The sequence below is a fragment of the Oncorhynchus clarkii genome, chromosome 13, assembly GCF_045791955.1.
Source record: "Oncorhynchus clarkii lewisi isolate Uvic-CL-2024 chromosome 13, UVic_Ocla_1.0, whole genome shotgun sequence".
NCBI classification, from domain to species: domain Eukaryota; kingdom Metazoa; phylum Chordata; class Actinopteri; order Salmoniformes; family Salmonidae; genus Oncorhynchus; species Oncorhynchus clarkii.
This window is the reverse complement of record NC_092159.1, coordinates 13,207,467-13,279,555: the sequence shown is the minus strand read 5'-3', so window position 1 is coordinate 13,279,555 and position 72,089 is coordinate 13,207,467. Positions and strand designations below refer to the sequence as shown.

Sequence of the window (72,089 nt, the reverse complement as noted above, 5' to 3'; positions counted from 1 at the left end):
ACAATACAACATGTATAATACCACCATACAACAATATTACACCACTACAATACAACATACAACATGTATAATACCACCATACAACATTATTACACCACTACACATCTACAATACAACATGTATAATACCACCATACAACAATATTACACCACTACAATACAACATGTATAATACCACCATACAACAATATTACACATCTACAATACAACATGTATAATACCATCATACAACAATATTACACCACTACAATACAACATGTATAATACCACAATATTACACCACTACAATACAACATGTATAATACCACCATACAACAATATTACACCACTACAATACAACATGTATAATACCACCATACAACAATATTACACCACTACAATACAACATGTATAATACCACCATACAACAATATTACACCACTACACATCTACAATACAACATGTATAATACCACCATACAACAATATTACACCACTACAATACAACATGTATAATACCACCATACAACATTATTACACCACTACAATACAACATGTATAATACAACATTATTACACCACTACAATACAACATGTATAATACCACCATACAACAATATTACACCACTACACATCTACAATACAACATGTATAATACCACCATACAACATTATTACACCACTACAATACAACATGTATAATACCACCATACCACAATATTACACCACTACAATACAACATGTATAATACCACCATACAACATTATTACACCACTACAATACAACATGTATAATACCATTATACAACAATATTACACCACTACAATACAACATGTATAATACAATGAATATATTACACCACTACACATCTACAATACAACATGTATAATACCACCATACAACATTATTACACCACTACAATACAACATGTATAATACCACCATACAACATTATTACACCACTACAATACAACATGTATAATACCATTATACAACAATATTACACCACTACAATACAACATGTATAATACCACAATATTACACCACTACAATACAACATGTATAATACCACCATACAACAATATTACACCACTACACATCTACAATACAACATGTATAATACCACATACAACAATATTCCACTACAATCTACAATACAACATGTATAATACCATCATACAACAATATTACACCACTACACTACAACATGTATAATACCACAATATTACACCACTACAATACAACATCTACAATACAACATGTATAATACCACAATATTACACCACTACACATCTACAATACAACATGTATAATACCACCATACAACAATATTACACCACTACAATACAACATGTATAATACCACAATATTACACCACTACACATCTACAATACAACATGTATAATACCACACAACAATATTACACCACTACAATACAACATGTATAATACCACATCTATTACACATACAATACAACATGTATAATACCACCATACAACAATATTACACCACTACAATACAACATGTATAATACCACAATATTACACCACTACAATACAACATGTATAATACCACCATACAACAATATTACACCACTACAATACAACATGTATAATACCTACAATACAACATACAACATGTATAATACCACATATATTACACCACTACACATCTACAATACAACATGTATAATACCACCATACAACAATATTACACCACTACACATCTACAATACAACATGTATAATACCACAATATTACACCACTACAATACAACATGTATAATACCACCATACAATACAACATGTATAATACCACCATACAACAATATTACACCACTACAATACAACATGTATAATACCACCATACAACAATATTACACCACTACAATACAACATGTATAATACCACCATACAACAATATTACACCACTACACATCTACAATACAACATGTATAATACCACCATACAACAATATTACACCACTACACATCTACAATACAACATGTATAATACAACACACCACTACAATACAACATGTATAATACCACCATACAACAATATTACACCACTACACATCTACAATACAACATGTATAATACAACATTATTACACCACTACAATACAATGTATAATACACATTATTACACTACAATACAACATGTATAATACCATTATTACACACTACACACTACAATACAACATGTATAATACCACCATACAACAATATTACACCACTACAATACAACATGTATAATACCACCATACAACAATATTACACCACTACAATACAACATGTATAATACCATCATACAACAATATTACACCACTACAATACAACATGTATAATACCACAATATTACACCACTACAATACAACATGTATAATACCACCATACAACAATATTACACCATCTACAATACAACATGTATAATACCACCATACAACAATATTACACCACTACAATACAACATGTATAATACCACCATACAACAATATTACACCACTACAATACAACATGTATAATACAACAATATTACACCACTACAATACAACATGTATAATACCACCATACAACAATATTACACCACTACACATCTACAATACAACATGTATAATACCATCATACAACAATATTACACCACTACAATACAACATGTATAATACCACCATACCACAATATTACACCACTACACATCTACAATACAACATGTATAATACCACCATACAACATTATAACAATGTACGTGTGTGTAGAGTGCGTGTGCTCGCGCTTGTGTGCGTATGCCCGTGTCTGTACCTTTGTGTGTGTCTCTTCACAGCCCCCGCTGTTCCATAAGGTGAATTTTTACCTGCTTTTTAAATCTAATTTTACTGCTCACAACAGTTACCTGATGTGGAATAGAGTTCCATGTAGTCATGGCTCTATGTAGTACTGTGTGCCTCCCATAGTCTGTTCTGGACATTGGGACTGTGAAGTGGCCTCTGGTGGCATGTCTTGTGGGGTATGCATGGGTGTCCGAGCTGCCAGTAGTTTAAACAGACAGCTCGGTACATTCAGCTTGTCAACAATTCTTACAAAAACAAGCAGTGATGAAGTCAAATCTCTCCTCCACTTTGAGACATGAGAGATTGACATGCATATTATTAACTAAAGGCGTTCTCCCCTTAGCAGCCTCCTGTGAATCATACACTTTTACTGCTCTGTAGTGGAGAGCAAGGGTCACAATGACTTAGACACTCCATGAGGTTATTACTAGTCATTCATATATTGTATTAGTCACATACATTACATTGCCAAGAGCTTTGACTTTTCAATATATACGACACTACATTCCATTACTTTGCTATCATGGTAAGTCCTTTTGACAACCAAAGTTGACATTTCTTCACTGTATTGCGTTCCAGCAGCGGGAATATAAAGACAGTGGGTTTTAGAGAGAATCCCGGAGCGTCCTGCTCCGAACTTCACCACTTCCTGTCACGTGACACCTGCCCCTGACCGTTGGCCTCTCGGCTGCTTAGACCCAAATGATCAAAATCATCTACAGTGACCTTTGGGGTCACACGGTCCGCTCTGGTCCCAGACGCAGCCAATGAAATGTGTGTGTGGAAATGTGTGTGCGTGTGTGTGTGAAACCCACACCCAACGTTTAGTAAATATATAGCCAACAAGAACATTTAACTGAAGTATTAATCTAACTAAAGTATAGCAACAATATCTGTATCGCTCTCTCCCTCTCCTTGAGAATTAGGTCTGTGTGGTTTCAGATGCCTCCATATTAGGACACAGTGATGGAACGGAGGATGAGGCCGCCCCATCCCCCTCTCCCTCCCTCCCTCCTCCTTCTCTCCTTCCTCTCGTGGGCCTCGCTCAGTTGTGGGCCATATTATAGGGCAAATACAGTCCCGGGAGCCACGCTCCCTCTCTCCCTCTGTTCATCCCTCCTTTCTTCTTTCCCTCCTTATCTCTCCTTCTCTCGCCCTCTCTCTCTCTCCCCATTTGTCCCCCTCTGTCCATCCATCCCGCCCCTCTCCCTCTTATTCTGCCCTTCCCTCTCCCTCTCCTTCTCTCCCTTTGTCTCTTTCACTAACAGGAGCTGTCAGTAGGGAGATCCAGAGTGTTGGAGGGGATGTTAGAGTGACGTTGCGTCACATTGACCTACACACTGTCCCTTACTACACAGACACACACCAGTGTGTCCCTTATATTAATTTAGCAGCAGTGGCCCACCACTGATCAATTGTTGCCAAAACTCCAAAATATATGATGTAAAAACGTTTCTCCATATAGATTTCTACAGATACGCCCTTTGAAATGGGTCGTGCAAGATTTTGGCACACATAGATGAAATCCTGGACACCATTTTATGTCTCTGCATGCATTTTGAAGGAAGTTTCTATCTAGCGTGAGCTCAATAACTGGATGTCTACGGGAACAGCTAGCATGTCATTGCGCTAACACTACCCTCGCCACTACTGCTGCAAAAATAGGGGGAAAAAGACACAGATGCACACAAGCATGAAAACACTCACTCACACTCTCTCCTTCTCAAACACACACATGTACACACACTCCTCACTTACCATGACCCAAGGGACAGAACACAGAGTGACTGTTGTTGCAGGCTTCGGTTTTCTAACTGCCTGTAGTCATGTCAGACACTATCCCTCTATGTCCTTCATCATTAACCCTAGGACTTATCATATAGATTTTCAATCAAACATAGGTGGCAGGAAAGTCCTGGATGGTATCCTTCATTGGTGTGTGTGTGTTGTCTTACTGAATGTTCCTCCCCCTCTCATGATTCACCCTTTTCATGTTGCCACACACACACATAAACACACACACACACATTCCCTCCCCCACTCCTAGCTGGACTGTGGGAAATCCTTGGGAAAGAGGTTGTGGCTACAGGCTGTTTCTTTTCTCTCTTCCTCTCTATCCCTCTCTCGGTCTTCTCTCTCTCTCTCTCTCTCTCTTCGTTCGCTCTCTCTTCATTCTCTCTCTCTCTCTCTCCGCTCTCTCTCGCTCTCTCACTCGCTCTCTCTCTTCGCTCTCTCTCTCAACTCTCTCTCTCACTCGCTCTCTCTCTTCGCTCTCTCTCTCAACTCTCTCTCTCACTCGCTCTCTCTCTTCGCTCTCTCTCTCACTCTCTCTTCGCTCACTCTCTCTCTTCGCTCGCTTTCTCTCTCCCTCCAGCAGTAAACATTTAAGTCAACAAACTATAATTTCTAGGCCACTAGGAGACAGAGAACTAGAGAGCTTGTTCATGACACCATGATAACTTGAATTTAGTGAAAGCAATAACAATAAATTGACTTCGAATTCTCTATAACATCAGGTACTGCGACAAACGCTGTAGATACTTCATCTGGAGTCACAATGAAGCATCTAAATGTGTGTGTCTGTATTCATTGATCAGATCACACCAACACACCAGCCCCATAAATCTGTGCTAGTGATGCTCATGGTTTTTTAAGCAGCTCCGGGGCCGTGCTCTGCATGTTTTATTTCCACCAACCATTTAACACACACTCTACCCCAGAGCCTGCACTACAGCCAGCTTCCACACACACACACACACACACACACACACACACACACACACACACACACACACACACACACACACACACACACACACACACACACACACACACACACACACACACACACACACACACACACACACACACACACACACACACACACACACACACACACTACCCCAGAGCCTGCACTACAGCCAGCTTCCACACACACACACTCTACCCCAGAGCCTGTACTACAGCCAGCTTCCACACACACACTCTACCCCAGAGCCTGTACTACAGCCAGCTTCCACACACACACTCTACCCCAGAGCCTGTACTACAGCCAGCTTCCACACACACAATCTACCCCAGAGCCTGCACTACAGCCAGCTTCCACACACACACACACACACACACACGCGCAAAAATGCAGACACACACACATACAACAGTGCCAGAGATAACCAACTGCTTCTCACTCACACATTCAATTGTCCCACAACAAATGCTTTAAACAGCTGCCAGAGCAACACACACACTCCACTTCTCTCAGTATTAGATACAATCCGCTTTTCTCCTCTGATAGGGGTGTCTAGCCTGTAGAGAATGAGTCTGACCTTTTCAGGTCTATACCCTTCCCACCACGCACGCAGGCACACACAGACACTTACACACAGACAGACACTTACACACACACAGACAGACACTTACACACAGACAGACACACTTACAGTGCTATGGCAAGAATAACCAAGTCAACATCAGGCTTTGTAGTGCTAGGACAAGAAACTAAATATGCACTAAGGGCCCCAGGACCAAGTTTGGAAAACCCTGGGTTAAACAGACCGACATACATACATCCATACAGACAGACAGACAGACAGACAGACAGACAGACAGACAGACGCAGCCACAGAGACACACAGAGACAGACACTCTCCCTGAATCTCTCATAGGAGGTAGACACACAACACTTTGCCCTCTCCTCCTCCTCCCCTCACCCGTGTGAGCAAAACATTTTAGTGGTAAGAGTTAATTTCCTGCAATTCTACTCATTTTGCCATTGGACGTAGAGCAATGTTGTAGTTTTAAAGCAAGTTCGCTGCAATTCTACTCATTTGCCATGGGGCGGAGAGCAATGTTGTAGTTTTAAAGCAAGTTCGCTGCAATTCTACTCATTTTGCCATGGGGCAGAGAAAAATATGATATCAGTGAGCCCTGGTTGGTAATGCAACCATGACTTAGAAAAAGATTCTCGAACTTGCACCTTGTGTATTCTACTATTCTAACTCTCAACAGTGAGTTGAGACCCCGGACTGAATAAAAAAAATATATATATAGAAAAATGTATAGTTTATTTTTTGGTAATTGATCCACAGTTGCTCATCCATGTCCTATATGAACCACTCTACCCAACTGGATCAACACACAGGGGGACCTTTAACACCGGTGCGCAGCAGGAAGTGACATCACATGAAGCGACAGTGGAGACAAATAGCTTGGATTGAAACTGGAGTAGAGAGTTCTTGGTTAGCATGTCTGTGCTTGTCTGCCGTCTCAATTAAGGACACTTGATTCATCGTTTTATTAGGAAACTGGGCCAACCGCTGATTTCGTGGCATGGGTTTTATGTTGAGATATAATTCACACAATATCAATTGTCAACATAATCCCTTCAAGACATCTTTCGAAACAGGCCATATGACAGTCTATTGGGTAGACAGAAGACGTAGACACACCCGGCCAAACACAAACACACAGACCAATAGGACAGGGAATAGAGTGTCATTTCAGAAGCACCATGTGTGTCTTATTCATCTACCATGTTGTCTCTCTGCAGTGTGTGTGCTGTACGGCTGGGATCTGATAGAACAGGGTTGGGCTCCAGCGACACACACTCTAACCTGACTAGAATACTCCCTCTACTACCAAGGATGAAGAGATGGAGGGAGAGACAGAGAGAGAGACAGAGAGAGAGAGAGACAGAGAGAGGCAGAGACAGAGAGAGAGAGACAAAGAGAGAGAGAGAGAGAGAGAGAGAGAGAGAGAGAGAGAGAGAGAGAGAGAGAGAGAGAGAGGAGAGGGAGGGAGAGAGAGAGGATAGAGACACAGCTCCCATTAGTCGTATACTATTGACCTACTGCGGTACACTAGTTCATTAGTAGTATATTATTGACATCCTACCGCACTACACTAGTTCAGTATATTATTGATCTCCTACTGCGCTACACTAGTTCATTATATTATTGATCTCCTACTGCGCTACACTAGTTCATTATATTATTGATCTCCTACTGCGCTACACTAGTTCAGTATATTATTGATCTCCTACTGCGCTACACTAGTTCAGTATATTATTGATCTCCTACTGCGCTACACTAATTCAGTATATTATTGATCTCCTACTGCGCTACACTAGTTCAGTATATTATTGATCTCCTACTGCGCTACACTAGTTCAGTATATTATTGATCTCCTACTGTGCTACACTAGTTCAGTATATTATTGATCTCGCAGCGCTACACTAGTTCAGGATATTATTGACCTACTGCTGTGCTACACCAGTTGAGAATATGATTGAATTCCTACTGAGCTGCACTAGTTCATTAGTAGTATATTATTGACCTCCCACTGCACTACACCACTTCAATATACAGTTGAGGTCAGAAGTTTACATACGCTTAGGTTGGAGTCATTAAAACTTGTTTTTCAACCACTCCACAAAATTCTTGTTAACAAACTATAGTTTTAGCAAATCGGTTAGGACATCTACTTTGTGCATGACACAAGTAATTTTTCCAACAATTGTTTACAGACAGATTATTTCACTTATAATTCACTGTATCACAATTCCACAGTCAACACTAAATTGACTGTGCCTTTAAACAGCTTGGAAAATTCAAGAAAATGATGTCATGGCTTTAGAAGCTTCTGATAGGCTAATTGACATTATTTGAGTCAATTGGAGGTGTACCTGTGGATGTAGTTCAAGGCCTACCTTCAAACTCAGTGCCTCTTTGCTTGACATCTTAGGAAAATCAAAAGAAATCAGCCAAGACCTCAGAAAAAAATGTGTAGACCTCCACAAGTCTGGTTCATCCTTGTGATCCATTTCCAAACGCTTGAAGGTATCACGTTCATCTGTACAAACAATAGTATGCAAGTATAAACACCATGGGACCACGCAGCCGTCATACCGCTCAGAAAGGAGGCTCTGTCTCCTAGAGATGAACGAACTTTGGTGCGAAAAGTGCAAATCAATTCCATAACAACAGCAAACGACCTTGTGAAGATGCTGGAGGAAACAGGTACAAAATAATCTATATCCAAAGTAAAACAAGTCCTATATTGACATAACCTGAAAGGCTGCTCAGCAAGTAAAAAAGGCCACTGCTCCAAAACCACCATAAAAAAGCCAGACTACGCTTTGCAACTGCACATGGGGACAAAGATCGTACTTTTTGTAGAAATGTCCTCTGGTCTGATGAAACAAAAATATAACTGTTTGGCCATAATGACCATCGTTATGTTTGGAGGAAAAAGGGGAGGCTTGCAAGCCGAAGAACACCATCCCAACTGTGAAGCACGGGGGTGGCAGCATCATGTTGTGGGGGTGCTTTGCTGCAGGAGGGACTGGTGCACTTCACAAAATAGATGACATCATGAGGAGGAAAATTATGTGGATATATTGAAGCAACATCTCAAGACATCAGTCGGGAAGTTAAAGCTTGGTCGTAAATGGGTCTTCCAAATGGACAATGACCCCAAGCATACTTCCAAAGTTGTGGCAAAATGGCTTAAGGACAACAAAGTCAAGGTATTGGAGTGGCCATCACAAAGCCCTGACCTCAATCCCATAGAAAATCTGTGGGCAGAACTGAAAAAGCGTGTTCGAGCAAGGAGGCCTACAAACCTGACTCCGTTACACCAGCTCTGTCAAGAGGAATGAGCCAAAATTCACCCAACTTATTGTGGGAAGCTTGTGGAAGGCTACCTGAAGCGTTTGACCCAAGTTAAACAATTTAAAGGCAATGCTACCAAATACTAATTGAGTGTATGTAAACTTCTGACCTACTGGGAATGTGATGAAATAAATAAAATCTGAAATAAATAATTCGCTCTACTATTATTCTGACATTTCACATTCTTAAAATAAAGTGGTGATCCTAACTGACCTAAGACAGGGAATTTTTACTAGGATTAAATGTCAGGAATTGTGAAAAACTGAGTGTATTTGGCTAAGGTGTATGTAAACTTCTGACTTCAACTGTATTATTGACCTACTGCACTACACTAGTTCATTAGTAGTATATTATTGACCTCCTACTGCACTACACTAGTTCATTAGTAGTATATTGTTGACATACTACTGTGCTACACTAGATCAGTATATTATAGACTTCCTACTGCACTACACTAGTTCATTAGCTGGAGTGTGTCATGGTTTAATTAAGACTAAGTAGCCTATCGACTGCCACCCACACGACAGACAGACATATAGTAGTGGGAAGAAGACACTGGACCTGTCTGAGCCCAGTACAATATCATAGCTACAATCAGGCTAGAACAATATTCTAGCCCTGAAATAACGCTAGCTACAGGTAACTTATCCCCATGTACTGCTAGATGACTATCTTCCTACAGCTGCAGTTAAGCTACTCTATGCCTGCATCCCAAATGGCACCCTATTCCCGTCTTAGTACACTACTTTTACGGGTTCTGGCCAAAAGTATTGCACTATATAGGGATAAAGGTGCCAACGGCATTGTGGAGGGTTGGTCGGTATCCAGATTTTCATATCGTCGTACCGACCTTCTCTCGTCCCAGGATTTACAGTATTACTGACTTGGGGGCGCCCCAAAAAACTATTACCAGAATGCTAACAAAATTACCATAAGTAATAGTGAATTTTCATGGAGGTTGCTAGCTAAATATGCTAACGAGCGCAAACGAAAATAAACAAATTGCAAAGACAGGCAATGCAGCTCATGACATTTTTGGTGAGTTCGGACATTTACAAGCAAATATGAACGAGAGACGTTGTGCAAATGAACAAAGTTTTGACACATTCTTGTCTGAAGGAAGAACAGTACTTGTGTACATGCTGTGTCTGTGGGGAGTCTGGAGTCGCTAGGGCAACTGGCCTGCCTGCTCTGCTTGGAGAAGAGGGGGGAGGAGCAGACAGAAAAAATGCAAGGAAATCAAACTGCAGTGGCAGCTGTACAGACAACTCATCCAAAGGGATTTGACTTCTCAAACACGGCAGAAAGCTACCACAATGTAATGCCCCTTCACCTTATTAATTCAGCCACCTACTTAGATAACGCAACTCCCAAGTTTAACTTGCTAGTTAACGCAGAATTCATACTTTTTCACGCAGGAAAAAAAGAAAATGCATAAGAAATATCGTGCTGCGTTCATTTTTTATTTTTTTTTACTTGTGTGCACTACCAGTAATACTGGGAATCCCGGGATGAGTTTGCAGATGCATACATGCAATTAATGCAATTTAATACACACACACACGTACAAACACACTCATTCCTAACCCCATTTCCCTGAGTAACAGCACACCACAACAGGAGAAAAAAGCCTGAACACAGCATATCTATCCATGGCCATTCAGACTCTTTGTGTGTGTGTGTGTGTGTGTGTGTGTGTGTGTGTGTGTGTGTGTGTGTGTGTGTGTGTGTGTGTGTGTGTGTGTGTGTGTGTAGCCCAGAGCTTAACAACAACAAACCCTGGGCACAAAATGCAAGCCTCACCACCTGGGCTGAAATAGGAGAGATGGCAGATTCAAACACACACACACAAATAGCAGCACTGGGGCACAGAGAGGCTATCACTGCTAGTAAAGCTATATGAGAAAACCATGAGTCATTGCAATAAACTGGACTGGTGTTGCATAAGGGCTGTGTGTGTGTGGTGTGTGTGTGTGTGTGGGGGGGGGGGGGGGGGGGGGGGGGGGGGGGGATGACAGGTGAATCGCTGAGTGGATGACACTAGGGGTGTAACGGTACATGTATTTGTACCAAACCGTTCGGTATGGGGACCTCGGTTCGGTCCATACTGTCAAACCGAATGAGAACATAAAAGAATATACAGTGCCACCAGAAAGTATTCAGATCCCTTGACTGTTTCCACATGTTGTTAGGTCACAGACCTATTCAAATACGCATTAAATAGTTGTTTCCCTCATCAAGCTACATACACTACCCCATAATGACAAAACAAATACATTTTGTTCATTTTTGCTCATTTTTGCTAACAAAGACATTTTTGCTAATTTATTTAAAACAATTTAAAACAGAAATATCACATTTACATAAGTATTCAGACTCTTTACTCAGTACTTTGTAGAAGCACCTTTGGCAGCAATTACAGCCTTGAGTCTTCTTGGGTTTGACGCTACAAGCTTGGCAGACCTGTATTTGGGGAGTTTCTCCAATTCTTCTCTGCAGATCCTCTAAAGCTCTGTCAGGTTGGATGCGGAGCGTTGCTTCACAGCTTTTTTCAGATCTCTCCAGACCTCTCAAGTCCAGGCCCTGGCTGGGCCACTCAAGGACATTCAGAGACTTGTCCCGAAGCCACTCCTGCGTTGTCTTGGCTGTGTGCTTAGGGTCATTGTCCTGTTGGAAGGTCAACTTTCCACTTTGGATCAGGTTTTCACCAAGGATCTCTCTGTACTTTGCTCCGTTCATTTTGCCTCGATCCTGACTAGTCTCCCAGTCCCTGCCGCTTAAAAACATCCCCACAGCATGATGCTGCCACCACCATGCTTCATCGTAGGGATGGTGTCAGGTTTCCTCCAGACGTGACGCTTGGCTTTCAGGCCATAGAGTCCAATCTTAGTTTCATCAGACCAGAGAATCTTGTTTCACCTGGTCTGAGAGTCTTTAGGTGCCTTTTGGCAAACTCCAACCAGGCTGTCGTGTCCCCTTTACTGAGGAGTGGCTTCTGTCTGGCCACTCCACCATAAAGGCCTGATTGGTGGAGTGCTGAAAAGATGGTTGTCCTTCTGGAAGGTTCTCCAATCTCCACGCTCTGTCAGAGTGAACATCTGATTCTTGGTCACCTCCCTGACCAAAGCTCTTCTCCCTAGATTGCTCAGTTTTGCCTGGCGGCCAGGAAGAGTCTTGGTGGTTCCAAACTTCCTCCATTTAAGAATGAGGGAGGCCACTGTGTTCTTGGGGACCTTCAATGCTGCAGAATTTTTGTTGGTACCCTTCCCCAGATCTGACCCTCGACAAAATCCTGTCTCAGAGCTCTACGGACAATTCCGTCGACCTCATGGCTTGGTTTTTGCTCTGACATGCACTGTCAACTGTGGGGCCTTTTCAAATCATGTCCAATCAATTGAATTTACCACATGTGGAGTCAATCAAGTTGTAGAAACATCAAGGATGATCAATGGAAACAGGATGCACCTGAGCTCAATTTCAAGTCTCATAGCAAATGGTCAGGTTACTTATGTAAATAAGATATTTCTGTTTTTTATTTTCAATAAAATTGCTAATATTTCATTATGGGCTATTGTGTGTATATTGCTGAGGAAAAATACATATTTAATACATTTTAGAATAAGGTTTGAATACCTTCCGAAGGCACTGTATATCAAATGACAACACTAGGGCTTGTAGGCGATGTCTACGCTGCGTTGTAGGTCTCTTGAGTAAATCGGAGCTGAAAAAAAACATTTTAGGATATTCCGTTAAAACAACTAGAGCCTATGCGCACATTGTAATCAAAATTAGAATCTCAATTGGTGCATTTCAAACCTTTTGTGAGGCGCAGTCAGGAACTAGTTCTGCACAATGGCAAGTGGTGGGGTCGATTAACCGGAAATGGAGGATCCTTCGTCATCATTTAAATCTCCAGTTTGGGGACATTTTGGCTTCCCAGTAGATTACAACGACGAGGGACAGAGAGAGTATGTCACCACGCACCTCAAAACATTTTGACACATTTACGCCGACATCACCCCAGTATTCCTACCACTGGAGCCGATTCTGACCGGGCCAAAGAAATGACAAGAGTGGTGGATATGCGCCATTCTCCTGGTTGAGAAGAATAGGGGGTTTCAGCACCTTGTGAAGGTGCTTGAGCCACATTATGAATTTGCCCTCTCGCACCCATTTCAGCAAGTAGGTAGTAACCGCTCTATATAAGCAAGCTTAAGCTGAATTGGCTAATGCACCCTGGGTTGCGCTTACAACAGATGGATTGACTTCCAGGGTTACAGAGAGCTACTTAAAAAAAATATATATATTTTACCTTTATTTAACTAGGCAAGTCAGTTAAGAACAAATTCTTATTCTCAATGACGGCCTAGGAACAGTGGGTTAACTGCCTGTTCAGGGGCAGAACGACAGATTTGTACCTTGTCAGCTCGGGGGTTTGAACTTGCAACCTTCCGGTTACTAGTCCAACGCTCTAACCACTAGGCTACCCTGACAGCCCATCACATTACCCCAGAGTGACAAATTAGAAGACTGGCACTACAGACACGCCCCCACTCAAGTGCGCATATATTTCTCTTTGTAAGAAAACATTATAGCATAGGCCTATACACTGTCTGAGCCATGTTCACATATTGATTTCACACGCATATTGCACTTTATTTTAGTGGTGTAGTTGATGAGTAATGGTGTGTTTCATTGAAGGAAACAGAAAGTGTTGTTACTCCTGGTGCTCTCATCAGGTATTATATCGCTCAACATCATATATGGAATCAGGAATAACAACACTTTGTTTTTTCTTAAACAAAAACTAACTACAGTAACTGTTGGATTTTCATTTTTCCGCAGTACTGAAACCGAACCGTGACCCCAAAACCGCAATACCAACCGAACCGTGACCCCAAAACCGCAATACCAACCGAACCGTGACCCCAAAACCGCAATACCAACCGAACCGTGACCCAAAACCGCAATACCAACCGAACCGTGACCCCAAAACCGCAATACCAACCGAACCGTGACCCCAAAACCGCAATACCAACCGAACTGTGGGCTTGGTGAAGCGTTACACTCCTAGGTAACACCCTGTCTGAGTGGCTGGAGAGAGAGGGATGGAGAGAGTGATCAGGAGGTTCAACAAGGGGACACAGTGAAGTGACTCGGGTCAGGGTGAGGACAGAGAGAAGGTGACAGTGAGAGAGAGAGAGAGAGAGAGAGAGAGAGAGGAGACAGAGCTGCATTTCCTATTACACTGTGACAAATACTCAGACCAAAGAGAATATTTCTTTCCCAAAACTATAATTCAATACAAAGAATTTGAAACTATAAAATATGAAGAAAAAATATAATATTTATTGGGTGAAAAGCCAAAATGTGCAGTTTTGGCAGCCAAATATGTGTCCCCCTGCCACAACCTGAGGGACAGCCAGTGAAAAGTGCAAAGTAATGTCGATAATATTTCCCATCTTGTTTTGTTCTGTCTTTCATACCATGTCATGTGTCTTCTCAGTCATGTTGACATTGGTCTACTACCATTGATTTAATGTATTGTTGTTCTCATTAATAATGTTGTTGTAGTTGTTGTTAATGGTAATCCCATGTCCACTACTACTATTATTTTTGCTGTTGGTTTTTATTTTATTTTTATATATGTATACTTTGACAATGTAAGTAATAATGAACTTGCCATGTCAATAAAGTCAATTGAATTGAATTGAGAGAGAGTGATAGAGACAGAAAGAGGAGGGTAAATAATAGTTGTCAGCCAGGTAAAGACTATAGAAATAGACAGAGAATTCTGCCTCTTTTTCATAAAGAAACCATTGTCCTGATCTCTCTCTCCCTCTACACCCCCATCCCTCTCTCTCTCTCTCCCTCACATCGCCTATTTCTCTCTACCTCTTTCCTGTCTTTAACTAGGCTCTGATGGAGCTGTTAGAGACATCTGTATTATATGCTGAAAGGCACTCACTGTGTGTTTAAGGTTATACACACACACGCACGCACGCACGCACGCACGCACGCACGCACGCACGCACGCACGCACGCACGCACACACACACACACACACACACACACACACACACACACACACACACACACACACACACACACACACACACACACACACACACACACACACACACACACACACACACACACACACACACACACACAGAGAGAGACACACAGAGAGACACACAGAGACACACAGAGAGACACACAGACCCTCTATGTGAAGTGACATTATAGCTGACAATAGAGCACCAGCTCCTATTCAGATGAGACCTCAGATTAGAGAGTCCATAAGGAATACCCTGCTGTACAGCTGTAAAGACAGTTCCCCTGATGATGATGTACCCATCTGCAGGTCAAGCTGGACAGGACACACACACCTCTATGCCTGGAAAGAGACCCCTTGTCAGATAATACAAAAGGGAAGCGGAGGAAGCGGAGAACACCTCTACTGATTTATTTACCTCTCTCTTCTCCTGCCCTCCTCTCTTCTCCTGCCCTCCTCTCTTCTCCTGCCCTCTCCCTCTACTTTTCTACCCCCTATTCTCCTGCCCCCCTCTCTCTTCTCCTGCCCCCCTCTCTCTTCTCCTGCCCCCCTCTCTTCTCCTGCCCTCTCCCTCTACTTTTCTACCCCCCTATTCTCCTGCCCCCCGCTCTCTTCTCCGGCCCCCCTCTCTCTTCTCCTGCCCTCCTCTCTCTTCTCCTGCCCTCCTCTCTCTTCTCCTGCCCTCCTCTCTCTTCTCCTGCCCTCCTCTCTCTTCTCATGCCCTCTCCCTCTCCCTCCACTTTTCTACCCTACTCAGGACTGAAGTGCCTGCCCTCTCCATCTTATCAGCTCCTATCTACAGCTCAAACATGCTCTGCCCACAATGCAACACCTGGGCACAAACACAGTAGCAGCCAAATATAAACCAGCAGCCTCTGTGTGTGTGTGTGTGTGTGTGTGTGTGTGTGTGTGTGTGTGTGTGTGTGTGTGTGTGTGTGTGTGTGTGTGTGTGTGTGTGTGTGTGTGTGTGTGTGTGTGTGTGTGTGTGTGTGTGTGTGTGTGTGTGTGTGAATATGTTAGCGCTAACTCATTTACTAAAAAAACACTCAGTGACTATTATGAGTTTTGAAATGATGACCCCGTATGACCCTATATGACCCTGTATGGCCCTGTATGGCCCTGTATGACCCTGTATGGCCCTGTATGGCCCTGTATGACCCCGTATGGCCCCGTATGACCCTGTATGGCCCTATAAAGCCCTGTATGGCCCTGTATGACCCTGTATGGCCCCGTATGACCCCGTATGACCCTGTATGGCCCTGTATGACCCCGTATGACCCTGTATGGCCCTGTATGGCCCTGTGCAAACCTGATAACCTGCATGGTTCATATTCATAAAGCCTCAGAGTAGAAGTGCTGATCTAGGATCAGGTCCTCACAGTCCATGTCATCTTTTTCAAATATGATTTAAAAGGTAAAACCGATGGTGGATCAGCAGTCCTGCTCTGAGACGCTTCATTCTTTTACACATCTCTAACCCTGTGGAGTCTGTACCCGATGGTGGATCAGCAGTCCTGCTCTGAGACGCTTCCTGAATATGGCCGTGATGTGCTTTAGGTATCATATCATCACCCAATGGGATGAAAGTCACAGTCTGCAATATGTCCTGCTGTTCAATGTGATGTATGTGTATATTCAGTGACTATACAGTCTACTACACACCTGTTGTCTGTAAATGTGTAATAACGTTATATTCCTGAATGTTCTTGTTCGAAGTGAGAGGTAAAAAACACATTTCCTAAGGAGATATAATAACCTAGAGTAACCTTCTATTTTCATTGAAAGTTATACTTACCAAGCAGCAGTTTTAGAACGTTTGGGATGTACATAACACGCCTCATTGTTACAATCAACTAAACAACATAGAATCAAAACACCCAGTTATTATGAGTAATCAAGGTAGAACCAAAATAGACCCCTTTCGGTGTTTACAAACATTGCCGCACACGAGGGCAATGCACACAACGTGGTTGCAGAACACGAGTGGGTTCTCATAGACCGGAAGCAAAAAAATACTATTTACATGTTGCTTATGAGCGCCTGCCACACTACTTTTGGACTTGTATGAATGTCCTGCTTATTAATATGAAGTTTGTGTCATCATCGCAAATCAACTGCATTATACTTTTTTTTTAAATGTCAACTTCACCCAGAAAAATGACTTACTGGCTAGCTTTGCTCACCGCCTACGTCAATGAGCGTTAGCATTCTAGCTAACAACCGCCTACGTCAATGAGCGTTAGCATTCTAGCTAACAACCGCCTACGTCAATGAGCGTTAGCATTCTAGCTAACAACCGCCTACGTCAATGAGCGTTAGCATTCTAGCTAACAACCGCCTACGTCAATGAGCGTTAGCATTCTAGCTAACAACCGCCTACGTCAATGAGCGTTAGCATTCTAGCTAACAACCGCCTACGTCAATGAGCGTTAGCATTCTAGCTAACAACTGCTGCGTACAAAATAGGTATTTTGCAAAGATCACAACCAAATATAATCTTAGCGAACGTTCAAACACTATTCAAAACAACATTGGAAGTAATAACTATGGAAATATCTCCATCATGTGGAATGGGCGCAGATGGCGATGGCCGGTGTTCCTGCATCCTGCCTGACATCAGTATGTGTGTACTGAAAAGGGGGACACAGAACAGAATAAAATAAAACCTACCCTTCAGTTTCTCCATCAGGCCCTGCGTCGCCCTCTCCAACACCCGCCCGTCCTCCTGCTGGTACCGATCATCCAGAAACCCAGCGGTGGCCTCTGATAGGTGAACCTTCCCGGCGACGCCCAATTGTTCCATGAGGTTGGCCAGGTTGACGTCGTTGGACCACACGTCGAACTTGAACCGCTTCATCCCCAGGATCCCACAGAGGACCGTGCCGGTGTGGACCCCCACCCTCATGTCCACCGTCTCACATGTCTCCTGGCAGAACTGCTCAATGGCCACGATCATACCTAGTTTCAGAGTAGAAGAAGAAGCAGAAGAAGACTTTATTGACCCGTTTTCCTTGTAGTACAATGAAACTGCTCAGATCCCAATCACCCCTGAAACACCAACACACACAGGTCAGACAGAACGCAGTGAGCACACATCCAGTAACTAGTAACAGGTGCAGGGTATAATAAGCCAACTGGAGAAAGACAGATACTGTACCCACCCACACACGGCTGATTGCTCCCATAGTTTGATTGGAAAACATTTTGGCCCAAAGGTCAAGAAGACCAGCTTCAAAAGACCTTCAGACCAGCGCACTAAATGCTTATCGGAGCTATCTCAACTCATTCTAGATGTGGACAACAGATATGCCTCTTCTCCAACGCTTGAACTCTACAAAGAGAGACTGCTACACCAATCGGAATTTGACAATCTTTCCACGAAACAAACGGAACAGCATCTGTTTAAGTCGAGGCAGACATTTTATGAACACGGAGAGAAAGCTGGCAAGTTGTTATCTCACCAGCTTTGACCTGAAATCTGTGTTGCAGCCGATTTAACTTCTACCAATCCCAAAGAAATCAACAATCAATTTAAGCAATTATACTCTGCTCTTTACTCATCAGAGGCTCTTCCTGACACGTATTGTATGCACGCATTTCTAGACAATCTGGACATCCCATGTCTCAATTCAGATGAGCAAACTAACATGAATACCTCAATAAGTGATGATGAAGCTACTCTGGCAATCCAGTCCATGCAGAGCGGTAAAGCATGATGGGCATGATGGTTTCCCTATTGAATTTTATAAAGCATTCTCCTCTAAACTATCCTCTATCCTCAGCTCAATGTACAATGAAATCCTTTCTCTTCAGAAACTGCCCCAGACACTTACCCAGGCAACTATTTTGGTTTTGCTTAAGAAGGACAAGAATCCCCTCGACTGTGGCTCATACCGCCCTTTAAGCCTTTTGTGCTGCGATTATAAAATGTTCACTAAGGTCCTCTCGTGCAGAGACAGTGATGCCTAATACAATTAACTCTGACTAAACCGTATTTATCTCAGGTGGACAATCTTTCTATAATATGCGGCGGCTATGTCATGTTCTTCATGCTGCCCACTCAACTCGACAGCCAGAGGTCGTCATCTCTCTTGATGCTGAGAAGGCTTTCGACCGGGTTGAGTGGGAATATGTATTTACGGTACTAGAGAGATTTGGGTTTGTCCTGTCATTCCTTTCCTGGATTAAGATTCTGTACCAGTCCCCGGTGGCGTCTGTTCGCAGCAACAATGTTACCTCCAGCTACTTCCCTCTCCACAGGGGGGCCAGCAGGGTTGCTGTTTATCCCCTTTCCTATTTGATATGGCTACTGAGCCTCTTGCTATCGCCCTATGCGGCGAGGAGGGGATTAAGGGGCGACATAACTCACAAGGTGTCCTGATATGCAGACTATCTTCTTTTACACATCTCTAACCCAGTGGAGTCTGTACCCGATGGTGGATCAGCAGTCCTGCTCTGAGACGCTTCCTGAATATGGCCGTGATGTGCTTTAGGTATCATATCATCACCCAATGGGATGAAAGCCAGTCTGCAATATTTCCTGCTGTTCAATGTGATGTATGTGTATATTCAGTGAGCATACAGTCTACTACACACCTGTTGTCTGTAAATGTGTAATAACTTGCTATATTCCTGAACGTTCTTGTTCGAAGTGAGAAGTAAAACACATTTCCTGAGGAGATATAATAACCTAGAATAACCTTAACTATATTAGGCATCACTGTGGAGTCTATACCCTATCTCTTGGACATGCTACAAGGTTTTGGGACATTCTCTAGTTATGAATTAAACCTAACATAAAGTGTGCTCCTCCCCATTAATCAGTTGGCAGAAGGTATTAGGTATGCCAACTTCCTATTTAAGGTGGAGCATCAGGTCTGTACTTATTTGGGGTTGAAGGTCACACGCTCATTTAAGGCTCTGTTGAAACATAACTTCGGTACACTCCTGGAGAGCACTAAGCAGGATTTCATACGGAGGTCGTCTCTTCCCATTTCACCAGCAGGTCGCATTCATTCTGTTAAGATGACTGTACTATCTATGTTTTTGTACTTATTACAAATCATCCCCATTTTTTTGCCAAAGTCGATATTCAAACAACTGGACAGCTACATTTTAAATTAATTTGGAATAAGTCGAATCCACAAATGAGAAAGGTATATCTAGAGAGACCTAAGGCTGCAGGTGGGCTGGGCATTCCCATTTTTTTTTACACTCCAACTGGTCAGCAAATATATCTAAATGTGTTTGTTGGGTTTGTACATTTGGAAAAAAAGGATGGTCCAACTTGGGCCATCCTGGAGTTACAGTCTAGGTCCCAATTCTCAAAATCACTTTATCCTTAAACAAGCAAGCTGCTTCTCTCCATGATCATCTCTTCCCAGCGTCACAGAGTGACACGGCATTCCAGTTCTGGCATAGGAACAGTCTGCTGTTTTTGTGTGACCTATTTGTTGATAACACCTTTGTCTCATTTGATACTCTGAGGGTTGACCATAATCCCAATACCCACTTTTTAAGATATCTCCAAACTCTCAGCCTTGCCAAAAAACATTTCCCTTCATTTCCACTCGAGCCTACTAAGTTTCTAGTCGAGAGGTGCTTAGATCTTAACCCGTTTCTGAAGGGCACAATCTCCAGATTATAGGACATAATACAGAACATAAATCTGCCTTCCTTGGCAAATCCAAAATCTGCATGGGAGCAAGACATGGGTGGCGAGCTACCCGATGATATACGGCAACACAGTATTGAGCGTATCCACACATCATCATTTTGCATAAGGAATGGGCTCATTCAGTTCAGAGTTTTGCACTGTCTCCATTACTCAAATGACAGATTAGCAAAAATATACCCAAATGTTGACACCAAGTGTTTGAGATGCCACCAGAGTCCAGCGACTCCGGGAGACATGTTTTGGTCATGCCAATATTTGAGTGGCTTCTGGGACCACATTTGTTAAGCATTCTCACATATGTGTAATACAACTTTTAGCCCCAACCCGGTCACTGACATTTTTGGGGTAATTCCCCAAGACCAGAATGCCACCATGCATCAGGCGAATGCGATAGCATCTGCCTCACTGCTAGCGGGTAGTCTTGTTCTCTTCACTGGAAGTAGGCAGAGTCAACCTCCTTTATGCAGAAGGTTAAGGAGGTGGTGTCATCTCTGCCTTTGGAGGTTGGGTACACTGTCCGTGGGGCCTGACAAAAGTTTGGCTTTACCTGGTCCCCATTAACGACTGGAGAGCCTGTCTTTTACTTTGTGTAATTTGCATATTTTGGTAAGCAGTCATGTCTGTTCTAGTGGCCATATATTGTGCTGATAAGATTCAACTAATATTATTTTCTCCATTGTTTTTGTTCCTATTACTGTTTATGTTTCTGCCCTGTTTAATTTATGTTTCTATGTTATCCTTGTATGATGCCTTGGTGGGTGGGAGGGAGGTGTGGAGGGAGGGGTGGATTGGGGAATGAGGGGTTGGCGTTGTACTGTTTTTCTGTTCTCATGTCTGAAAACCTATAAATAAAGTAAAATGACAGACATTGCACAATAAAGTTGCAGGAGCAATTAACAGAATGCTATCTACCCATCTTTATCCCATTGGATCATACCTAGTCCCATCTCGACACAGCAGTACGCATGGTCAGGGCGTGGCTCGGGACATCCCGCCACGCAGTAGTAACAGTCTCCCAGTGTACTGATCTTCTCACAGCGCGTCAGCTCACACAGCCGGTCGAAACGGCCAAAGAGGTCATTGAGGAGCCCCACCAAGGCGTGGGCGGACTTGTTGGCAGACATTTTGGTGAAGCCGACGATATCCGCAAAGAGGATAGAAACAGGCTCCATCCGCTTCATGTTGAATGGCCTGAAGATGATCTGATGATCAAATTAAATCAAACTTGATTTAAAGTGTTTTTAAAATTGTAACACACTTTGCAGTAAATCTATAAGCTTTTGTTCTTCTGGGACTAGACCGGTTACCGTATAGAACTTAGTGACAACTGCTGATGTAAAAAGGCTTAATAAAATACATTTGATTGATTAGGATAATAAAATAAATAAAAGCAGACCACACATGAAGCAATGAAGGAGGATTAAAATAGCCTAAAACAATGACTAAAAGGCTAAGCTAAACGGGTGAGTTTTTACACCCGTTTAAAATCAACCACTGCTCCTTTTACCTGGCCTCTGGGGATCGAAGTCTTCTTCCTCTTAAGATGACTATGATGATGGGGATGGTTCTTAGGGCTCGCCGCGATCGAAGAAGCCCCCCCAGGACCTCCGACCGTGGACACAGCCGAACAAGCCCCGGCAGAGTATCTCTTCCCTGCGTTCCCCTCCATCTCCTCGTCCCCCTGCTTCATCAGTTCATCGGCGACCCTCCTCGGCATGACAGAGTGGATCATGCGTTCCTTCAACGCTTTCTCCACCTGGAACATATTCACAAAGACAGGTAACAACTGGTTTCTTTCTCCACCTGGAACGTATTCACAAAGACAGGTAACAACTGGTTTCCCTCTCCACCTGGAACGTATTCACAAAGACAGGTAACAACTGGTTTCCTTCTCCACCTGGAACGTATTCACAAAGACAGGTAACAACTGGTTTCCTTCTCCACCTGGAACGTATTCACAAAGACAGGTAACAACTGGTTTCCCTCTCTACCTGGAATGTATTCACAAAGACAGGTAACAACTGGTTTCCTTCTCCACCTGGAACATATTCACAAAGACAGGTAACAACTGGTTTCCTTCTCCACCTGGAACGTATTCACAAAGACAGGAAACAACTGGTTTCCCTCTCCACCTGGAACGTATTCACAAAGACAGGTAACAACTGGTTTCCCTCTCCACCTGGAACGTATTCACAAAGACAGGTAACAACTGGTTTCCCTCTCCACCTGGAACGTATTCACAAAGACAGGAAACAACTGGTTTCCCTCTCCACCTGGAACGTATTCACAAAGACAGGTAACAACTGGCTTCCTTCTCCACCTGGAACGTATTCACAAAGACAGGTAACAACTGGTTTCCCTCTCCACCTGGAACGTATTCACAAAGACAGGTAACAACTGGTTTCCTTCTCCACCTGGAACGTATTCACAAAGACAGGTAACAACTGGTTTCCTTCTCCACCTGGAACGTATTCACAAAGACAGGCAACAACTGGTTTCCTTCTCCACCTGGAACGTATTCACAAAGACAGGTAACAACTGGTTTCCCTCTCCACCTGGAACGTATTCACAAAGACAGTGAACTGGTTTCGAGAACATCAAGAATGTAACCATTTGTGATCTATTTCATGGTATTTGATTGTTTGATGAACATGATGATGAAATGAAATCATCTGTCTCTCGGTGATCAAATGTGTCAATGTTTTGATTTTATCCATCTCTAACATATAAATAATAATTACCTCCAGGTCTTTGCCGTGCATGATGGCCTGGCCCACCTTGAGGAAGGTGGAGCGGGATCGCACCTCGGACATGATGAAGAGGTGGATGCCGATGGCGTGGGCACACAGGTGGAGGAGGGCCTTAGCCGGGCCCAGCCAGCGGAGGGTGTCCCATTCCAAGCTAGAAGAACCAAGACCTCCAGGACTAGATCCAGAACCTAGGGACCCTTCTGCACCTCCAACCCCAGCCTCGCCCCACCTATTCCCCCCATAAGTTCCTCCACTGCCATCTCTCCCCTGGAGCAGGGGCAGCCACTCTAAGGCTTCAAATAGTACTGAATACAGGAGCCCCAGTAAAACTGAAGCATATAGCCTCACATGGAGAACACTGTAGAGTAGTAGCAGGACCTCCATACACAGAGAGAAGGTGCCCACTGGGGAGATGCAGGGAGCCCGAGTAGGGACCACTCCGCCTGGGGTGCGAGGGAATGTCCGGTTGACATCCCTGGTTCTCTCCAGGTAGACAAAGCCTCCTGTCTGGATCTGAGGAGCCAGAGTGATGGCGAATGTGGTCACAATGAGGAGCAGCGAGGCCTGGTTGTACAGCTGAGTATAGGGCCTTGTCAAGGTAAAGAGGAAGAGGATGAGCAGGAAAAGGAGGAAGGAGGCGGTCGGGGCGAGGAAGGTCACCGGGTCACAGCGGTCGTGGTTGACCCCGAAATACACGCCCCAAAGGAGCGAGGCAGAGGCCATGTATGACAGAACATAGCGGAAGCGCCGTTGAGTCTGCGGGAAGCACCTCTCGCGGCACGCCTCTTCGAGTATCGGCGAATCAAACTTGGGGTCCCACCACTGGGCAGCAGACCTCTCAAACAACTGGGGCAGAGTCTTCTGCTGGCTGTGTAATTTATTCATAACAGCCCTCCGAACTCCCGACTCCCCTGAACTACAGCTGGAGGAGATGCTGTATTTGGTGCAGGGTTTGGAGGGATCTCCTTTGGCGGTAGTGGTAGACCCACCTACTCCACTCCCTCCTCCTCTGGTATTGCTGTCCCTTGTCGTTGGGGTTGGGGGAGAGTCATGATATTGTCGATGCTGTGGCGACGGCGCGTGCTGTGTGTGCCTAGTGTTGTCGATAATCCGCACAGTCACTGCGCCGTCACTGCTTGAGGCGCAGCTAACCTCCGTGGCATGTGGGAGAAGCTGCTGCTGCCGGTGTTGCAGTGGCTGCAAGGCCATTATGATGGCCGGAGTGACGTGAAGGGGGAAATACTAATATCTGATCAATGATGGCGGACGGTGCGCGGGCAATGAGGTAACAGTACTAAGTGAAACATCTGGCAGAGGAAGACTAGACAGGAGAGTGAGCAAAAAAAGAGAGGCAAGAAAGGTGATGGTTGTAATCACGACTTGATATATCGTGTGTACAGAAAATACGTATTTCTACTAGGCTACGCACGAATGTAGCCAACTAGGCCTACTCACTCATATAAAAAGGGCCGTTCCAGGCTCTTGAGTAGTTCATTATCCCGACCTCTGTATTACGTCAGCACTCACATTCCATTAATTCGTCCCTTGCCTTTGGAAGCCCTCGCTGTCCACTTTGTACTCGTGTGCTGCTCTGCTCGCTCTCATCTGGCAGTTGAAATAATTGAAAGTCCTTTCGTCTTTCCTCTCCCCTTCTTTATACATCCTTCCCCGATATTACGTTTTTTATCACATTACGATTTTTATCAGGTTTAAAAAGCCAATCTGGGGTCAGTTGTTCAAATATTCACTTTTTATTCCACACCACGCGCAGTGTTTTGACAGCCGCCAGTGACAGCTCGAGCCTCGCTCTCAAGAAGTCCTCACGTGTCTTCTTCACTGATGATCAAAATAATGTCCCCATGTTATTATTACATTTTAATACACACACAATCCGAAAAGAGAACATTATTTATATAATGTTTCCAAGTCCAAAACGACCCATATTGTGTGTGTGTCTTGTTTAGGAGTTGTAGGCTATACACAGTAGATTGTTGTCCCACTCATTCCAATAACAAGCTACACATGGCTAGAATATTGCGACAAAGTTACAGCTTCGGTCCCTTCTTATCTTATCGGAGCACCCGCTCCAAAACAAGTCACTTTAAAGTTCCTTTCCCTTGGAAAAAAAACAAGCGTTATCCTCTTTCCGTTTTAGTTACATGAGTCAACAGTTGAAAATAATAGGCTAACATTCATAGCATAAACTCGTATAGCATGTCCTCCTTTCCCTTTCTGACTATTTCAAAGCCCTAGTGTGGGTGAATACTTTCGTGTTATACTAGCCAAGCTGAAGAGTTAGGCTTTGGCTGTCGGGTCGGGTAGGTGGGTGGGTCGGTTCACGACCACCCAAAACCAGCAGCCAGGCAGGCAGCGTCCGTTTAGCGGTCTAGCTGTCCCCCCATACCCAGTCTGTAGTTCTTCCACAGCCGGGCCTATTCCCAAGCTCCAGCCCCGTCCTTTCCTGACCTCCCTCTACGGATCTCTACATCGGTAATATCCCCACTTCCAAGACGACAGGGACTGTACAGATACAGTAATTATGAGACCTTGAAAAGCGATTTTAAATCGAGAGATAAGTACCCAAAATATGACAGCTGAGCCAACTCCTTTTACTAGGCTGGCGTCTTGAACAAACTTGTTGGTAAGAGTTGGCAAAACAGAAAGCTATGAGAAACACCCACCCTTGTATGAATAGTCTATTAAATATATAGACTGAAATACAAAACTGTCAAGTTATGTCTACTAAATATTCCTATCGAATATTCACATTTTCCATAGGATAGGCCTATCCAATGAACAGGACAGGCTTTTAAAAACAAAAAATGCAGTTTAAAATTGAAGCAAAAACGTATCCAGAAACGTCACTACTGTGCTCCCTTCTGTATCCAAAGCCTCTAAACTTTTTCCCAGGCCGTGGTTCCTTCGTCATGGGCTACAGAAGTAGCCAGGACTGTAAACGCGTGGAGTAGAGAATAACTATAGAGTGCATGGAGAGATTCTGTGAAATTCCTCCTCTTTGATTTCCCCAAAGGAATACCGAATTCCCATGAGGAAGAAACAATATATCCTTGATCCTGCTTCCCTTTATTCAATTACCAACGAATAAGACATAGTTCGCGAAATGTGCTGGCTGTCTGTTCCATAAATTCCTCAAGTCTGAATAGCTCGAGATTATGCTGCCTGCATGCATGTGCCCAGAAGAAGCATAGCCCGAGAGAGTCCACTCCTTGTTGCGTTCGCGTCCTCTTCCGTTCGAAAGGTTCGGTGACGGTTAAGGTTACCTCCCTATTGCCCGGGTCCGGGTAGCCTAAGTAGGCTAATAAAAACACGTTTTTATGTGTTTTCCCGATTTATCCAGGGGAAGACAAGGCAGCTCCCGTCACTCCCACCATCTTCCTGTACCCAGACGGAAATTCTCCGCCAGCTGAGGCGGCGGTGCGGTGGAGAAGGGTGGGTGTCCAAAGCGGAGCGACTCGGTGGTATGAGCATCGAGCTTCAGTAGCTCCAGTCTGAAAATACAGCAGAGGGGGGTATGGTGGCTGATGATGGGAGCGCGCACGCAGAAATGTATTGTGTGGCTATGGACGAGCACGTATTGAATGAGAGTGAGAGTATAACTATTTCAGATTGTAAAACATTTAAATAGGTAGACTAGAAGTCCAAAGTAATAGGCCTATCTTACGCATTTTACGCATAGGCCGTTTTCTTTCCAAATGACATCACCCACCACATGACACAAACAGACCAACACGTTAGGTGTACAGATACCAATATATTTCAGTGTTTTTACATACATTCATGTTCATTGTTACACAGCTGTTACACATAGACCTATGCCCACGCTAACAGGGTTGTGCCCATAATTCCAACAGTCAGTGATATCATTGATTGAAGGTGCATAAAAAAGGCCTACCCTAATCTAGTAGATAAGGTATGCACACCTATAATTGCCCTGAAGAGAACACTGATCTAGTTTCTATATTCACAGACAGATCTTTGTGTGACACGTCTACTTTGAAGGAAAAATAATATCTACTCTTTGAGTCCAATAAAAATGGCTAGCCTCTTCCGCTAGATGAAAGTTGCCAAACACACGCACACACACACACACACACACACGCACGCACGCACGCACACACACACACACACACACACACACACACACACACACTCTCACACACATACATGCACACACACACACACACACACACACACAGTTATGCACAGCTAACCTTTTGGGGACATACAATTCAGTCCCATTCAAAATCCTATTTTCATTAACCCCTAACCCTAACCGTAACCCCAACCTTAACCCAAAAACCTAACCTTAATCCTAAACCTAACCCTAACCTTAAAACTAACCCTAGCTCCGAACCCTAAACATATTTCTAACCCTACCAGTAATTCTAACCTCAACCCTAAACCCCCTAGAAATAGCATTTGACCTTGTGGGGACCCCAACAAAATCAAATGAAACTTTATTTGTCACATGCGTCGAAAACAACAAGTGTAGACCTTAGCGTGAAATGCTTACTTACAAGCCCTTAACCAACAGTGTAGACCTTACCGTGAAATGCTTACTGACAAGCCCTTAACCAAGAGTGCAGTTCAAGAAGAGTTAAGAAAATATTTACCAAATAAACTAAAGTAAAAAGTAATAAAAAGTAACACAATAACGAGGCTATATACAGGGGGTACCGAGTCAGTGTGCGGGGGTACATGTTAGAGGTCATTTGTACATATAGGTAGGGGTGAAGTGACTATACATAGATAATAAACAGCGAGTAGCAGCAGTGTACAGAACAAATAAAGGGGGGGGGGGGGGGTCAATGTAATAGTCCGGTGGCCATTTGATTAATTTTTCAGCAGTCTATGGCTTGGGGGTAGAAGCTGTTAAGGAGCCTAGACTTGGCGCTCCGGTACCACTTGTCGTGCGGTAGCAGAGAAAGCAGTCTATGACTTGGGTGACTGGAGTCTCTGACAATTTGATGAGCTTTCCTCTGACACCGCCTATTATATAGGTCCTGGATGGCAGGAAGCTTGGCCCCAGTGATGTACTGGGCCATACGCACTACACTCTGAAAGCGCCTTACGGTCAGATGCAGAGCTTTTGCCATACCAGGTGGTGATGCAACCGGTTAAGATGCTCTCGGTGGTGCAGCTGTAGAACTTTTTGAGGATATGGGGACTCATGCCAAATCTTTACAGTCTGTTGAGGGGGAAAAGGTTTTGTTGTGCCCTCTTCACGACTGTCTTGGTGTGTTTGGACATGATAGTTCGTTGGTGTTGTGGACACCAAGGAACTTGAAACTCTCGACCCGCTCCACTACAGCCCCATTGATGTTTATGGGGGCCTGTTCAGCCCGCCTTTTCCTGTAGTCCACGATCATGTCCCCAGTTGGTCAAGTTTTTGTTTGTTTACTATTCTTATAGTTAAACACGTACACACACACACACACACACACACACACACACACACACACACACACACACACACACACACACACACACACACACACACACACACACACACACACACACACACACACACACACACACACACACACAAACCTGTAACAGATTTCCTGCAGGATTCCTGTAGGACTTTTTGTAAGGGTTGATTTATTCAGTGGGGGTCACGCCCTAATCTATAATCCTTATATTATAGGTATTACAAAAACACACTCCCATGCACATGGCCAACACACACAAGCTTGGTTCCTCAATGACCGAGGGAGAGTCTTGGTCTGTACTCAGATGGACTTATTTTTAAACTAGATAGACTCAAATTGGCACAAATTGGACTGATGGACTCAAATTGACTTCGTATTAGACTAAATTGACTTCTTATTTACTAAAAACAGATATTTGGTAACTCAATTTATTGGGGATAGAGGATAACTTATTTTGAGTTCTCAAGCTTCTCACAACAGTTAGTGATAGTTTGTCGCAAGTAGGCCTATCAATATTTTTTTTATATCACTTTTATTTTTTAACTGTTCAAACAGAGTGGTTAGTCGCCATGGTGATGGATTTCTGTCCTTTCGTTTTCACGCTGACTGACAGAATAAGGTGAGGTATTGGAGATCAATTAGTTTATACACATCTCATTTTATGTGAGCAAATGTCCTCTCAGAACTTCACTTCACTATCCATCTTTACCTGTAATGTGTCCCAAATGGCAATCTATTCCGTATATCGTGCACTAGGTTTGACCAGGCCAGGGCTTTAGGGAATAGGGAATAGGGTGCTTGCTATAAACCCTGGTAATCATTTCCATTGACTGCCATTGAGTTCAGGCACCACCTGGTGGAATTCTGGTGCCACTGCAGTGTTTTTATGAGCTAGATGACTATGGCCGAAATTACACCACATTTGTTTTTGCTTTTAACCCTTCCCTTATGTCCTGGTTCAATTTGAATTAGAAATCACTCAAATACTATTTTATGTAATTTTTCCATCATGACCCTTCATCTACTTTCCTAAGGTTGTGTCTCAAACGTGTAAAACACGTAACAACAACAACAAAAATTTGACCCGGTACCGGAATAGTGACATCCATGATGTTCTGGGTCAATTTGACCAGCAATTTTACCTTGACCTTGGGTCTATATAACTTCTTAACAGGTTGTCCTAGAAACAAGCTGAGGCAGAGCAACACTGATCTTAAGTCAATTTGAAGTACATTTGACCTTTGACCTTGACCTTTGTGCTAGAGACAAGTGGTATTCTGTGCATTAAAGATCTATCCATGACGATCATAAAGGATCTAGGTATGATTTCCTTGTGATGTCCAGAGGCTGTGAGATAGTGATCTGAAGTTTGGCAAAAAATTTGCTAAGAATTTCATAAATGTCCTAATTCCATTTATTCACGACTTTGGTACAGTAATCAAACATTTGGCTCCCAATTTTGAACAGTTGATCCATCAACTCATATGAAACATTCTCAGCTACTGGAGAAAAACAATTTGTAAGGTTAAAATCATGTATTATTTGTAAAGTTAAAATCCTATTGATGATCTAGATGACTTTTTATTTATTTATGATTTAGATTACTTTTATTGTAATGGTGTAGGTTGAACCAAACATAAGGATTAAATACCTAATATTATGGACATCTGGTTTCTGTGTCTCAGACAGATGTGGAACCTTGCAGTGATGGGTGTGTGTGTGTGTGTGTGTGTGTGTGTGTGTGTGTGTGTGTGTGTGTGTGTTAAGATGGTTTAAAACCACTCTGTGTGTTTGGCCTGGCTAACACTCCTTCATAAAGTAAGAAGCATATCAATTTTACATTATTGCTGGGGACAGGACGTTCCCTCCAGAATGTAGGCCCTACCCTTATTGGATCAAACATATATTGGGTCTATTTTTGTCTTTCTTTCTCGCTCCCTTTTCCCTCTAAAGAATTGACACAAGAATCTCGGTCGTCAATGGGATCTGAAGCTACAAGGATAAAATACAACTTTAATGAGACTTTGACATGCAGCATATTGAGGCAAAGCCATAACAACAGGAAGAGAAGGCTACAGCCCATTTAACTGGCATCAATGTACAAATGCGTTCTTACACAGCAATGACATACTGCACTGACAACGAAGATAAGCTGTCGTTTAGAAATGACAATAAAGACAATAAAATACAATACAATACCATAGAAGAATACTGTAACGGACTGCTGGTAAGGAGCACAGAAATCCAGACCCTTTTGAAATGACAATAAAGACAATAGAATATTATGCTGTAACTGATCGCTGGTATTTTTCCTTCTTGTCTACGGATGAAGAAGAAGAGAAAAACTTGAATAAATAAAATAAACAAACTGGCAAACAAACAGAAATAAAACAAACTCTTGTTTATATTTCCCTGTTTTCGTTCTGAGTTAAATAATAACACTTAGGAAGATAAGAGTCTCTGATTTAAATAGTTCAAAAACTTGTTTCCGTTTTTTTTTTCTCGTTGGATTACTTCTAATGGGCCTGGTTCCCATTTGCTTCATGTGGCTTCAATCCCCCTTTTTCCCCAGCTGTACATATTTCCTATCCTCCACCCCATCCCTCTCTCCTCTCTTCCCCGTGTCCAGTCACCCCAGTACAGCCTCTGGCTTCAGCCTCCCTCCTTTTTGTCTTCCTTCCTTTGCTCCCCGTCCTCTTCTCTCCATTCATCCCTCTCTTCATCTCTCCTCCTCAATCCTTTCGCCAGCGGTTCTTGGGTTTTGCCTCAGGAAGTGGGGGTGGAGGGGCTGGGGCGGCCTTGGCTGGGGGTGGACTGTCTTTCTTTCCCAGGCTAATCAGTAGGGAAGGGAGCTCCACAGTGATAGCTTTCTCTATCTTGTCAATCAGACAGCCTGACGACCAGGAACAGAGGGAGGACAGCTGCTTAAAGCCTGATGGAGGGTTGATGCCAAAGAAGTCCTGGTAGGCCTCTTTGTCTGGCAGGTCGAACTTGCTCACCTGTAGAAATGGAGAACACACAAGTTCTATACATGTTATACACACGTTATATACATGTTAGTTATACACACATTATATACACACACACACACACACACATTATAGACATGTTATATGCACATTACTCACACACATTTAATACACACATTATATACACATTGTGCACATTACATACACATTATACACACACTTTGCACACCTTAAACACACGTTATATACATATTCCATACACCCATTACACACACAATCCATGACACCTACACCCCCTCCCCCCTCCCTACACACACTCTCTCACTTACATTGGTCTTGGCCAGGATGGACTTGAAGATGTAGAACTTGTCAGGGTCTGAGACGATGTCCCTGAACACCTCGTCGGGGTCGCTGAACCAGCCCAGCTTCTCGTGGTATGTATGGAGGTAGCGATCTACCAGCAGGGCGTGGATCCTGACCCGGATGGCGTGCTGGCGGATGAAGGCTATCTTGTTCTCCAGCTGGTTCTCAATGACCTGAAGATAGAAGAACAAGGAGATTATTGTCAACAGCAGAGGTGAATAAAGATGGCGTCCCACATGCACTTATCACAAATGCCTCGTTTCGCTAAGTTCGCCGAATTGTACATCACTCTCCATGACTCTTTTGTTTGCATGGTCATTAGCACAGTATACATGATTCCAATTTTAGCTTGAAGACACCGGGACTTTGAGATTGTGCTGATTTACTGGCACATTGAACCATTTACGCAGCATAGTTTCAAAACTCAGTGGATTGTGCTAAACAATGACATCACATCTGAATTCTGACATCTTTATGCACGTTCGCCATTGTCACAGATTTTAGGTGCTCTTCTCAAGTGCACAACGGCAAGAGATGGTAGCTTCTCGAGCAGCAAGGTCTCCTCCCGTATGAAAAGCCATGGGCTGGTGTGTGCGTGTAATGTGTTTGTGTGTATTCTGTATTCTGTTCTGTTTTCTGTAGGTGGTTGAGCTTCACCTGGTTGAGGTCTTCGAGCAGTGAGATCTCCTCCCGTATGAAGAGCTCTCGGCTGGTGTCGGCTGCGTATTCTGTGGGCCAGAAGGAGCTGACGTAGACCCGGGGAGGCTCTGTGGCGTTGATGAGAGGAGCCATGGACCAAAACAGGGCGCCGTAGACACGCATCAGGTCCTGGGAGGACAGGCTGTCTGCCTTGTTCAGGATGATGCGGATCTGGGACTCTCGGCCCTAGAATGAATGAATTCATGGATGGATCAATGAATGAATGAAGAAAACAGAGTTTAGAAAGGTTATTAAAGTGCTAGGCCAAGACTGACTGTATATTGGGCAATCTAAGGCACTTTGCTTTGCACCATAGACATATAATTACCAGAATGAGCAAGGAATCTACTCTTTTGTAATTTCAGTTGAGTTGACTTTTGATAAAGCAAAAATGTTCATGCTGAACATACTACTTTTGCTTCCTGCTTTACTCCTATTGGTACACTCAATATGGCTGCCGGTCCACCCAACACTTCCGTTCTAGTAATTCAATTTCTATTCTTTACACTTCTTTACCTTCATCTGTTTGAACAGTGTCGCCAGCTCCCCGCCCACGTCCAACTTAGTGGGGTCAAACATCAGGAAGATGAGGTCAGCACGGTCAATGAACCACTGACACACCTCGCTATAGGGGTAGCCTGGATGGGGAAGGACGACCAATCAGAGGCTGTTTTACTCAAAGGTGTGGTAGTATACAGTGAGTTAAGTCTTTTCATCATTCCATTTTTGTGAATTTGTAGGTGTGTGTGTTGCATGCAGTGTGTTACCATTCGGTCTGCATGACTGTTAATGAATCTCTGTCTGTTCTCCCACCTCTCTCCTGCTGCTTGTGATTGTCACTTCACAGCATGTAACAAATATCTAAAGAGTGTACATGATCTAATACACATGGCTGTATATGAGAGGTTAGTGTGTGTGTGTTCTCCTCCCCACCTCTCTCCTGCTGCTTGCGGTTCTCAATAATCCCAGGCGTGTCCACCAGGGTGACTCTCTCCAGCAGTTTATGGGGCATCTCAATCCCCACCAGCCTCTCCAGGAACCCCTGGCCAAACTTCTCCAGAGGGGAAAAGGACCTGGAGCTGTCGGCTGCCATCACGATGCCCTCCACAGAGCGGAACTTGTCACCGTGCATCACCACTGTGTACTCAGATGTAGTGGGCTCAGCACCTGGGAGAGAGGGAGGGAGGAAGAGGGGGAGAGGTGGGAGGGAGATAAGGAGGGAGGAAGAGAGGAAGAGGGGGGAGATAAGGAGGAAGAGAGGGTGGTTAGAATGTGTAAGAGAGAGATTAATATGAGCAGCTATCCAAATAGTTTACTCAGAAAAGGAAGCAGTTGCATTGAGGCATGTTTGTATTCCGGAGAGAAGTGGACTGGGAAGGGTGCAATAGATGACAGATCAGTAGTAGATAGACAAGATGTGGAATAGAGTGAATGATAAAGTGGAAAACCTTGTCTGCGGTGTAGACTGGTAAGGGGTGTAGACTGGTAAGGGGTGTAGACTGGTAAGGGGTGTAGACTGGTAAGGGGTGTAGACTGGTAAGGGGTGTAGACTGGTAAGGGGTGTAGACTGGTAAGGGGTGCCATGAGAAATACATTTGATTGATTGGCTGATTATCAGAGTAGAGTGTTGGTCAGGAGTTAGTCTGGTGAAACTCCAGGCCCAAGCTATGTGACAGGAGCTCTTACCTGTGTAAAGTTGTTGTGGGGTACCATGCACGCCCAGCAGGTAGTTGATCATGGAGGATTTGCCTACAGACCAGGGTCCCAGGAACAGTACCATGGGCTTGGAGGTGATCTCTCCATCTAGAGAGAGAGAGAGAGATAGTGAGAGAGAGAAAGCGAGAGAGAGAAAGAGAGAGAGATAGCGAGAGAGAGAAAGCGAGAGAGAGAATGCGAGAGAGAGAGAAGGGGGGTCACTTTGTAGACTTTGTCAATGGTACACTTTGTCCCACAAGGGGGCGTTCATTGCATACATCATGGTACTATGGATTGAGCCCTCAAGCTCTAACAAGCCTGGGATAAGTGAGGCCTGGTCGCCCACACAAAGCTGTATATATATGCTGAGGCATACAAAGTCACTTTCTGGAAAGCTCTCTTGTGTACACTCGATTACCGGCAGGTGTATATGCAGTTAATTAGTTTATTTATGTTTCATCGATTTTCCAGTTTCTTCAGGCAAAGGCACCCTGAGAATTTAGATTAAACTGGCACACAACTGTGTATAGTATTGCCCCTTTGCCTAGGGAAACCCCATTGCTAATGACAATGTCTACAAGGACTGTTGGTAACTAGACTTATGCTTGTCTGTTTTTTTCGGGGGAAATATAGCATTTTGTTATTCTTTGTGTAACAGGTTGGTAATGAACAGAAGATTAATAGCTAATGGCTAAAGGCTAATATGCTAATACTAATAAACAAATCTGAACAATGCTAACCAGGCTAAAGGCTAATACGCTAAGACAACAGATCAGTATAAAACCGATTAAAAATGCTAATAGCTAATGGTTCAAGGCTAATGCCAAGTGGTTGGACAGGCTACCTGTGACCTCGTGAGCTCTGAGCTCGTTGTACTTGTAGGCCGTCTCCATGGGCTTGATGGCTGAGTGGTAGATGTGCTGCAGCTTCTTCATAGCAGCTGGAGAGGAGAGAGGGATGAGGAAAGAATGAGGGGGTGAGGGGAGGAGAGGAGAGAGGGATGAGGAGAGGAGAGAGGAAGAGAAGAAAGAGGGATGAGAGGATTGAGGGGGAGAGAGGAGGAGAGGAGAGGATGAGGGGGAGAGAGGAGAAGAGGACAGAGGGAGATAGAAGAGAAGAGGGATGAAGAGAAGATGATAGAGGTGGAGAGAGGCAGAAGTAGCAGATGAAGAGAGCAGATGTTGAAAAATAATTTTTTTTAAGGGTGGGAGAGAAGAGAGGAGACAATACATTTTGCATGGTCATGGTAGTCATGGATGCACCATGAATGAACTAACCTGACTCATTGTCATGGTAGTCATGGTAATATAATGGAAGGCACCATGAATGAACTAAACTGACTCATTGTCATGGTAGTCATGGTAATATAATGGAAGGCACCATGAATGAACTAACCTGACTCATGGTCATGGTAGTCATGGTAATATAATGGAAGGCACACACACGCACACCCACCCACGCACACACACTCACACACACACTACCATCCATTCCACACCTTGAAACAATTTCCACAGTAATTTTAGCAGAAAAGGCCCAGTAGATTTCTCAATCCCTACTGTTCACATATAAACAGCGTTTTTCCTGGTCAGCTCATGTGGTCCCCCAAAAAATCAGGGTATTTTTCACAATTCATCTTTTATAGATTCCTTGTATCCTCTCTTTGCCTGCTTCTCAATACACAATGGAGAAGAAAGTCCAATGTCCCTCCCCTTGGACCTTCTCCTCCAATACGAGTGAGGAGGTGGTGAGATCAAAATGGAAGGAATCGAGGAATAATGAATTGAGAAAAACTCAGGGCCTTACTTGTAACTCTTGTTTGCTCCTTACCAGAGAACTCAGGCGAGGATTCGGCAGAAACCAATCGGAGCATCTCATCGATGTGGGAGCAGTCTCTGAGCTTTGCTGCCTCCTCACCCACTGCCGATTGGAGGAAAAGCCTGTCAGTCAACTCAAATATCCATATCCCTGACTCGGGAAGTAGAATTTCCCCTGCATTATCATGATGATATACATTGAGTATACAAAACATTAGGAACACCTTCCTAATATTAAGTTGCACCCCCCACCCCACTTTTGCCCTCATCGAGCATGGACTCTATAAGGTGTCGAAAGCATTCCACAGGGATGCTGGCCCATGTTGACTCCAATGCTTCCCACAGTTTTGTCACGTTGGCTGGATGTCCTTCGGGTGGTGGACCCTTCCTGATACACACAGGAAACTGTTGAGTGTGAAAAACCCAGAAGCATTGCAGTTCTTGACTCAAACCGGTGCGCCTGACACCTACTACCATACCCCGTTCAAAGGCACTTATATCTTTTGTCGCACCCATAAACCATTTGAATGGCACACATACACAATCCATGTCTCAATTGTCTCAAGGCTTAAAAGTCCTCCTTTAACCTGTCTCCTCCCCTTCGTCTACACAGATTTAAGTGTATTTAAAAAGTGACATAAATGAGGGATCATAGCTTTCACCTGGTCAGTTATGTCATGGAAAGAGCAGGTGTTCTTAATGTTTTGTATACTCAGTGTATGCTTGTAATACGCAGTACAGTGTGCATACATGCTTGTCTGTCATGTAAAATAGGGGAATCCTGTCAGCTCTATTCGTTACATTTATATCTGCAACTTTTCAGGAACAGATGTGATTGTCTGTCATCTAGGACTGGGAATCGTGTGAGCTCTATTCATTACAGTTCTACCTAACCATTTCTGAACATTCAGAAAGAAATGTAATGTGTAGAACAGATTTAACTGTCTGTCATCTAGGACTGGGAATCGTGTGAGCTCTATTCGTTACATTTATATCTGCAACTTTTCAGGAACAGATGTGATTGTCTGTCATCTAGGACTGGGAATCGTGTGAGCTCTATTCATTACATTTCTACCTAACCATTTCTGAACATTCAGAAAGAAATGTAATGTGTAGAACAGATTTAACTGTCTGCCATGTAGAACTGGGAATCATGTGAGCTCTATTCATTACATTTCTATCTGAACATTTCACCTTTGATCTCCCCTGAACATGACACCAATTGACTTCCTGCCATGACAACAGAACACTGACTGACCACAGCATCTGTTGTGTGGCTCTGTAGCCATGTTGTTATATCAGTGTCCATCTGCCCATCTATCTATCTCTTCCCTTCCTCCCTCTATGTCTGTCCTGTTTATTTCGGGCTCAGCTAGGGGTTATTCCTGATGCCACCTTTAGCCACACATATCAGGTTCTGGGGCATGGCACGGGCCAGGGAAAGAGGAAGGGATGGAGGGAGGGAAGGAGAGGAGGGAGGGAAAGTGGTTAGAGAGAGGAGAGAGAGAGAGAATGAGAGAGAGATGGAGGTTTAGAGATAATGTAAGAGCCAGACCAGATCCTATGTCTTTTATAGCTGGTGTCAACACTACGGCACCAAATGGCAGAGAATGTCAGTCTCCTGATTACAGTAGCACTCGCTCATCATGGCTTTGAATACACTTGAGTTGACACTGTAAAGTTGACAGTTGGCTCCTAAGAGCCGACTGAAGTGTATTCGAAGCACTGTGAAGAAGAAAGTGGGGAGATATGACAGGATCCTGTAACCCCATCTCTACAGTATGTAACTTAAAAGTGCTCGCCAGAGGTACTTTTAGCCTGAGCAATCACATTTAGTATAGAAAGAATAAATATGGACACATTGATATAAACAAACAAGTTTGTTTCCAAATTGTTTGGACAATAACCTTTTTATCGTTCAAATGATCAATTCTAATAACGCAGTACTCTATACCTTTTACTGGTGCTTCTGCCTTTGCTGGTGCATCCTCCACTGTCACATCCTCAACAGGCGCCTCCTCAACAACAGTCGCCTCCTCCTTAACAACAACAACAGGTGCCTCCTCTTCCACCACTGCTTCCTCCTCAAAAACATGTACCTCCTCCAAAACAGCTGCCACCTCCTCCACCAGCTCCTCCTCCTTCACTGCCTCCACAACCACCTCACCTGCTTCTACAGGTTCTGGAGCGGCTTCCGCAGGTTCCGGAGTGGGTTCCGGAGCAGCTTCCTCTACAACAGGCTCTGGTTCTGGAGCCACCTCCTTGACCACCGCCTCTGGCTCGGGTTCAACCACTTCAGGTTCCACCGCAGGTTCTGGCTCGGATTCAACCAGCTTGGGTTCCACCACAGGTTCAGCCACTAATACTACTTCTTCCTCTACTGCCTCCTCTACTGACTCCTCTACTGTCTCCTCTACTGCCTCCTCTACAGCCTCCTCCTCGGCAACCTCCTCAGTCGTTACCTCCTCAACAACAGGTTCCTCTACTGCAGGTTCTTCTATTGTTTCCTCTACTTCCTCATCAACTACATCCACTTCCTCCTCCATGACCACAGCTTCCTTAACTGCTTCCTCTTCCTCTATAACCTCTTCTTCCTTAGCTTCATGTTCTGCCTCAACCTCCTCTATAACCTCTTCTTCAGACGAGGGAGCTTCCTCCACTACTTCTTCTTCAGATGAGGCAGCTTCCTCCAGTTCTTCCTCCTCAGATGAGGCAGCTTCCTCCACTCTCTCCTCTGATGCTTGGACCTCCTCTGAAGTCTCTGCAGACTCCACAGATTCCTCCTCAGCTACCACCTCCTCAGATGCAGCCTCCTCCTCCTCGCTCGCCAACCTCTCCATGGGGACCTCCTCTGTGGAGGCTAGGGGCTCCTCTTCGCTAGCCAACCTCTCCATGGGGACCTCCTCTGTGGAGGCTAGGGGCTCCTCTTCGGCCGGTGTAGCAAGGCTTCGAGGGGGTTTACAGGACTGACACACGGAGCCTGGGGCCGGGGTGTCGTTGGAGGAGATTTGTCCTCCATGGTCATCTGTGGAGTCACAGGAGAGGTCACAGGAGAGCGGCACATGGAGATGCAGCTCATCGGGGCTGGAGGCCTCCACCACTAGGTCTGCAGAGACAGAGAGAGAGACAGGCGAGTCTGTTAATGATAAAGATGTCAGTATAAAGAGAGTGAAGGGTTTAGGTCTGGTAATCACTGAACGGCCATGTTAGAAAAGACAACAGCGAGCAAGATATAGGGGGCGCCAGGTAGGCTAGTAGTTAGAGTGTTGGACTAGTAACTGAAAGGTTGCAACACCGAGCTGGCAAAGTAAAAATGTGTCGTTCTGCCCCTGAACAAGGCAGTTAACCCACTGTTCCTAGACCAGTTAACCCACTGTTCCCAGACCAGTTAACCCACTGTTCCCAGACCAGTTAACCCACTGTTCCCAGACCAGTTAACCCACTGTTCCCAGACCAGTTAACCCACTGTTCCCAGACCAGTTAACCCACTGTTCCCAGACCAGTTAACCCACTGTTCCCAGACCAGTTAACCCACTGTTCCCAGACCAGTTAACCCACTGTTCCTAGACCAGTTAACCCACTGTTCCTAGACCAGTTAACCCACTGTTCCTAGACCAGTTAACCCACTGTTCCTAGGCCGTCATTGAAAATAAGAATGTGTTCTTAACTGACTTGCCTAGTTAAATAAAATAAAAATAGGTGGCGAGCTACCAGATGATATAAAGTAGCGTATCATTTTCATCATTTTACATAAGGAATGGGCTCATTCAGTTCAGAGTTTTGCACTGTCTCCATTACTCCAATGACAGATTAGCAAAAATATACCCAAATGTTGACCCCAAGTGTTTGAGATGCCACCAGAGTCCAGCGACTCCGGGAGACATGTTTTGGTCGTGCCAATATTTGAGTGGCCTCTGGGACCACATTTGTTAAGCATTCTCACATATGTGTAATACAACTGTTAGCCCCAACCCGGTCACTGACATTTTTGGTGTACTTCCCCTAAGGAAGTGATGTCATCTCTGCCTCTGGAGAAGGATGGGTACACTGTGCTTGGGTCCCAACAAAGTTAGGCTTTACCTGGTCCCCATTAATACAATACGTGGAGAGCCTGTCTTTTCCTTAGTGTAACTCGCATAGTTTGGTCAGCAGTCATGTCTGTTCTAGCGGCCATTTGTGCTGATAAGAATTTTTATTGAACATTTTTCCCCATTGTTTTTGTTTCTATTACTGTTTGTTCCTGTTTTTCATTCCCTTTTTTCCTTTTAACTTACTTTTATAGATGCCTTGGTGGGTGGGTGGGTGGGTGGGAGGGAGGGAGGGAGGGAGGGAGGGAGGGAGGGAGGGAGGGAGGGAGGGAGGGAGGGAGGGAAAATGAGGGGTTGTATTGTTTTATTGTTATATCTGAAAATCTATAAATAATGTTGTTTTTAAAGAAAGGGGAAAAAAAAGAAGACAACAGCCTCTCTGTTATTGATCATGGTTTGATTTCTATAACTTTCTAGAAGTTCCAGTTAAATTAATACAATTGGAGACCTCTAACACTCCAATACAGCCCTGTAGTGGATTACTCCTTTAATCTTCTTGTAAAGCATCCAAACATCTTACTGGATCAACTTACATGTACAGACATACAGACATTACGGATAAACACAATTGCTCTCTTTATCCAAAATAGACCTTATTCATCACACTGGAAACTTTCACAGCCGCTCTTTATTTTCCTGCATCAACGCCTGTCTGTCCAGAACAGACTTGGTGTGTGGCTGTCTGTCCAGAACAGACTTGGTGTGTGACTGTGTGTCCAGAACAGACTTGGTGTGTGGATGTCTGTCCAGAACAGACTTGGTGTGTGACTGTGTGTCCAGAACAGACTTGGTGTGTGGATGTCTGTCCAGAACAGACTTGGTGTGTGACTGTGTGTCCAGAACAGACTTGATGTGTGACTGTGTGTCCAGAACAGACTTGGTGTGTGACTGTGTGTCCAGAACAGACTTGGTGTGTGGCTGTGTGTCCAGAACAGACTTGATGTGTGACTGTGTGTCCAGAACAGACTTGGTGTGTGACTGTGTGTCCAGAACAGACTTGGTGTGTGGCTGTGTGTCCAGAACAGACTTGGTGTGTGGCAGTGTGTCCAGAACAGACTTGGTGTGTGGCAGTCTGTCCAGAACAGACTTGGTGTGTGACTGTGTGTCCAGAACAGACTTGGTGTGTGACTGTGTGTCCAGAACATACTTGGTGTGTGGCTGTGTGTCCAGAACAGACTTGGTGTGTGGATGTCTGTCCAGAACATACTTGGTGTGTGACTGTGTGTCCAGAACAGACTTGGTGTGTGACTGTGTGTCCAGAACAGACTTGGTGTGTGACTGTGTGTCCAGAACAGACTTGGTGTGTGACTGTGTGTCCAGAACAGACTTGGTGTGTGGCTGTCTGTCCAGAACAGACTTGGTGTGTGACTGTGTGTCCAGAACAGACTTGGTGTGTGGATGTCTGTCCAGAACAGAATTGGTGTGTGACTGTGTGTCCAGAATAGACTTGGTGTGTGACTGTGTGTCCAGAACAGACTTGGTGTGTGACTGTGTGTCCAGAACAGACTTGGTGTGTGGATGTCTGTCCAGAACAGACTTGGTGTGTGACTGTGTGTCCAGAACAGACTTGATGTGTGACTGTGTGTCCAGAACAGACTTGGTGTGTGACTGTGTGTCCAGAACAGACTTGGTGTGTGGCTGTGTGTCCAGAACAGACTTGATGTGTGACTGTGTGTCCAGAACAGACTTGGTGTGTGACTGTGTGTCCAGAACAGACTTGGTGTGTGGCTGTGTGTCCAGAACAGACTTGGTGTGTGGCAGTGTGTCCAGAACAGACTTGGTGTGTGGCAGTCTGTCCAGAACAGACTGGTGTGTGACTGTGTGTCCAGAACAGACTTGGTGTGTGACTGTGTGTCCAGAACATACTTGGTGTGTGGCAGTGTGTCCAGAACAGACTTGGTGTGTGGATGTCTGTCCAGAACATACTTGGTGTGTGACTGTGTGTCCAGAACAGACTTGGTGTGTGACTGTGTGTCCAGAACAGACTTGGTGTGTGACTGTGTGTCCAGAACAGACTTGGTGTGTGACTGTGTGTCCAGAACAGACTTGGTGTGTGGCTGTCTGTCCAGAACAGACTTGGTGTGTGACTGTGTGTCCAGAACAGACTTGGTGTGTGGATGTCTGTCCAGAACAGAATTGGTGTGTGACTGTGTGTCCAGAATAGACTTGGTGTGTGACTGTGTGTCCAGAACAGACTTGGTGTGTGACTGTGTGTCCAGAACAGACTTGGTGTGTGACTGTGTGTCCAGAACAGACTTGGTGTGTGGCTGTCTGTCCAGAACAGACTTGGTGTGTGACTGTGTGTCCTGAACAGACTTGGTGTGTGGCAGTGTGTCCAGAACAGACTTGGTGTGTGACTGTGTGTCCAGAACAGACTTGGTGTGTGGCTGTGTGTCCAGAACAGACTTGGTGTGTGACTGTGTGTCCAGAACAGACTTGGTGTGTGGCTGTGTGTCCAGAACAGACTTGGTGTGTGACTGTGTGTCCAGAACAGACTTGGTGTGTGGCAGTGTGTCCAGAACAGACTTGGTGTGTGGCTGTGTGTCCAGAACAGACTTGGTGTGTGGCTGTGTGTCCAGAACAGACTTGGTGTGTGGCTGTGTGTCCAGAACAGACTTGGTGTGTGGCTGTGTGTCCAGAACAGACTTGGTGTGTGGCTGTGTGTCCAGAACAGACTTGGTGTGTGGCTGTGTGTCCAGAACAGACTTGGTGTGTGGCTGTGTGTCCAGAACAGACTTGGTGTGTGGCTGTGTGTCCAGAACAGACTTGGTGTGTGGCTGTGTGTCCAGAACAGACTTGGTGTGTGACTGTGTGTCCAGAACAGACTTGGTGTGTGGCAGTCTGTCCAGAACAGACTTGGTGTGTGACTGTGTGTCCAGAACAGACTTGGTGTGTGACTGTGTGTCCAGAACAGACTTGGTGTGTGGCTGTGTGTCCAGAACAGACTTGGTGTGTGGCAGTGTGTCCAGAACAGACTTGGTGTGTGGATGTCTGTCCAGAACAGAGTTGGTGTGTGGCTGTGTGTCCAGAACAGACTTGGTGTGTGGCTGTCTGTCCAGAACAGACTTGGTGTGTGACTGTGTGTCCAGAACAGACTTGGTGTGTGGCTGTGTGTCCAGAACAGACTTGGTGTGTGGCAGTCTGTCCAGAACAGACTTGGTGTGTGACTGTGTGTCCAGAACAGACTTGGTGTGTGGCAGTGTGTCCAGAACAGACTTGGTGTGTGGCAGTCTGTCCAGAACAGACTGGTGTGTGACTGTGTGTCCAGAACAGACTTGGTGTGTGACTGTGTGTCCAGAACATACTTGGTGTGTGGCAGTGTGTCCAGAACAGACTTGGTGTGTGGATGTCTGTCCAGAACATACTTGGTGTGTGACTGTGTGTCCAGAACAGACTTGGTGTGTGACTGTGTGTCCAGAACAGACTTGGTGTGTGACTGTGTGTCCAGAACAGACTTGGTGTGTGACTGTGTGTCCAGAACAGACTTGGTGTGTGGCTGTCTGTCCAGAACAGACTTGGTGTGTGACTGTGTGTCCAGAACAGACTTGGTGTGTGGATGTCTGTCCAGAACAGAATTGGTGTGTGACTGTGTGTCCAGAATAGACTTGGTGTGTGACTGTGTGTCCAGAACAGACTTGGTGTGTGACTGTGTGTCCAGAACAGACTTGGTGTGTGACTGTGTGTCCAGAACAGACTTGGTGTGTGGCTGTCTGTCCAGAACAGACTTGGTGTGTGACTGTGTGTCCTGAACAGACTTGGTGTGTGGCAGTGTGTCCAGAACAGACTTGGTGTGTGACTGTGTGTCCAGAACAGACTTGGTGTGTGGCTGTGTGTCCAGAACAGACTTGGTGTGTGACTGTGTGTCCAGAACAGACTTGGTGTGTGGCTGTGTGTCCAGAACAGACTTGGTGTGTGACTGTGTGTCCAGAACAGACTTGGTGTGTGGCAGTGTGTCCAGAACAGACTTGGTGTGTGGCTGTGTGTCCAGAACAGACTTGGTGTGTGGCTGTGTGTCCAGAACAGACTTGGTGTGTGGCTGTGTGTCCAGAACAGACTTGGTGTGTGGCTGTGTGTCCAGAACAGACTTGGTGTGTGGCTGTGTGTCCAGAACAGACTTGGTGTGTGGCTGTGTGTCCAGAACAGACTTGGTGTGTGGCTGTGTGTCCAGAACAGACTTGGTGTGTGGCTGTGTGTCCAGAACAGACTTGGTGTGTGGCTGTGTGTCCAGAACAGACTTGGTGTGTGACTGTGTGTCCAGAACAGACTTGGTGTGTGGCAGTCTGTCCAGAACAGACTTGGTGTGTGACTGTGTGTCCAGAACAGACTTGGTGTGTGACTGTGTGTCCAGAACAGACTTGGTGTGTGGCTGTGTGTCCAGAACAGACTTGGTGTGTGGCAGTGTGTCCAGAACAGACTTGGTGTGTGGATGTCTGTCCAGAACAGAGTTGGTGTGTGGCTGTGTGTCCAGAACAGACTTGGTGTGTGGCTGTCTGTCCAGAACAGACTTGGTGTGTGACTGTGTGTCCAGAACAGACTTGGTGTGTGGCTGTGTGTCCAGAACAGACTTGGTGTGTGGCAGTCTGTCCAGAACAGACTTGGTGTGTGACTGTGTGTCCAGAACAGACTTGGTGTGTGACTGTGTGTCCAGAACAGACTTGGTGTGTGGCTGTGTGTCCAGAACAGACTTGGTGTGTGGCTGTGTGTCCAGAACAGACTTGGTGTGTGGCTGTGTGTCCAGAACAGACTTGGTGTGTGGCTGTGTGTCCAGAACAGACTTGGTGTGTGGCTGTGTGTCCAGAACAGACTTGGTGTGTGGCAGTGTGTCCAGAACAGACTTGGTGTGTGGCTGTCTGTCCAGAACAGACTTGGTGTGTGGCTGTGTGTCCAGAACAGACTTGGTGTGTGGCAGTGTGTCCAGAACAGACTTGGTGTGTGGCTGTCTGTCCAGAACAGACTTGGTGTGTGGCAGTGTGTCCAGAACAGACTTGGTGTGTGGCAGTGTGTCCAGAACAGACTTGGTGTGTGGCTGTCTGTCCAGAACAGACTTGGTGTGTGACTGTGTGTCCTGAACAGACTTGGTGTGTGGCTGTGTGTCCAGAAGAGACTTGGTGTGTGACTGTGTGTCCAGAACAGACTTGGTGTGTGGCTGTGTGTCCAGAACAGACTTGGTGTGTGACTGTGTGTCCAGAACAGACTTGGTGTGTGGCTGTGTGTCCAGAACAGACTTGGTGTGTGACTGTGTGTCCAGAACAGACTTGGTGTGTGGCTGTCTGTCCAGAACAGACTTGGTGTGTGGCTGTGTGTCCAGAACAGACTTGGTGTGTGGCTGTGTGTCCAGAACAGACTTGGTGTGTGGCTGTGTGTCCAGAACAGACTTGGTGTGTGGCTGTGTGTCCAGAACAGACTTGGTGTGTGGCTGTGTGTCCAGAACAGACTTGGTGTGTGGCAGTGTGTAAAGCCAAGAGCAGATTGAATACTCAACAGCCTCTCAGATTGCTACACTCAGATTTCAGCTCCTTGAATGGAGATGCTTAGGCCTGCTTAGACTATTTGAGGGGAGCAGACCTGGGTAAAGACAACCCTGTAGAGACAGACTCCGACAACAAACCCTGTGTCAGGAAGTCATATTATAACGTGTCAAAATTATGGGAACTCTGTTCCTACACATTCTCTCCCTATTGTACCCCTGTTTATATAGCATAACCTGGAGTAGCTTAGACTGCATGTTTGTAGACGGTGAAATCTGAGCTAGCGACCGCAATGTACATGTAGCCATGGATAGTAAGTAACCTCTGACACGGAATAATTAGGAGACCCGAGTTACAACCCCAGGTCGTTGCACATACACTTGACAGTGTGTACTCACTAGGAATGTAATATTGGTGGGTTATAATGCTGTCAATGACCAGAGGAGGTGATGAATGGGCATAGCTCACTCATTCCCACACACACACACACACACACACACACACACACACACACACACACACACACACAGGAGGTGATGATCGACCGATCATGAGCAGTAAATTGTTTACTTGTGAATCAGAGCCAGAATAGGAAGCCCATAGAGAGCACAGAGAGTCCCATTTGTGTACCATGGACGGTCATGGACAGTCACACGGGTGCTAAGCTTTCCGCCCTGACCCATTTGATCAATGCGTGTGTTGAGTCAGATGCGACTTATCTTGAGTCTGAGGCTCTTAGGTCAAAGGGCTCGTGGTGCATTTTTCACATCCACATTTAACATTGACATTGGGCCGGTAGAAGACGCGAACGTCATTATTCCTGTCTGGATTGAGGATAGATCAAATCAATCATGTGCGTTGGTATGTGTATACATTAGCATACACAGTCACAAACCCCTATGCCACCATAGGTTAGCCTATAGCTTAGCGATTAGTCGGTAGCTGCTAGCATTGGTCAACAAGATGTGCCACCTCTTCTCAGAAGAATAGAGAATCACACAGCACAGCTGAGAATCACACCTAAACACCTGAGTCATCATCACCATACAACTACGTTAGCCTTTAGCTTAGCAATTAGCCGCTTGATGATAGCAATGGGCAATGGGCAATGTGCCATGTTAGCCGTTTGCTAGCAATTAGCCTGTTGGCGCTAGCTGTGAGCAATGCAGCTCTTCTCAGCCAACTCTTGTCAGCCATTGAAGGTGAGAATCACACTGCAGCTGTCCATGCCATGGATACAACCTGATCCATGCTGCTGCCTTGAAACATGAACCTGCAGACGTACACACTAAGGCCATACACCATCATAATTTGTCTCCCACTGTGCCCCACTACACATCCCACTACAGACCGTCCTAACAGGCCTGCTAAGACCTCACAGGTTGGTATTTAGCCAGTTGGGGACATGTGTGACGATGTATGTTCCTTTGTGGTCCTTTAGGTCTATGGCATCCCCACTTAACTGTTTAGGTAGTTTATGTAACATGGAAGGAGGGTGCCTCTGTATGTTTTGCCATGGCAACTGTAAATAAAGATATTTCGGAGCTCTATAACTTCAAGCCTGGGTCTTCTAAAGGCCACAAGTCTGTATTAGCCCTGTGAGCTAAAGCCTAGGCATTAGCTAGGGGAGCTAACAAGAGTCTTCGGGTTCCAGGCATGGTTTTGTAACCTGACTGATATAGAGTCTTATAGGCCTTTTAGCTGAAGAAATGACCCCTCCATTACAGTTTCCTGTTGACCTGAACTCATCTAGCTGCTGAAAGCAGACAGAGGATACCGTCCGTATTCTGAAGTAATGTTTTTTCAGTCCTTCTACTCGTGTAAGTATTCGCGGCATGTGTTAGCCTCGGACGTCCAGGCTTTGCTCACGTGGCCTGTGACAGAGGCTAGGTATTCGTTACAAACCATCAGCACCTCATCCTCGGCGTCAGTAAGATAGCATTACTTCAAAAACGGGGATGTAAAAAGCCACCGTCTGTGTACCAAATGGCACCCTATTCCCTACATATGTGCCCTGGTCAAAAGTAGTGCACTAAATAGGGAATAGGATGCTCCGTCACACTCTGGCAAAGCCTGAAAGCACATGGATTTCCAGGGCTCTGATCACAGATCTCCCCGGACAAGGAGAGGGCATCACTGATCTATCCGATCGGTAAGCAGTGTCCTATTCGGCAAGAGTGTAGCGCAAGTAACATTAAAAAAGAATCTGCTAAGTTACACATTTATTTATGTATGTGTTCCTACAGCATATTTGTCCTGCAGCACCAGTCTCCCACAGACAGGGGGCGGTAATGGGTTATAAAAAGAACCTGAGAGGTGTTTCTCTCTCACCCCTGGCATTCAATATAGCATTTGGCTCGCTGACCCCCGGTCATAAACAGTCTCCCACCGACTTAAGTGTACCCTGGGTGTCCCTAATTAAATAAAACCAACAAGATGGGGTGTGTGTGTGTGTGTGTGAGAGAGAGAGAACGAGAACGAGGGAAAGAACGAGAAAGAGTGAGAGAGAGAGAGAATATGTATGTGCTGAAGGTGGGTGGGTGGGTAAAGGGTGTGTGTGTGTGTGTGTGAGAGAGAGAGAGAGAGACAGGAATTTGGAAGGCAATGTGATTGGAAATACAGAGGAGCCAAATGAAGTGCTCACTGCCGCCCTCGCGGGTTGGATGGTATCCATGGACATAGTGCGACAGCGTCGTCAGTCGTCTGCACAGTTACATGAACGTGTGTACAGATGGCAAGAATTCGTATGGTGTAACGTTGTCAGGTTACCAGCATGGTAACAGGGTCACTCAGGGTCACTCATTAACAAGTGACAGTTTGTTTGTTTATGTTGACTTCATATATATTTTTGAACTACTTTGCCCTTTAAGGGCCACTATAATAATTTAATGAAGATTCTGTGGTAAGAAATGGAGCTAAGCAATAGAAATAGTCCAGACAGTCATGACTTAAACCGACCAAATATCAATCACAATGAGGAAAGGAAATAACAAGATTTTGACTTATATCGAAATGTTGATCCCGTTGTCAGAAAAATACAAATGTGTTTGTTGATACAGGCATTCCACAGGATCGTATTTGGTAGTTAGTAGCAGCCAAGTAGCTTATTGAATTAGAGTTAACATAGTTAGGGGAGATGGAGGGATGGAAAGAGGGATGGAGGTGCGGGAGAATGAAGAGACTCCATATGGGAATGATCGCTGGGGTTTTCCCCCTAAGCTTAGATAAAGATCACTATAAAAGTTCAACAGCAGTGAAAGAGAGAGTGAGAGAGAGAGAGAGAGAGAGGGGGAGAGAGAGAAAGGGGGGCTTGTCAAGATTGTTCTAGCAATCAAACAAATACAGCACGAATAGGCTGTTGCATTGAAAAGCTGTTATTACACAGTTATGTAACACTGGACAGTGAACCTGGTCCTGGTGGGTTGCCAGACTCACACTGCCCTGCCCTGGCAGTGTGAGTACCCAGGCAGAATACATCAAAGTGAGGATGGAGTGGGACAGGTGCCTGGGGCATGGTGCCTGGGTCCTACTGGTCTCAATCAGGGATATGAATAGATCTACAATGAGTCAGATAGAATGGAAGGCAGGGAGGGATTATTCCACTGCTATATTCCACAGGAGTGACGTTGTCCTTCCCTGACGATTGTCACTGATTGTCACCGGCCTTGACGACAGCCTTGACGACAGCCTTATTGTACATGGAAAACCCTGTTCTAGGGGGCTGTAGCTCTGTCACTATCATTATGGATTTCCATCACGGCATCCATATAGGGACAGCCATTATCAGCGTGTACTGTCCATCAGACAGGCTGCTACTGAACACTGCTATAGTCTGTATAGCATCCACTTTGTACCAGCGTGTGTGTGTGTGGGCTTTCCCTAGCACTGGGGGCTTTCCCTACACGTGGACTACTGTCTAGCTACAGCTGCAGTTTATCTAGCTATGTAGACACAAATAGGTTTGCAGAACTACAGAGAAATGGCTTTTGCATTTAGAATATCAAATGCATGGACTACATTGTACATAGTCTTTGGCAAATCCCACAGAACCCTAATTGCAGACTGTGTGTGTGTGTGTGTGTGTGTGTGTGTGTGTGTGTGTGTGTGTGTGTGTGTGTGTGTGTGTGTGTGTGTTTGTGTGTGTGTGTGTGTGTGTGTCTGCGTACTGTGTATGTAGTAAGGGTGCAAACAGACCCACACTGGCAGTGGGTGTGCCTATAAGTCTCTGTGGTGTGTCTATAAGTCTCTGTGGTGTGCCTATAACTCTCTGTGGAGTGCCTATAAGTCTCTGTGGTGTGTCTGTCTATAAGTCTCTGTGGTGTGCCTATAAGACTCTGTGGTGTGCCTATAAGTCTCTGTGGTGTGCCTATAAGACTCTGTGGTGTGCCTATAAGTTTCTGTGGTGTGCCTATAAGACTCTGTGGTGTGCCTATAAGTCTCTGTGGTGTGCCTATAAGACTCTGTGGTGTGCCTATAAGACTCTGTGGTGTGCCTATAAGACTCTGTGGTGTGCCTATAAGACTCTGTGGTGTGCCTATAAGACTCTGTGGTGTGCCTATAAGACTCTGTGGTGTGCCTATAAGACTCTGTGGTGTGCCTATAAGACTCTGTGGTGTGCCTATAAGACTCTGTGGTGTTTGTATGGTGACTGGTGACAGCAGCAGACTCACTAAGGCTCCAGCCACCTGACTAACTACAGAGGCCTGGAAGGTGCAGGGATTAAATGACAGCAAGGACAGGCAAGGGTACCCCCCCCCCCCCCCCCACACACACACACACACACTGGTGTCACTGCTCAGCAACACTGACATTTCCACCCACAGCCAACACACCCTTCTGATGTACTAGCATAGGTGTGGCACAGGAGGCTGCTCAGGGGAAGACGGCTCATAACGGAATGGCATGGAACACCTGGAAACCATCTGTTTGATGTATTTCATACCATTCCACTGATTCTGCTCCAGTCATTACCAGGAGATGTGTGTGACAGAAGTACTGGACACATACTGTATTATATATCAGCATTATATGCACAAGCAGCATTCAACTTCTCACTTATCATTCATTCAGTCGTTCATTCATTCAGCGCACACTGACAGAAATGTCATCCTCTGTCTCTTCCTCGATCCCTCCATCCCTAAAGCATACATTACATACAGTCCCATTGACTTTTTCCACATTTTGTTAGGTTACAGCCTTGTTCTATAATAGATTAAATATACAGTGGGGCAAAAAAGTATGAAAAAGTGTAATTTTCATCATAGCTACACTTCAACTATGACAGACAAAATTAGAAAAAAAATCCAGAAAATCACATTGTAGGATTCTTAATGAATTTATTTGCAAATTATGGTGGAAAATAAGTATTTGGTCACCTACAAACAAGTAAGATTTCTGGCTCTCATAGACCTGTAACTTCTTCTTTAAGAGGCTCCTCTGTCCTCCACTCGTTACCTGTATTAATGGCACCTGTTTGAACTTGTTATCAGTATAAAAGACACCTGTCCACAACCTCAAACAGTCACACTCCAAACTCCACTATGGCCAAGACCAAAGAGCTGTCAAAGGACACCAGAAACAAAATTGTACACCTGCACCAGGCTGGGAAGACTGAATCTGCAATAGGTAAGCAGCTTGGTTTGAAGAAATCAACTGTGGGAGCAATTATTAGGAAATGGAAGACCTACAAGACCACTGATAATCTCCCTCGATCTGGGGCTCCACGCAAGATCTCACCCCATGGGGTCAAAATGACCACAAGAACGGTGAGCAAAAATCCCAGAACCACACGGGGGGACCTAGTGAATGACCTGCAGAGAGCTGGGACCAAAGTAACAAAGCCTACCATCAGTAACACACTACGCCGCCAGGGACTCAAATCCTGCAGTGCCAGACGTGTCCCCCTGCTTAAGCCAGTACATGTCCAGGCCCGTCTGAAGTTTGCTAGAGAGCATTTGGATGATCCAGAAGAAGATTGGGAGAATGTCATATGGTCAGATGAAACCAAAATATAACTTTTTGGTAAAAACTCAACTCGTCGTGTTTAGAGGACAAAGAATGCTGAGTTGCATCCAAAGAACACCATACCTACTGTGAAGCATGGGGGTGGAAACATCATGCTTTGGGGCTGTTTTTCATTGAAGATGAAACGTGGCTGGGTCTTTCAGCATGACAATGATCCCAAACACAGTGGCTTCGTAAGAAGCATTTCAAGGTCCTGGAGTGGCCTAGCCAGTCTCCAGATCTCAACCCCATAGAAAATCTTTGGAGGGAGTTGAAAGTCCGTGTTGCCCAGCAACAGCCACAAAACATCACTGCTCTAGAGGAGATCTGCATGGAGGAATGGGCCAAAATACCAGCAACAGTGTGTGAAAACCTTGTGAAGGCTTACAGAAAACATTTGACCTCTGTCATTGCCAACAAAGGGTATATAACAAAGTATTGAGATAAACTTTTGTTATTGACCAAATACATATTTTCCACCATAATTTGCAAATAAATTCATTAAAAATCCTACAATGTGATTTTCTGGATTTTTTTCTTCTCATTTTGTCTGTCATAGTTGAAGTGTACCTATGATGAAAATTACAGGCCTCTCTCATCTTTTTAAGTGGGAGAACTTGCACAATTGGTGGCTGACTAAATACTTTTTTGCCCCACTGTATGTGTTTCTCATCAATCTACACACAATACCCCATAATGACAAAGCAAAAACAGACGTTAGACATTTTGCTAAATAATTAAAATAAAACCCTAAATATCACATTTACATAAGTATTGAGACCTTTTACACAGTACTTTGTTGAAGTTTGACAGCGATTACAGCCTTGAGTCTTCTTGGGTATGATGCTACAAGCTTGGCACACCTGTATTTGGGGAGTGTCTCCCATTCTCCTCTGCAGATCCTCTCAAGCTCTGTCAGGTTGGATGGGGAGCGTCGCTGCACAGCCATTTTCAGGTCTCTCCAAAGATGTTAGATCGGGTTCAAGTCCAGGCTCTGGCTGGGCCACTCAAGAACATTCAGAGACTTGTCCCGAAGCTACTCCTGCATTGTCTTGGCTGTGTGCTTAGGATCATTGTCCTGTTGGAAGGTGAACCTTCACACCAGTCTGAGGTCCTGAGTGCTCTGGAGCAGGTTTTCATCAAGGATCTCTTTGTACTTTGCGCAATTCAACTTTGCCTCGATCCTGACTAGTCTCCAGGTCCCTGCCAAAACAAACATCCCCACAGCATGAGGCTGCCACCACCTCCATAGGGATGGTGCCAGGTTTACTCCAGACGTGACTCTTGGCATTCAGGCCAAAGAGTTCAATCTTGGTTTCATCAGACCAGAGAATCTTGTTTCTCATAGTCTGAGAGTCTTTACGTGCCCTTTGGCAAACTCCAAGCGGGCTGTCATGTGCCTTTTACTAAGGAGTGGCTTCCATCTGGCTACTCAACCATAAAGGCCTGATTGGTGGAGTGCTGTGAAGATGGTTCTCCTTCTGGAAGGTTCTCCCATCTCCACAGAGTAACTCTGGAGCTCTCTGTCAGAGTGACCATTGGGTTCTTGGTCACCCCCCTGACCAAGACCCTTCTCCCCCGATTGCACAGTTTGGCTGGGCAGCCAGCTCTAGGAAGAGTCTTGGTGGTTCCAAACTTCTTCCATTGAATAAGTACCCTTCCCCAGATCTGTGCCTCGACACAATCTTGTCTCTGAGCTCTACGGACAATTCCGTTAACCTCATGGCTTGGTTTTTGCTCTGACATGCACTGTCAACGGTGGGACCTTATATAGACAGGTGTGTGCCTTTCCAAATCATGTCCAATCAATTGAATTTACCACAGGTGGACTCCAATCAAGTTGTAGAAACATCTCAAGGATGATGAATGGAAACAGGATACACCTGAGCTCAATTTCGAGTCTCAAATCAAATGGTCTGTTTTTTTATTTGTAATACATTCGCACAAAACATTTTTTTACCTGTTATCGCTTTGTCGTTATCGGGTATTGTGTGTAGATTGCTGAGGATTTTTTAAATGTACTGTATTCCATTTTAGAATTAGGCTGTAACGTATCAAAATGGGGAAAAAGTCAAAGGGTCTGAATACTTTCCTATGACACCGTGTCAGGACAAAGTTGTATTGCTGCATCTCCATGACCCTGTTCTCATGATCAGCCTTTCATACCCCTTTATCACAAACCCTCGTATATGGTCTGCACTGCAGCCATTGCTATTTCCAATTCATGCAAAGAATGTGACTTTCATATGTCCCCCTTGCCCTGTTTCTGAGCAGAGGAACATGTCCATCTACAGTAATAAAAACTCCACGGACTAATCTGTTTTCTTCTTCTGATCTTAATGTATGTAATCTTACCTGCAGCGACCAGGACAAGCAGGGAGAGCAGGCAGGACACAGAGACCTGTAGAGGCTTCATTTTGGCTGCCAGGGGCCTCCCCCTTCTACCAGCAGTTATATATACCCCTCTGGAGAAAGGTCAAAGGGCGTGCCAAGGAAGGAGGGGCCTGGTAATGTCACAGGCAGCAACTACACCCACGTCAGCCATTCTGTGTCTAAGTAGAGAGGCCTGGGTAGCTGGCTGGCTAATGGGTAACATAATGTCACACAGCAGCAACTGCATTCACGTCTGCCATTTTGTGTCAAAGCAGTTGCCCTGGTTCTATAAGGGGAGAGAACAGACAGGGAAAGATGTCAGGAAGTTTCACTGTTCGTATTGGGAGACCCTCTTTTCACGCCACCTCGACACTGAAATTACTTTTTCGTAGCAGGTTAGAACTTTATATCTATATTTTATTTCACCTTTATTTAACCAGGTAGGCAAGTTGAGAACAAGTTCTCATTTACAATTGCGACCTGGCAACTTACACTGATGGTTAGGATAATTAACGTAGCAGGTTAGGAAACTGAGGTCAAGGTTTGGAAAAGGGTTAGGGAAAAGTGGTGTGAAAAGAGTGTATCCCGTTCGTATTGGTCACTAGTCACCATAGGGACGGTTTCACGGACCCCAATTAAGAGCCTCCTGCTGGACTAAAAAGCTGACTCAACAGAGAATCTGAAAGTCATTTTTGCTCCAGGAGTAGGGTTAATCTAGGTTCAGGAAGTAAGGTTAAATAGGCCAGACAGAGTCGGATACAGATTCAAAAAACAAAGATACCAACTTCCCTATATAAAAAAACGAGTTATAGTATAGAAAAACGTTTCCATTTGAGATTTGATTAGCTGTTCTTACAGAGGCAATACTGCTGAGTCTGTGCACTTCTATTTTGATTCGAAAGTACAACAGACTGAACATAATTGAATTATATAAATAATGTATTTTGGGAAAGGAAAGGGGGATACCTAGTCAGTTGTACAACTGAAATGGGACATCACTTTTATGGGTTTCTGGTTTAAACTAGCTGCCAGCACCTCGTTAATCTAGCGGAGTTGTAACCTTAAACCCTTTACAAGATTAAATAAGACTAACACCGGGGTGTTGGGATGAAGAATAGGACTAAATCTAATCAAAGCCAACTTTAAATGCACTTTGAGTGAAGTTAGGGTTGATCCTATTCTTTGGCTTTGATTCTTGGTTGGGATGGAGATGTGAATCCAACATATAAATTATTCATTTGTAGACCAACTGGAATTTGTTGACAACCAAACACAATTCAAAATCCCTTTTGCAATACAGTAAATAGGCTATTAACTTGTCGACAGTTTAACAGATGATATGTTGGATTCACGTCTCCAAATAAACCAAACATTTTATTTAGATAATAGGATTAAGCCAGTGGTTCAGATGAAACTATCCAAGCATTAGATATCCTTTAAATCCCTGAGCTGGCAAGATAGAAAAAACAACCTTTGTGCCCTTGAGCAAGGCAGTTAACCCTGAACAACAACTGCTCCCCGGGCGCAGATGACGTTGATTTTCCCCACCAATGGTTAAGGTTAGGATTGGGGGAGCCGACACTTATCCTAGGGTAAACTTTGCCAAGCGCTCAAACGCTAGGGGATTCTAGAACTTTAGAGCCACTTAAACAGCACCACCTGGTGGACAAAAGTGGAAAATATAAATTTAGAATAGGTGACGCATTACTTTAATGAATTTACACGTACTTTAAAGGTGCAATGCAGCCGTTTTTTTATCAATATCAAATCATTTCTGGGTAACAATTAAGTATCTTACTGTCATTGTTTTTAATTAAAATGTTAAAAAATAAACAAAAATGGTTTGCTCTTTGCGAAGAGCAATTTCTCAAGCAAGAATTTATTTCTTATTTTTATATATATATTTTTACATTTATTTATTGAATATTCGAAACATACAATATACTTGCAGTGAAGCCGCTCAACAACTACATCATTCCAGTCATCCAACAGATTCCCTTTCAGAGTGACACACAGACGCATCCAGGGTCAATGCCCTGGTCAAGGGCACGTTGACAAATCTACCACCAGGCCAAAAAAAAAACAAGATCCCCCCACAGTTCCCCAATAGCTGTCCCTCAACCATTCGAGAGCCCTCCAACAGTCACTAGTCCAAGAAGACAAAATATATATAAAAAATACAATTAATTCCATTCCCCAACTGTATATGTTTGTGTGCATGTCTGGCACTATTACATGTATGTGTGTGACCCGGTCTCTCCAGATCTCCTAACAGTACTATTTCTAGGGTCAATTTTAGATCAATGCTATGCATTTTCAGCCATTCCTGAACCTGAGACCAGAAACAGGCTACCTAGGGGCAATACCAAAATAAACGGTCTGTTGATTCTGTATCCTCACAACAAAATCTGCAGAGCTTCGATGACTTATGCCCCAAATATTCAACATTTTGTTGGTGGCAAGAATTCTATATAATAATTTAATCTTGTCTTGAATCTTGTGCTTTATATATCAACTCATACACCCTGTTCCATGGAATCGGTACATCAAAAATCTCTTCCCAACTATTTTGCAATCTGTATGGCACAGTCGTCAACATCCTGTTCCTCAAATGAAACTGGTAACTTTCCTATTTATGCTATTTTTATTCCTCCGCCAGTTTTGATCCTTTATATTGGACAGACAGACCAGTTCCCTACCTTATCCCGCTGCCACCTGCCTCCTCCATTGTTGGGGTAATGCTGTAATCAATTGGTTGTACTCTTGGATTGAGCAGACCTTCCTGTACAATTCTGATAACTCCACGAAGTACATAACTCTACAAGCAGACGACACCATTCTGTATACATTTGGCCCTTCTTTGGGCCTTTGTGTTAACTAACCTCCAGACAAGCTTCAATGCCATACAACACTCCTTCCGTGGCCTCCAACTGCTCTTAAATGCAAGTAAAAACTAAATGCATGCTCTTCAACTGATCGCTGCCCGCACCCGCCCGCCCGTCTAGCATCACTACTCTGGACGGTTCTGACTAAGAATATATGGACATCTACAAATATCTAGGTGTCTGGTTAGACTGTAAACTCTCCTTCCAGACTCACATTAAATATCTCCAATCCAAAGTTAAATCAAGAATTGGCTTCCTATTTCGCAACAAAGCATCCTTCACTCATGCTGCCAAACATACCCTCATAAAACTGTCTATTCTACCGATCCTCGACTTCGGCAACGTCATTTACAAAATAGCCTCCAACACTATACTCAACAAACTGGATGCAGTCTATCACAGTGCCATCCGTTTTGTCACCAAAGCCCCATATACAACCTACCACTGCGACTTGTATGCTCTCGTTGGCTGGCCCTCGCTTCATATTCGTCACCAAACCCACTGGCTCCAGGTCATCTATAAGTCTTTGCTAGGTAAAGCCCCACCTTATCTCAGCTCACTGGTCACCATAGCAGCACCCACCCGTAGCACACTCTCCAGCAGGTATATTTCACTGGTCACCCCCAAAGCCAATTCCTCCTTTGGCCGCCTTTCCTTACAGGTCTCTGCTGCCAATCAATCAATCAATCAATCAATCAATCAAATGTATTTATACATCAGCTGATATCAGCTGATATCTCAAAGTGCTGTACAGAAACCCAGCCTAAAACCCCAAAGAGCAAGCAATGCAGGTGTAGAAGCATGGTGGCTAGGAAAAACTCTATAGAAAGGCCAAAACCTAGGAAGAAACCTAGAGAGGAACCAGGCTATGAGGGGTGGCCAGTCCTCTTCTGGCTCTGGCTGTGCCGGGTGGAGATTATAACAGAACATGGCCAAGATGTTCAAATGTTCATAAATAACCAGCATGGTCAAATAATAATAATCACAGTAGTTGTTGAGGGTGCAACAGTAAATGAGTAAATGTCAGTTGGCTTTTCATAGACAATCATCGAGAGTATCTCTACCGCTCCTGCTGTCTCTAGAGAGTTGAAAACAACAGGTCTGGGACAGGTAGCACGTCCGGTGAACAGGTCAGAGTTCCATAGCCGCAGGCAGAACAGTTGAAATTGGAGCAGCAGCACGGCCAGGTGGACTGGGGACAGCAAGGAGTCATCATGCCAGGTAGTCCTGAGGCATGGTCCTAGGGCTCAGATCCTCTGAGAGAGAGAAAGAAAGAAAGAATTGGAGAGAGCATTCTTAAATTCACACAGGACATTGGATAAGACAGGAGAAATACTCCAGATATAACAGACTGACCCTAGCCCCCGACACAAACTACTGCAGCATAAATACTGGAGGCTGAGACAGGAGGGGTCAGGAGACACTGTGGCCCCATCTGATGATATCCCCGGACAGGGCCAAACAGGCAGGATATAACCCCACCCACTTTGCCAAAGCACAGCTCCCACACCGCTAGAGGGATATCTTCAACCACCAACTTACCATCCTGAGACTATGCCTAGTATAGCCCACAAAGATCTCCACCACGGCACAACCCAAGGGGGGGCGCCAACCCAGACAGGAAGACCACGTCAGGGACTCAACCCACTCAAGTGACGCACCCCTCCTAGGGATGGCATGGAAGAGCACCAGTAAGCCACTAGGGTTAGAGGCAGAGAATCAGAGTGGAGAGGGGAACCGGCCAGGCAGAGACAGCAAGGGCAGTTCGTTGCTACAGTGCCTTTCCGTTCACCTTCACACTCCTGGGCCAGACTACACTCAATCATAGGACCTACTGAAGAGATGAGTCTTCAATGAAGACTTAAAGGTTGAGACAGAGTCTGCGTCTCTCACATGGGTAGGCAGACCATTCCATAAAAATGGAGCTCTATAGGAGAAAGCCCTGCCTCCAGCTGTTTGCTTAGAAATTCTAGGGACAATTAGGAGGCCTGCGTCTTGTGACCGTAGCGTACGTGTAGGTATGTACGGCAGGACCAAATCGGAAAGATAGGTAGGAGCAAGCCCATGTAATGCTTTGTAGGTTAGCAGTAAACCCTTGAAATTAGCCCTGAACAGGAAGCCAGTGTAGGGAGGCTAGCACTGGGGTAATATGATATTTTTGGGGGGTTCTAGTCAGGATTTTAGCAGCCGTATTTAGCACTAATTTAAGTTTATTTAGTGCTTTATCAGGGTAGCCGGAAAATAGAGCATTGCAGTAGTCTAACCTAGAAGTGACAAAAGCATGGATTCATTTTTCTGCATCATTTTTGGACAGAACATTTCTGATTCTTGCAATGTTACGTAGATGGAAAAAAGCTATCCTTGAAACAGTCTTGATATGTTCGTCAAAAGAGAGATCAGGGTCCAGAGTAACGCCGAGGTCCTTCACAGTTTTATTTGAGACGACTGTACAACCATCAAAATTGTCAGATTCAACAGAAGATCTCTTTGTTTCTTGGGACCTAGAACAAGCATCTCTGTTTTGTCCCCGTTTAAAAGTAGAAAGTTTGCAGCCAACCACTTCCTTATATCTGAAACACAGGCTTCTAGGGAGGGAAATTTTGGGGCTTCACCATGTTTCATTGAAATGTACAGCTGTGTGTCATCCGCATAACAGTGAAAGTTAACATTATGGTTTCGAATGACATCCCTAAGAGGTAAAATATATAGTGAAAATAATAGTGGTCCGAAAACGTAACCTTGAGGAACACCAAAATTTACAGTTGATTTGTCAGATGACAAACCATCCACAGAGACAAACTGATATCTTTCCGACAGATAAGTTCTAAACCAGGCCAGAACTTGTCCGTGTAGACCAATTTGGGTTTCCAATCTCTCCAAAAGACTGTGGTGATCGATGGTCTCAAAAGCAGCAGTAAGGTCTAGGAGCACGAGGACAGATGCAGAGCCCCGGTCTGACGCCATCAAAAGGTAACTTACCACCTTCACAAGTGCAGTCTCAGTGCTATGATGGGGTTTAAAACTAGACTGAAGCAATTCATATACATTGTTTGGTCCTTTGGTCTAATGAGTCCAAATTTGAGATTTTTGGTTCCAACCACCGTGTCTTTGTGAGACGCAGCGTAGGTGAACGGATGATCTCCGCATATGTGGTTCCCACCGTGAAGCTTGGTGGTGTGATGGTGCTTTCCTGGGGACATGGTCTGATTTAGAATACAAGGCACACTTAACCAGCATGGCTACCACAGCATTATGCAGCGATACACCATCCCATCTGGTTTGTGCTTAGTGGGACTATCATTTTTTTTTCAACAGGACAATGACCCAACACACCTCCAGGCAGGGTATGGGTTAATTTACCAAGGAGAGTGATGCATCAGATGACATAGCCTCCATAATCACCCGACCTCACCCCAATTGAGATGGTTTGGGATGAGTTGGACTGCAGTAAAGGAAAATAAGCCAACAAGTGCTCCGCATATGTGGGAACTCCTTTAAGACTGTTGGAAAAGCATTCCAGGTGAAGCTGGTTGAGAGAATGCCAAGTGTGCATAGCTGTCAAAGGCAAACAGCGGCTACTTTGAAGAATCTAAAATATATTTTGATTTGTTTTTTTGGGTTACTACATGATTCCATTGTTTTCCACAACGTAGAAAATAGTAAAAAAATAAGGAAAAACCCTTGAATGAGTAGGTGTCCCAACTTTTGACTGGTACTGTATATAGGGTAAGGAATATCTTTAAAAAACATTTTTTATTGCACTGGGGCCTTTAAATACTTAAACAAAATTGTAAAAGGTCCAGGGTGGCAGCTTAACAAATTGATTGTAATTCAAAAAGGTCAAATAAAAATGTAAGCCATGTATGTATGTATTAAAAAACAAAGTACAAATTTTATTGTATTTTTTCTTTACAAAGGCCTGTTTTTCCCAACAAGTTCATTTTTCTTAAACAAAATATAACAGCTTCTCATCGACCTGGACTGACAAAAAAAAAGAAATTAAAAAAATATACAAATGTCTGTAATTAAAAAAATAGGACAAAAGGAGAGATGCAGAGAGCAGGCAGAGAGAGATGAGAGAAATTAACATATTTGAAGAAAAGGAGAGAAACACAGCTGTTCGGTTTTAAGTCACAGCGAAAAGAGCTTGATCAACATAGTAAAAATCTGCGGCGCCATCGTCGTCCTAGATTCAGGCAGTACAGACCGGGAAGTGCTTCATATCAATAATCTCTAATTGTTGATTATTAAGAGATTCTCTAACAACCAACAATCTCTCAGGACACCAGTGCTGAAATATGATGCACACATCTTCAGCATAAAAAAATACTGAACAGAAGAAACAACCAAAAAGATAAATATATCTGATGAGGACGATGAAGATACTGGCGGTGTCCCAAATGGAACCCTATTCCCTACCTTGTGCACTCTTTATACCAGGGCCCTGGTAAACAGTAGTTCACTATTTAGGGTGCCATTTGGGACATAACACAGTAGTCAGTAAGTATAGCTACTATTCTAACCAGATTTGAAGTTCCCCCTACAACAGACAATAAGATGTTTCTGCTCTCTTGCCAACTCCTAATGGAATTGTCATGCGTTTTGGCTTGACAATGACAACAGAGTTAGGCAAGAGCACAAACAGATCTGGGACTAGGCTAAATGGACATAATATTGTAACCAGTTATGAAGTTGAATCACAAAATGAATTAGCTTCGTCACCCCAAATGTCCCACTGGAGCCAAGTTCTCACACAGGAAGAGCTTCCTGTAGACCGTGGCTACGTCGACAACGGAACCCTATATGCTAAATAGTGCACTAGTTTTGGCCAGTGCCTCATGTAGTGAATAGGGTGCCGTTTCATATGTAGACGATGACTAAGGAAATCCCAGAAAAATATAACATTTAAGACAAAAAACGAACACAGCATCAATTGGCAATAGAGCATGGAGGGATGAAAGAAGAAAAAACTAAATAAATGGAATGTTTTTACAGCATCATTTCAGATTCAGCATTCCTAGAAACTCCTGTTCTTCCCTGATCACGAGATCTATACAGGAAAACTCATGGCCCTAGTTGTAGCCTTAAACATGGTTCAGGAAAAACTCCTGACCCGTAGCATCATATCAACATATCATAGGAAGTGGGTGAGACTCCAGGCTTCCAGAGAAATAACAGGGATTCCAGTCCCGTTCCCAAAACAAACTGACAACATGGAGGGGTACGAGGAGAAAGGGACTGGGGCAAATGTCTAGTTCAGTGCTTGTGTAGGAGTTGAGCGCTACCCGTTGGCTTAGGATATGCCAACAGGGGGGTTTCAAAATCGAATGGTAAAAGTTGGGGGTCTCAGAGGGCATACGATCCCTGTTAGCACCATCAGAGAAAAACACTACATTCTTCAATGCATGTAGTTACATGTGTGTTATGACTGTACACGTTGACAAAGACGGGTTGGCTGAGCATTTCACAAACATTATGCACACGCATCGATGAGGCCGTGTGGTATTATGATTCTGAGCGGTCAGATAGCATGCAACAATGCCTGGAAGCTGCCTTGTGGGGAATCGTAGGTGGCTCGTTTCAGCTCGTTACTGATAACATGTCTTGTTTTGAGGTGTTTTGACTATGGCTCAAATTCAATAGCTAGCTAGCTAGCTAACCAACAACTGTAAGAATGTATTTGAGAGAAGTGTATTTGTGTTTTCAATAAACATTGAGACAAAATATAATTTACATGTCAACAATTTTAGCCAATCCTGTCTGTTTTGCCCCATAGTTGCACATGCATTGGTTTTGTTGCTAGACAACCAACCCGTCTGTCTATACTGTATGCATGTTATGTTCTCTTGTTGGGAGGTGCATAGATTCATATTGGGTGAAGGGGTGATGTTTTTAAAAACACTTTGGCCTAATATTCAACACTACCCCGCCTATAAAACAAATTTACTGTAGCTTGGAATTGCATAAATACCTAAAAACGTTTAGTGCATAGTCACTGAAATAAACAAAAATCAACAAGAGACCTAATTGGAAACTATCCTCTTCTTGGTAAACCCGACACTTAGGAAAACTCTTGATAGAAAAGATGGAAAACAACTTTGAAAGGTGAAGAGATGGTCCACTGCTCCTATGGAACCCTAATAGAGCTAGTGACACAGCTTATTCTGTAACTTTCATTCAATCATGTGATTGATGGGATCCAGCTAAGTACCAGCTGTGTTGTATTCTGCCAGAGCCAACCTATCGCTGTCTATTGTCTTAAAGACTTTCCAGATAGGAAGCCATCGGGCGGAGCAAGGTTGCCAAATTAGAGCAGATACCCATTTTCTCCGCCTCGGCTGAGCAGCCTTCACGAGCAACGCCGATCGCTCCGCCTGAAAAGAATCCCGCTGCAGCTGTGTCTGGAAAGCCCTTTACGATAGCTCAATATGGCAGTCTAACTTCTTCATCTGTGACTTAAAAGCACACGATCTGACCAGAGCTTATCATACCTACTGGCTGACTCCATAGTCATTATAATGCCAAAGACAGGTTCAAAAAAACAAACATTTATATCAAAAAGTAGTCAGGCGTCTGGAGGGAATCTTTGTGATCGTCTTCTACAGTGGGTGGGAATCGCTAACGTGTGTGTGTTCCATTTGTTGGTCACTGGTTTATGATTGAATTTGGATTTTAGTAGAACAAATGTCATTGTTTCGCTCTACCAATCAGATGCTGTCTGATTGTGTTTGTATTGGTGTGTGTGTGTGGCAGCGAACAGTTCATCAAGCAGTCCTCTCCCTTGATTTCAAACTGTCTGGAGAGAACACGTTGTGTGTATATACAGTATGTATTGGTGTGTGTGTGTGTGTATATATATATATATGTATAGGTGTGTGTGTGGTAGCTAACAGTTCATTGAGCAGCCTTGGCTCATGCTGTCTGAAACTGTATAGAGAACACAGTATGTGTATCTCTGTGTTAGTTCATGGAGCAGTCCTCCTCTCCCTCACTGTCGGAGGCCGTGTCAGAGCCGGTGGTATCCATGGAGACGTGGGCAGGGCTGACGATGACTGCTCGTCTCCTCTCCTCCTCAGCACTGCCCCTCCTCTCCTGGGCACGTTCGATGTGCTGGATGGCCTGGAAGGCAGAGGTCATAGAGAATTCTAAGGTTAGAGGTCATGATTCAGTGACGCTATATGTAATGGGGTTATCTATACACCTCACACTCAAACATACGCTCTCTGTCTATCTCAAACACACACAGTACTATAGCACTACAGACATCATAGAGAGCACAGGGACACATACTGAACTTCACTATAGAAACCCTACAGAGCACAAGGACACACTCTCCCTCACCTGTACGATGGTATCCAGGTTCTGCCGGGACGTTGACACTGTGTTGGTGTTGGAGGCGGGGCTCATGGTAACCACGGTGACATGGTGCGGGGTCAGCGTGGGGGCGGGGACGATGACCGTGGGGTGGTGAGTGGGGGCTGGGGACCGCACCTAAAGGAGGAGAAGAGATGGTGAGAATAAGAAGAGTTTGAGAAATGAGAAGAGAGAAAAGGTGAAAAATTAGGAGTAAGAGGGTACAAAGGAGAGGAAGGGAAATAAAACATTCACATTCTTTCCATTCAAAAACGGTTTGAGTTTCCCCATCTGTGGATTGTGTGTCTCTCTCTCTCCGTCTGTGTCTCTGTACCTGTGACCCGCCTGTGTCCTCCACCTGTAACCCGTGTGTCTCTGTACCTGTGGGCTGTGTGCTGCGTGTCTGTCCCTCTCTGCGCTGGTCTCTGCATGGAGCTGCTGCAGCCTCAGTAAGGTCTGGGTCTGGATGTGAGCCTGCTCCTCCTGGACCTGCTGGGTGATCACCTTCAGCCTCTCTGGGTGCAGCACCATGTCCAGAGAACGCACCTGGATGGACAAAGACACGGGGGAGAAGGGTGATCAGTCTTTATGTCTGTTCCTCTTCACTCTACCTTCCCTCTTTTCATTCTCAGTCCCTCATAAGATCCTTCTTCCCCATCACTGGTTCACCTCTCCTCAGTCTCACCACCTCTTAGTTCAACCTTCTCTCCATCCCTTCTTCTAACTCCCCCCTCTGGCTAGGGACAGCAGGATGAGTAGTCTCTCCCACATCTCCCCGCCCACCATCCTTCTCTCTCACCTGTTCCTCCAGTATCATCCTCGCCGAACGCTCCTTGTCCAACTGTTGTCTGAGCTCCAACATCTCTCTCCTCAGCTCCTCGGCTTTCTCCTCCTCCAGAATGTCTGGGGAGCCGATCCCTTCATCCTTCTCCTCCGCCCCACGCCTCCTCTTTGGGGAGGAACCACTGAACTCCTGCAGGAGGAGAGGAGATCGGGTGAGAGGGAGCATTTCGACTAGTTATGGCCATGCATGAACAGTTAATAGTTTGCGGATGTATACTGTACACACAAATGTAATGGATCACATTACACGTGCATCTACTTTTGTACATATTAAAAAAGTCACAAGCTACAATATGTTTAATCATTTCTATGGCTAGACTTGGCTATATGAAGGTAATATGAATGTATGAATGTCTACCTGTATGAAGCGTTTGAGCTGGTTGTTCTGCTGCAGTAGCTGGGTCTTCTCTTGCTCCAGAGCAAAGATGTAGTCTGACGTCTGCTGTAGGATGGCAGCCTGAATAGACAGGAATAATATCATAAAGTTAGGTCAGATTCAATACTCTCAGAAACAGTTTCCTTGAATCCTCCATGGGTGGTATAGACTAGAGGTCGACCAATTATGATTTTTCAACGCCGATACAGACTATTGGAGGACCAAAAAAAGCTGATACTGAGATAATGACAATTACAACAATACTGAATGAACACTTATTTTAACTTAATATAATACATCAATAAAATCAATTCAGTCTCAAATAAATAATGAAACATGTTCAATTTGGTGTAAATAATGCAAAAACAAAGTGTTGGAGAAGAAAGTAAAAGTGCAATATGTGCTATGTAAGAAAGCTAACGTTTCAGTTCCTTGCTCAGAACATATGAAAGCTGGTGGTTCCTTTTAACATGAGTCTTCAATATTCCCAAGTAAGAAGTCTTAGGTTGTAGTTATTATAGGAATATTTCCCTCTATACCATTAGTATTTCATTAACTTTTGCCTATTGGATGTTCTTATAGCCACTTTAGTATTGCCAGTGTAACAGTATAGCTTCCGTCCCTCTAGTTAGCGTGTGCTAACTAGCTAGCCATTTCACTTCGGTTACACCAGCCTCATCTTGGGAGTTAATAGGCTTGAAGTCATAAACAGCGCAGTGCTTGACGCACAGCGAATAGCTGCTGGCAAATGCAGGAAAGTGCTGTTTGAATGAATGAATGCTTCTGCTACCACCGCTCAGTCAGACTGCTCTATCAAATCATAGACTTAATTATAATATAATAAACACACAGAAATACGAGCCTTGGGTCAATAATATGGTCAAATCCGGAAAAATCATTTCATTATTCTTTCAGTGAAATACGGAACCGTTCCGTATTTTATCGAATGGGTGGCATCCCTAAGTCTAAATATTGCTGTTACATTGTACAACCTTCAATGTTATGTCATAATTATGTACAATTCTGGCAAATGAATTACGGTCTTTGTTAGTAAGAAATGGTCTTCACACAGTTCGCAATGAGCCAGGCGGCCCAAACTGCTGCATATACCCTGACTCTGCTTGCATAGAACGCAAGAGAAGTGACACAATTTCCCTAATTATAAGAAATTCATGTTAGCAGGCAATATTAACTAAGTATGCAGGTTTAAAAATATACACTTGTGTATTGATTTTAAGAAAGGCATTGATGTTTATGGTTAGGTACACATTGGTGCAACGGCAGTGCTTTTTTCACAAATGCGCTTGTTATATCATCACCCATTCAGCGAAGTAGGCTGTGATTCGATGATAAATTAACAGGCACCGAATCGATTATATGCAACGCAGGACAAGCTAGATAAACTAGTAATCGGTGTCCAAAAACGCGGATTACCGATTGTTATGAAAACTTGAAATCGGCCAACCTCTAGTATGGACACAAACACAGTTAGATTATGGTCCCGCTCTCCTACCTTGCTGAGTTTCTCGCCGTCTGTGTGTGGCAGGAGTGTTTTCAGCGACTGGAACCCTGCGTTGATGCTCTGCATGCGGCGCCGCTCGTTACTATTGGCGATCTCCCGCCGGATACGCCTCTCCTGGTCCTGAGCAGTCTCCGGGCTGAGCGGGATGTTGGCCAGACTGAAGGGAGAGATGATGGGATAGAAGGAGAGATGGCGAGAAGGACAGAGGGAAATGGAGACAAAAGTTACATTTTATTCAGATTTATTGTAGTTTAGTCTGCTTTTCACCTCGTGTCTAATTAGAAATGACATGGTTAGAAATTCCTATCATGCCGATGTAGCTTGGTGGAAAACAGTGCACATGCAGGTAGTACGGCGCTATTCCTTCCCACCCCCCTGCAACCACACCCCCCACCTATTTCACTTGGGTTAGTGACTAGGGCTATAAGGTCAGGTCCTTGAGTTTCCCTGAACTCACTCCCCTTCAACCCATTTATTGGTTGCTAACCTACCCTGTTCTGTTTACTCAGCCAGATAATATGTAAACCATATAACCTCCAGAGATAACATCAGTGTACATCAGTGAACGCTCTACAACAGGATTTCCCCAAACTTGGTCCTGCCCACCCCTTGCACATTTTGGTTTTCCCCTTAGCACTACACAGCTGATTCAAATAACCAACTCCTCAAGCTTTGATTATTGGAATCAGCTGTGTACTGCTAGGGTAAAAAACAAAACGGGGCACAGGACAGAGACTGGGAAACCATGCTCTACAAGGTTCACAAAGAAGTAGAATAACCAGATCTCGGGAAACGTGTCTGACAGCTAGGCTTACAATCATTCACAACGCGACAGACAGTTAACTGTCACACAACATCTTAAGAGGGGGAAATGTAGGCCTGTTAGCAGACCGATTATCTACGCACACAATAGCTATTTGTTTAGTCAACTGAATAGAGTACAGTAAGCAAAACAAATTAGATATGCCTAAATCAATGCTAATAAAAAGTTAAATGGACAACCAAAAACCTAATACTTTTGAGATGGAATGCAAACAAACCATTGACGATGTGAGCCTATAGACTAGTACAGACTAGCCTACTGTTAGAGCGTTGGACTAGTAACCGAAAGGTTGCAAGTTCAATTCCCCGAGCTGACAAGTTACAAATCTGCCGTTCTGCCCCTGAACAGGCAGTTAACCCACTGTTCCTAGGCCGTCATTGAAAATAAGAATTTGTTCTTAACTGACTTGCCAAGTAAAAAAGGTTAAAAATAAATAATTACAAATAAATAAAATAAATATATCTAGATTTGAACGCTGCCTTCATTCATAAACTCTGTTTCTGCTCCAAAAGATTATAGAAGCGTGTTTAGCTATAAACCCCTGGTTGATCGAGCGCTTCTCACATACATTGGTTGAGTGAGCAGACTTAGTACAACGAAATATTGTAGCTAGCACGTATATATATATATATATATATATATATATATATATATATATATATATATATATATATATATGGTAGCTAACAAGCTTGTTGCCGACCAACGAAACCGAATGTATACACTTAGTAGCTAGCGAACTAGTAATGTGTGCAAATCCTTCGCCAAAATACGTAGCTAGTTTGGTAGCCTGGTGAAATTTGACACCAAGACCACCCCCTTCACATGGAGAACAATGCTTTTTGCCTACCTATTTGAAACACTATTACAGCGTCGACTTCACAAAAACGGGGTCTTTCTACAAAATATGAATAAATACAATTAAAGTAGTTAAATATAACTTAGTATGGACGAAATTGTGTGATGTTTATTATTTAAATGCTGTTGCGGATGTTGAACACACACCACCGCCATGCTACTAAGCTCGAGAGCTTAGCCAATTTCAGTACGCGACACATAAGCATGGCCGCGCTACCCACGAGCTAGCTGGCTAGCCAAGGCAGGCATATTTACTCGCTACACCTCGTAGGTTCCCTACATGTGTGACCCAAAGCCCGTAAACACGCACATACTGTTAGGTTGTGTCACAAAAGTATAACTGCATTATTTTTGTCGACCTGTTGGGGAAGGAACACCGTAGACAACATCTGGAATGCGAGCTAGCGGGTGCTAGCTACACAGCAGCGGGCAGTGTGATTAGTAACCACGTGGTTCGTGTTAGCTGGATACATAATGTATCGATTTCAAGTATTTATTTACATTGTTCGCTACAACTGTAACCACCAACGGCCATTATTAATACCACTAGCCGTTACGATGTTTCGGGACACATATTTAATGATTGCTTTCGTCCCGCCCTCGGGGTATGCGCTCATATGCGCACAGCTAACAAGAGCTTCCTTCAACCAATGTTGTGCCAATATTGTTGTAGCTAGATTGCTAACTACATGCAGGCTACTAGCTAGTTAGTAAGCAGATAACTCACAGTTGCAATCAAAACACACAATACACATCTTATCGGAAGCGTGATTATGAAATACGCACCTACAAAGCCCTCCAATAACATCCTTCTCCGATTTCTTGAATTGTTGTAAAGCCTTCTCCGTAGGCATCATGAAGTATTCCATGCTTTAGCTACCAAGCTACTTAACGTTAGATATCTTCAGCTGTAACCCCTTGAGCCCGCTCTGTGTTTTGGAGGCTATTTTTCCTATTTCCTTGCCGTAAAAATAACAAATACACTCCTGTACTATGTTCGATTGCACATAGCTAACTATTGCGTAGTATTATTGATCGTTGGAGGTTGTAGCTAAAAGTCTAGCTAAGCTAACTGTGTGTGGCTCCAGCTGATGCGGATTTCCCTGCGTGCGTGTGGCGCCTCCGCCTACTACTACGTGTGTGTTTGCAGCTGATCTCTGTGTCTCGAGGCGGGAAACAGCTGGTCGGAATCAAGGAGAGCACGGGAGCTTTTTCTCTCTTTGCAGAGCAGACCAGACTACGCACAAACAAAAAGCTACTTTGAGACAGAAGCAGTAGGGCCTATTGAACAAGGAACGGCCAACTGGTGCTTATAAAGACACTTAAAATACACCAAAGAGAAAATGAAAACAGGAGGCCAGGCCAAGGCAACAAACCAAAGTCAAGTACAATAACAAACAACCCATTTGCCTATATTCTATAAAACAACGATATATTCTATTCTAGTTTATTATATTCTTTAAAAACAAAAATAGATGACATGTTGTTATGCCAGTGCCTATCAGGTCAAATACATTTGAAAGTCCTGATGTTATGCCTATACCGTAATAAAAACCTTATTACCAAGTAGCATTATGATAGCCATGGTAACTTATCGAAATGGATTGTAGCCTATTCTTATTCAGGTTAAAGCTATATAGCCAGTATAGCCCAATAGCTTATAGTAAGTCGGCTATTGGTCTAGTATGGCATAAAACTAGGCGTTGTGTGATAGCCTATCTGGGAATGTTGCAGTAGTTTGATGAGTATAGGCGTATAGACGAATGAGTATAGGCGTATAGGCTATAACTATGCGATATAGGACAACGGAATATGCTCCACAATCTTCACATTTCTATTTTTGTTAATTAAGATGTTTCATTTTCTAAGAAAAAATTCTACAGCTTTTCCATGCACCCTTTGACCAGTAGATGGTAGACTAAACCTTCTCATGCAGTTATGGTCATCAAACCAAGGTGTGGGTTTTCGTGATAGCTGTTTCACATCAATTCAGGAAAACAAACGTTTTATTTTTGGTCTTAATTTAAGGTTAGGGTTAGGCATAAGGCTATTCTATGTAACAGGTTAAGGTTAGGTTTAAGGTTAGGGTTAGGCATAAGGCTAGCCTATATAACAGGTTAAGGTTAGGTTTAAGGTTAGGGTTAGGCATAAGGCTAGCCTATGTAACAGGTTAAGGTTAGGTTTAAGGTTAGGGTTAGGCATAAGGCTAGCCTATGTAACAGGTTAAGGTTAGGTTTAAGGTTAGGGTTAGGCATAAGGCTAGCCTATGTAACAGGTTAAGGTTAGGTTTAAGGTTAGGGTTAGGCATAAGGCTAGCCTATGTAACAGGTTAAGGTTAGGTTTAAGGTTAGGGTTAGGCATAAGGCTAGGTTAAGGTTAGGTTTAAGGTTAGGGTTAGGCCTATGTAACAGGTTAAGGTTAGGTTTAAGGTTAGGGTTAGGCATAAGGCTAGCCTATGTAACAGGTTAAGGTTAGGTTTAAGGTTAGGGTTAGGCATAAGGCTAGCCTATGTAACAGGTTAAGGTTAGGTTTAAGGTTAAGGTT

The 72,089-nt window shown here is 44.2% G+C and overlaps 3 protein-coding genes across 5 annotated transcripts; all 3 read right to left on the bottom strand.

Moving 5' to 3' along the window:
* Positions 1 to 18,039: 18,039 nt before the first annotated feature.
* Positions 18,040 to 27,449, bottom strand: LOC139423495 (adenylate cyclase type 9-like). Its single transcript, XM_071175104.1, has 5 exons — positions 25,413 to 27,449; positions 23,949 to 25,278; positions 22,715 to 22,963; positions 22,145 to 22,409; positions 18,040 to 18,488 (listed from the first exon to the last, which is right to left on the bottom strand). Exons 2-5 carry the CDS (start codon positions 25,164 to 25,166, stop codon positions 18,040 to 18,042), a joined length of 2,181 nt encoding a protein of 726 aa, XP_071031205.1. The 5' UTR covers positions 25,167 to 25,278; positions 25,413 to 27,449.
* A 3,936-nt stretch (positions 27,450 to 31,385) lies between these two features.
* LOC139424425 (sarcalumenin-like) lies at positions 31,386 to 55,071 on the bottom strand. 2 transcript variants are annotated; one of them, XM_071176215.1, is made up of 10 exons: positions 54,868 to 55,071; positions 38,908 to 40,059; positions 36,967 to 37,056; positions 35,981 to 36,076; positions 35,128 to 35,244; positions 34,375 to 34,608; positions 33,958 to 34,079; positions 33,400 to 33,627; positions 32,709 to 32,915; positions 31,386 to 32,409 (listed from the first exon to the last, which is right to left on the bottom strand). In XM_071176215.1, the coding sequence occupies exons 1-10, from the start codon at positions 54,926 to 54,928 to the stop codon at positions 32,143 to 32,145; spliced, it is 2,574 nt and encodes an 857-aa protein (XP_071032316.1). In that variant the 5' UTR covers positions 54,929 to 55,071; the 3' UTR covers positions 31,386 to 32,142. The 2 variants fall into 2 exon arrangements, with proteins under 2 accessions (XP_071032316.1, XP_071032317.1); XM_071176216.1 differs by having other exon boundaries at positions 39,121 to 40,059.
* Positions 55,072 to 61,634: 6,563 nt separating this feature from the next.
* Positions 61,635 to 70,736, bottom strand: LOC139424424 (transcription factor AP-4-like). 2 transcript variants are annotated; one of them, XM_071176213.1, is made up of 7 exons: positions 70,332 to 70,736; positions 67,856 to 68,021; positions 66,325 to 66,423; positions 65,923 to 66,096; positions 65,505 to 65,669; positions 65,112 to 65,261; positions 61,635 to 64,889 (listed from the first exon to the last, which is right to left on the bottom strand). In XM_071176213.1, exons 1-7 carry the CDS (start codon positions 70,412 to 70,414, stop codon positions 64,731 to 64,733), a joined length of 996 nt encoding a protein of 331 aa, XP_071032314.1. In that variant the 5' UTR covers positions 70,415 to 70,736; the 3' UTR covers positions 61,635 to 64,730. The 2 variants fall into 2 exon arrangements, with proteins under 2 accessions (XP_071032314.1, XP_071032315.1); XM_071176214.1 differs by lacking the exon at positions 70,332 to 70,736 and adding an exon at positions 68,905 to 68,975.
* Positions 70,737 to 72,089: the final 1,353 nt, after the last annotated feature.

What these genes read in the sequence shown, in the direction of transcription:
- LOC139424424 (XM_071176213.1), bottom strand. Translation starts at nt 70,414, where the DNA reads ATGGAATACTTCATGATGCCTACGGAGAAGGCTTTACAACAATTCAAG. An exon ending in ACGGCGAGAAACTCAGCAAG is followed by an intron (nt 66,424 to 67,855) that starts GTAGGAGAGCGG and finishes CTGTCTATTCAG; the next exon opens with GCTGCCATCCTACAGCAGAC. An exon ending in ACCTGGATACCATCGTACAG is followed by an intron (nt 64,890 to 65,111) that starts GTGAGGGAGAGT and finishes TCTGCCTTCCAG; the next exon opens with GCCATCCAGCACATCGAACG.
- LOC139424425 (XM_071176215.1), bottom strand. Translation starts at nt 54,928, where the DNA reads ATGAAGCCTCTACAGGTCTCTGTGTCCTGCCTGCTCTCCCTGCTTGTC. An exon ending in CCCACAACAACTTTACACAG is followed by an intron (nt 34,609 to 35,127) that starts GTAAGAGCTCCT and finishes CCTCTCTCCCAG; the next exon opens with GTGCTGAGCCCACTACATCT. An exon ending in CCATCCTGGCCAAGACCAAT is followed by an intron (nt 32,410 to 32,708) that starts GTAAGTGAGAGA and finishes CCATTTCTACAG; the next exon opens with GTGAGCAAGTTCGACCTGCC.
- LOC139423495 (XM_071175104.1), bottom strand. Translation starts at nt 25,166, where the DNA reads ATGGCCTTGCAGCCACTGCAACACCGGCAGCAGCAGCTTCTCCCACAT. An exon ending in CTTCGATCCCCAGAGGCCAG is followed by an intron (nt 22,410 to 22,714) that starts GTAAAAGGAGCA and finishes TTTGATCATCAG; the next exon opens with ATCATCTTCAGGCCATTCAA. An exon ending in CTGTGTCGAGATGGGACTAG is followed by an intron (nt 18,489 to 22,144) that starts GTATGATCCAAT and finishes CTCTGAAACTAG; the next exon opens with GTATGATCGTGGCCATTGAG.